At 33.2% G+C, this 72,089-nt stretch overlaps 2 protein-coding genes across 2 annotated transcripts in view; both read left to right on the top strand.

Annotated features, from left to right (window-relative positions):
- The window catches only part of LOC132551521 (cyclin-dependent kinase-like 1), a 26,326-nt gene extending 4,976 nt beyond the window's left edge, over positions 1–21,350 (top strand). Inside the window, exons 4-20 of the mRNA XM_060215676.1 lie at positions 97–187; positions 470–670; positions 831–913; positions 1,240–1,302; positions 1,631–1,774; positions 2,660–2,683; positions 7,299–7,358; positions 10,546–10,599; positions 10,903–10,956; positions 13,060–13,110; positions 13,515–13,538; positions 14,275–14,325; positions 14,756–14,809; positions 15,992–16,042; positions 16,451–16,504; positions 17,215–17,265; positions 20,106–21,350. Of these exons, the coding sequence (XP_060071659.1) occupies positions 97–187; positions 470–670; positions 831–913; positions 1,240–1,302; positions 1,631–1,774; positions 2,660–2,683; positions 7,299–7,358; positions 10,546–10,599; positions 10,903–10,956; positions 13,060–13,110; positions 13,515–13,538; positions 14,275–14,325; positions 14,756–14,809; positions 15,992–16,042; positions 16,451–16,504; positions 17,215–17,265; positions 20,106–20,258 (1,263 nt within the window). The 3' untranslated portion in view covers positions 20,259–21,350. The remainder of the gene's footprint in view (positions 1–96; positions 188–469; positions 671–830; positions 914–1,239; positions 1,303–1,630; positions 1,775–2,659; positions 2,684–7,298; positions 7,359–10,545; positions 10,600–10,902; positions 10,957–13,059; positions 13,111–13,514; positions 13,539–14,274; positions 14,326–14,755; positions 14,810–15,991; positions 16,043–16,450; positions 16,505–17,214; positions 17,266–20,105) is intronic.
- A 9,998-nt stretch (positions 21,351–31,348) lies between these two features.
- Positions 31,349–64,642, top strand: LOC132551193 (adenylate kinase 7-like). Its single transcript, XM_060215304.1, has 32 exons — positions 31,349–31,366; positions 34,187–34,258; positions 34,519–34,642; positions 37,202–37,306; positions 37,691–37,779; positions 38,238–38,306; positions 38,657–38,749; positions 39,384–39,520; positions 39,860–39,887; positions 41,530–41,603; positions 42,052–42,142; positions 43,214–43,348; positions 43,653–43,694; positions 44,001–44,090; positions 44,480–44,566; positions 45,009–45,098; positions 45,353–45,457; positions 55,392–55,565; positions 56,053–56,161; positions 56,622–56,716; positions 58,580–58,690; positions 59,032–59,115; positions 59,557–59,642; positions 59,907–59,997; positions 60,391–60,468; positions 60,808–60,957; positions 61,085–61,213; positions 61,620–61,860; positions 62,324–62,668; positions 63,256–63,395; positions 63,784–63,942; positions 64,279–64,642. The coding sequence occupies exons 1-32, from the start codon at positions 31,349–31,351 to the stop codon at positions 64,315–64,317; spliced, it is 3,480 nt and encodes a 1,159-aa protein (XP_060071287.1). The 3' UTR covers positions 64,318–64,642.
- The last annotated feature ends 7,447 nt before the right edge of the window (positions 64,643–72,089 follow it).

Here is a 72,089-nt window from a genome sequence, read left to right as displayed (position 1 = left end):
TTATAAATGTTGCTTTTCAAATTTGATGTATATATCTGGTAGTGGTGTTGTTTTAGAAAGTATATTTATATATAATATGTTTTGGATTATTTTCAGTGTATACACAGAGATGTTAAGCCAGAAAACATTCTGCTGTCTGCAGAACGACAAGTCAAACTTTGTGATTTTGGCTTTGCTAGAGTTTTAAGTAAGTACAGGTATTATATTCTGAGGTGCAGGTTATTAAGAAGCAAAGATCTTTTCACTTGAAATTTTATGAAAAAGTGTTCATCAAATATTGGAAAAATGATATGAAGTTTTCTCACTTTTATTTTCTCAAAAAAATAAAAATTTGCATGGTAGCCAAATAATTTCTGAGATAGATTTACAATTTGAACCTGATAAAAGAAGGGAAGTAGTCATATTGTAAGTTGGTGTTCAGAACATATTAAATTATCACAGAAGTAATGGCTATCACTTTTTTTCACAGCCGGACCATCAGATGAATACACAGACTACGTAGCAACAAGATGGTACCGAGCTCCTGAACTACTAGTAGGGGACCCCAAATATGGTCCTCCTGTAGATGTCTGGGCTATCGGCTGTGTATTTGCTGAACTGCTCTCGGGACAGGCACTGTGGCCAGGAAAATCAGATCTAGACCAAATCTTCCAGATTAAAAAGACACTAGGTTTGTATTATAACCGATTTGAAAAAAAGACCAACATATTATTTGTTTATTAAGGAAACGAAACATGAATGTTTAATACTGTATAACTGTTTTGTGTTCACATCAAATCATGTTGGATCAAAATTCATCTAAGGTAAAAATTTTCTTTCTGTCACAACAGGGGACTTATTACCGTCACAAAAATCTGCATTTTCTTCAAATATATTTTTCCAAGGACTGGAAATTCCAAATGTAGAGCCAGATGTAAGTATATTCAATAATGACAAAGCAAATGATGTAAGTATATTCAATAATGACAAAGCAAATGATAAAGCAATTTGTAATTTCTTCCCCAGGGAGTATACTGTATTACAAATTTGAATTCATGCAAAATGGGATTTAGACTCAATAAGTATACCATATTATTTTGAAATTATTACAATTTTGATTTTTTCACTCCATGCAATATTTTTACATTATTGGGTAAACTAATCGGTCCCCCTGAGCCCATAGAGGTATATCTGCCATCAAGACCTCTTAATAAATTTTCTGTATTTTTTTAATTGGTTATTGTGTTAAATTTCCTTCAGAATTACGAGCCCTTGGAAGCAAAATTCTCAAAGATTTCTGCACAAGCTCTGAGTTTTATGAAGGCAAGTATAACTATTTCATTACAATGACAACAGAGAAAAGGTATTAAACTTGTGAAAAAAGTAAAAATTTGAATACACAAAAAATAAATTTGTTCAACCTTAACTGCCCAGCCAGTTCATACCTGAAATAAAGAGGTTGAGGTTGGTGATATTCATTGGATACAAGTATTTGGCAACACAATCAGACTGAAGATTAGAAAATATTTTAAACCTATTATTTCATGAAATAAAAGACATTCCTTTGATGTTTTTGCAAATCTCAGATGATGTTGATAATGTTTTAATTCATAAAATAAGAAAAAGGATGTGTTTTTATTTTGTGGTACAGAACTGTTTGAAGATGGACCCTGCAGAGAGGATGACATGTGAGGAATTGCTAAAGCATCCATACCTGGATGGTATGACATTGCTTCTCGACACCAGCCAACGGAAAAACGAGCGCAAGAAGCAGCCGTCTCGGACAAGTAATCATGTGAGTACTATGTCTGATATTAGAAGCACTGTTTGGCTGTTTTACTTTAGAAGCAGAATCATTTCATTACCAAGTAGTTGTGTTCATATTCTTGAGTGTGAATAAAATCTTGCTCTAAAAAAGGAAAGGATAATATATTGTAAGTAAAATCATTCTTACTAGAAAATAATATGTATAAAATGTAATTATAAATGGTAAATCATTTCATGCTTTCAAATTATCTGTAACTAAAGAGACTTTGTAGAATTGAAAAATGTGGGTGGAAGAATTTGGAAAAGACCTAGGTGAACATTCCATTGAGAGCAGGATTTATCATGCGTAATGGTCACCCTACTATTGGACATGTCGAATCACTGGTTTGCTTGTGTTCCCATACTTTCACACCTCCAAGAGCTATTTAGAAATGATTCTTTGATTTTCAATTATGGCTTATTTGACATTTTTGTTCATGTAATTTGATTTATTTTGAAAACTACAAAAGGAAAATAACATTCAGTAAGGTTAAGAAACATTAACATATTTAATAATTGATTTTGAAATCAATGAAATTTCTAAGTTTATGCTATTCACACTTGATAATGGTAATATGTGCATAACATATAAAATCATATTTAAAACAGTTCAAAATCTATCATAGATATGAGACCCTGTCGAAGTGTCTCCTGAACTTTTTTTCTATACCCTCCTCTACCCTTCTTCCAATTAGCATCAGGTTACATGAATAGCTCGGATATAGCTGGCCTTGGTTGTAAGTGTGATCCTGACGATGTTACATAATATTACACAGACTTTGGCGTCATCATCTGCCAATTGAAAAAAAAAAATCTACATGAATGTTGAGGTGAAATTATTAGCCTCTATTTTTTTTTTGTTTGAAATTTACAGAATTTGCCGTACTTTAGAAATAAGGTCAGTATCCAATAGTTTTAGCTACAGAAGTCATACAATTAGCATCAGTTTATATTTTTTCTTAGAAAGTTGAGAGTAAACAGACTCCATGCTGTACCCTGTGGATTGGTACTTGTAGAGGCTTTGGGCCTCATGCCACACCCTTGGCCTTGGTCTTTGTAGCCAGGAACTCTATACTATTTAACCTATATTTTATATCCTATCTGCATGTCTTCTGTAGTGTAGAAACACTCTCCATTTCTTCTTTAATTTTCTTGCAATGATAATCTTAATCAACGATAACATGATCTTTCTGTGTCTTTCTGATCAATATTTTTCTACATTTGAAATTTAATAAAAACCTATTACGTAACTTTACAGAAGACTGAGTGTTGTATTAAACGGTGTTATACATACATGTATTCAGTGTTGTGTTTAAACTGCATGGGCTGCGTGTTACTACTGGTGTAAATATGTAGTAGTGTGTGATTTCTTTGGTTCCAAGGTTACTATTCCTCTCTGACAGACGGACAGCTGCAACTGCTGCGGGTGTCGATAGTGAGATAAGATAGTGATACAAAATGTGTTGCAGTGATATCATTTGTATTACCTGTTTCATGTTATCTGACATTTCAAGAGAAATGAAAGAATAATTTTTATCTATCTAGGTTTCATATGTGAAGATCTATTCAGTCTATTTTTTGAGCATATAGAGTATGAATAAAATTCCAAGGAAATCTTTTTTGCTGATGTTTGCTGATTTTGATAAAAAAAAAACCCACCTAAATGAAAATTAATATTTATCTTAAAGACCCTGTTGCAGTTGCAGTTTTGTGCACACTCTCTACGTACTGGTGGTGTGGTGACATTGATGGTAGTGTATGCACATCAAATTTCTTTAAAACAAATGTGTTGCTTTCTGTGGAGGACATTAGTCCCTGTTGGTACAATTAGAATTCTTTTTTTAGCCTATTCTATGGAAAAATAGGGCCGGATTAAGGAAGCAAAAAGTTGGCTTCAAATGTTATTATTGTTATTATGACTCGGTCTTGTTGATCTCTGACTGGTTCTATACCTGACATTCATGTAGGCCTGTTGCAGTGCTGTCTCTCTACTGAGATGAAAGACTTGTTTGAGGTCAATGTTTTAATGGATCATATCATTTGATTCACTGTATGTTACAGTAATTTGATGAAACTAAATGATAGATCACATCAACAACTTAAAATTTTTCTGACTGTAGAATATCCTGACTATTCAGTTCTATCAATTGAATGAGAAATTTGTCAGAGCTTGCCTTTGACTTTGAATTAACATCAATGTTAAAGGTACGTTTGGTGTGAGTGTCTGGAGGCAATAGTTTGGTCTTGGTACTATAATGTGTCACCTGACACACTAACATTGCTGTTGGGGACAGGAAAAAGAATGTGCTGTTTGGAACAATAATGAAAAGAGGTGTTATTTGGGACAATAAAGATAACAGGTATTGTTTGGGACAATAACAAAAATAGGTGTTGTTGGGGACAGTAGTAAGAACAGTTTTATAGCATTTGCTTTGTATAGCCATCATGTTCCCTTTGTCGTGTGCCATGTGCTGTCCACCGTGCGTAAACTTTCCACTCAAATGACTTTTTCTCAGTAACCAGAAAGCTCGGGGTACTAATATTGGGCCTGTAGCATGATGGCATTAAAGGCAACCAAAATTGTTAATATGAATGACCTTGATGTCCTTTCAATGTCACAGGGTTCAAATATGTTAAATGTTTGAATGACTTCTTTTCAATAACCAAAAGGCCCTGGGCTATGATATAAGGCCTGTAACATGCTTGGAGATAGGGCTGCCAATTTTGTTAATTTGAATGACATTGACCAGTTTTCAAGGTCATATGGGTCAAATATGTTAAAATGTTTTAATGACTTCTTCTCAATAAACAAAAGCCCCAGGATGCTGATATTAGGCCCGTAGCATTCAGAGATGAAGGGCTTCCAAGTTTGTTCATTTTGACCTTCTGTCAAGGTCACAGGGATCAAATGTGTTGAATTGCTTAAGCAACTTCTTCTCAGTAACCATAGGCCAGGGGTCTTTATATTTGGCCTATAGCATGCTTTTTCAACAAGCAATATGTCCGAAGTAATGGCATTTGTATATATATATATATATATAAAGAATATGATTTTAAGTTTGAAGAAAATATACATGAACCAACATTGTCTTCTATGTAAGCTGTAGTATTGTTAAGCAATTTATGTTAGGCCTGTTTGGCCTCTTTCATATATGGGTCTTCATAGTCGGTTGATCCTTAAGGCTTTGGGCCTCTTGTAATAGATATATTGTACGACATATATATTTGTATATGGTATGTATTTTTTTAGAAGTTTCCACAAAACTATACCATACATGTACATAGTTGACTGTTTGTCAAACTTCTTTAAATGTGCATTAGACTTTTGTGTGTGAATGAAATGGGATTTTGGGGTAGATACTGTGGATTGTTAAAAAAAAAATACTCTGAAGGGTTACAGTCTCTTTAGTAAGGCAATGGCAGAGTTTGGGGCAGTGAGCTGCGATTAGAGGGTCCAGACAGAAATAAACAAGTTGAGCCATGGTGAACAGATGGAGGAAGGACTTTATTGAGGGTTGGATTTAATTCTCAAATAAAGAGCAAAAAAGCAATAATGAAGTTGATGATCTCTTGGGACAAGAGCTGACTGTTACATTAAATATACACTAGACGGAAGTAGTGTAGTCCTTGTTTTGGAGACCAGGGACCAAAGCACTATTGCCTTTGACTTAATGACCTGTCTGTTGGACATGTTGTCAGTTATTTTTTAGATCACACTGCATGATTGAGCATGCTATTTATCTTGATGTTGTTATCAGAGCAGACCCTAAGTTTGAGTAATTACTAGAATTATTTTCTTGTTTTACATACTAAAAGACATTTATATTTATAGGTTTCAAAGCTGAATTTAGTTTCTTTTAGAAATCTCATCCCCCCAAAAATATATATAAACTAGTTCCTTTTATAAATTTTCTCAAAACATTATTTGAAAAGTTGATTGTCTGAAAAGGGGCAAAAACTATTTGTTGGTTATAAGTGAGTGATGCACCATACGTTTACTGATGCTTATGTAGGACCTGGTGGTGACAACCAGGAGTGGACAGGTTGTAGCTGATGGTTGTACCATTTTTATACTGATGGTTATGTTGGACAGACAGATAACCAGGTTTGCTTGGACAGGTTGTGGCTGATGGTTGTACCATCTGTGTGTTGATGGTTATGTAGGACCAGTTGGTAATAACCAGGAGTGGACAGGTTGTGGCTGAGGGTTGTACCATCTGTGTATTGATGACTATATATGAAGGACCTGTTGGTAATAATGTTTGACATTCTGGTTATCCAATGCTTAATTGTATCAAAGTGTTTATTAATTCATAATGTTGACCCTGGGTGATATTGATGTTATGGCAGATTCAGAGTGAATCAGCATTTGTAAGGTCGGTGTGTTGGTCTAGATCAGAAGGTGTGCAGAGAATCAAACATACGCTTTGATGGATGATCAATGCAATGACTGTAGTTGTGTTGGAGATATATCATATTTTTTCATTATATAAGTCTTTTGCAAGTTGCTGACCTTAAATCCTGTGCAGTCAAATTTTCCTACTAGGTTTTGATTTATGAAGTAAAGGCATACGAATGTTGACTCCTGATTCTGGCAGATGATTAAAAGTCTAGTACATAATTTGATATATGTTACTGGTATTTGACATCAATATATAATTGATGTTATTACATATGTCAACAATACAAGTTTATATCATACACCTGTTGTATTTTTAGATTGTATAACTGGGAAATATTACCATTATAAGTCCTCAGTAAACACAAAATTTGACTTTTTTTAAGTAAACAAGACTAGAATGTTAATAGATTATTAGATTAGTAATTTTTGTAAAACATTTTTCTTACATGTATTTAGATCTGTATTTAGACGTGAATTTGATTCATCATTTTCAGTTTTGTTACATTCAGATTAGAGTTTCCACTTCCTTTGAATGGCAACAATCTACGTATGCCTATGTTTGTATCCCAACAATGTGTTATAGATCAGATTGAATTTAACTGTTAATGAATACTTACGTGCAGTGTTTTTTAACCTGAATTTTTTAGCTTGTGCCTGTATAAGTTAAGGAAAATGTTGTAAAATTTTCATGGAAATTAAGAAGCTATCCCTGATCTTCCCCAAATTTGGGAAAATGACACACTTTTTCACCTAGAGGAAACAGCTAGATTTATTTTTTTGGCTGTAAAAATATCAGAGGTCAAAGATGAAGGTCATACAGGTATTTTGGTGCTCTGTTTCTGACCTAGAAGTTTTTAAAACAAGAAAACTTGTTACATCAAAAGAAACGCATAGCATTTTATATCTATTTCATTGGTTGATAGTTAAATCAATTTTCAATATTTCTTAACACATGTATGTGGTTTCATATTGGTGTAAGGAAGGACTTGAAATTCATAGATACCTTGGTATGTGTCCATGTATTTCTTATCAGTATGTAGTAATACAATGGTGATTTTATTATGACAACATCAGAATGTCCATGTTCAATTATTTTACACGTTTACCTCAGAAATGGAAACCCACAAAGGGGAAGGATAACGAGTACCACAGGGATGGTCAGTCGGACCAGGTATGTGTCCTCACTGCATGCTGACCAATGACCACTCCTACATAGTGGCCAGACCACTGTCTTGACACGCTAGATCAAGACAGCACTGGCGTATTTAACAAACAAAATCCTGGTATAAGGAACAAGATACTCTTACCAACTGTCAATTGAAACTTTCATAAAGGAAAAAATATAATGATGCATATGAGCAAGTTGGCCTACACAAAAGTTTTATTGAAATTGACCAAAGTTTTGGACGTAGATATTTTATTTCCTTACACCATAACTTTTGATGTTTTCTTTCTACATCAAGAAGTGACCAATTTCCTTATTCCACATCAAAAGAACAAAGAGTTGTATTTTCAGTGAAATATGGTCAAGATTTCACCAATTTCAACAAAAATGATTAAATGATTTTGTTAACAATAAGCTTTCTTACATTTGTAAATAAGGACATATTTCTAATTTTTATGGTGAGCTACACTTATCATAATAATGAACCTGATATTACCAGGTATTACATGAAAGCTGGAACAGGTTACCTTGTACTTAACAAATACCCTACAAATTTGATATCGCTTAGCTGTCCACCAGTATTGTTATATAAGCCAGTGCTCTCTGGATCAGTAGTGTGCAGATGTGGCAGAGGCACATTATTGTAAAGGACAAATGTACACTGTACTTCTATGTTGTCATTTAATTTTCTTAGTAGTTTTTGTTGGTGTATTTATCCATTGTCCACCAAAGTCAATTGTCCACCAAAGTCAATTGTCCACCATAGTCAATTGTCCACCAAAGTCAATTGTCCACCAAAGTCAATTGTCCACCATAGTCAATTGTCCACCAAAGTCAATTGTCCACCATAGTCAATTGTCCACATTGTCCGCCAAAGTCAATTGTCCACCTAAGTCTATTGTCCACCAAAGTAAATTGTCTACCATAGTCAATTGTCCACCAAAGTCTATTGTCCACCAAAGTCTATTGTCCACCAAAGTCAATTGTCCACCATAGTCAATTGTCCACCAAAGTCAATTGTCCACCAAAGTCAATTGTCCACCAAAGTCAATTGTCCACCATAGTCAATTGTCCACCAAAGTCAATTGTCCACCATAGTCAATTGTCCACCAAAGTCAATTGTCCACCATAGTCAATTGTCCACCATAGTCAATTGTCCACCAAAGTCAATTGTCCACCAAAGTCAATTGTCCACCAAAGTCAATTGTCCACCATAGTCAATTGTCCACCAAAGTCAATTGTCCACCAAAGTCAATTGTCCACCAAAGTCAATTGTCCACCATAGTCTATTGTCCACATTGTCCACCATAGTCAATTGTCAACCATAGTCAATTGTCCACCAAAGTCAATTGTCCACCAAAGTCAATTGTCCACCAAAGTCTATTGTCCACCAAAGTCAATTGTCCACATTGTCCGCCAAAGTCAATTGTCCACCTAAGTCTATTGTCCACCAAAGTAAATTGTCCACATTGTCCGCCAAAGTCAATTGTCCACCATAGTCAATTGTCCACCATAGTCAATTGTCCACCAAAGTCAATTGTCCACCAAAGTCAATTGTCCACCAAAGTCAATTGTCCACATTGTCCGCCAAAGTCAATTGTCCACCTAAGTCTATTGTTCACCAAAGTAAATTGTCCACCATAGTCAATTGTCCACATTGTCCGCCAAAGTCAATTGTCCACCTAAGTCTATTGTCCGCCAAAGTCAATTGTCCACCATAGTCAATTGTCCACCATAGTCAATTGTCCACCATAGTCAATTGTCCACCAAAGTCAATTGTCCACCATAGTCAATTGTCCACCAAAGTAAATTGTCCACCATAGTCAATTGTCCACATTGTCCGCCAAAGTCAATTGTCCACCTAAGTCTATTGTCCACCAAAGTAAATTGTCCACCATAGTCTATTGTCCACCAAAGTCAATTGTCCACCATAGTCAATTGTCCACCATAGTCAATTGTCCACCATGGTCAATTGTCCACCAAAGTCAATTGTCCACCATAGTCAATTGTCCACATTGTCTGCCAAAGTCAATTGTCCACCTAAGTCTATTGTCCACCAAAGTAAATTGTCTACCATAGTCAATTGTCCACCAAAGTCTATTGTCCACCAAAGTCAATTGTCCACCAAAGTCAATTGTCCACCAAAGTCAATTGTCCACATTGTCCACCAAAGTCAATTGTCCACATTGTCCACCAAAGTCAATTGTCCACCAAAGTCAATTGTCCACATTGACTGCCAAAGTCAATTGTCCACCATAGTCTATTGTCCACATTGACTGCCAAAGTCAATTGTCCACCATAGTCAATTGTCCAGGTTCATTCTGTAGTATATGTACATGTATTTATCACAATTTTATTTAAGTATTTTCAGTTTTCCTTCTAGATGAATATCTTACAAACAGATATTTCACAATAGCAGATTTATCGTTTTTTATTCATTTTCTTTTTTAAGATACAAAGTGTTGTTTCTGTCCTTCGTTTTTGTGATAAGAGGTACTTAGTTTCTGCATCAATCTCTAGTTAGATATTTACATATCTCTTGATCATGTCTTGTTTGGCCTGACAACAGGTGCACTGTAAACAGTGATGTCACATCTCTTGATCATGTCTTGTTTGGCCTGACGACAGGTACACTGAAAACGTTGATGTCACCTCCCCATTATCATGTCTTGTTTGGCCTGACGACAGGTGCACTATAAACACTGATGTCACATCCCCATTATCATGTCTTGTTTGGCCTGACGACAGGTGCACTATAAACACTGATGTCACATCCCCATTATCATGTCTCGTTTAGCCTGACGACAGGTGCACTATAAACACTGATGTTGTAACACTTTACTGTGCTTTACTAGTCTACATGTCCAATTTTTTTTAAGCACACATTGCATCAACACTATGCTGTCATCAGTTACAGATTTCATCGTCACATTTTCATGTACAACAACCAGTAGTGTGTAAATTATATTCCATGTTCATATTCTTCAACATTGTGAGGATTTGAAATATCGAGAGTAAGACAATAACAAGGAAATTAAATGAAACTGACATTCTTTGATTTTTTTAGAGAAAATTTCTTTTTTTCCTCTTTTTAACCTATTTATTTTCTGTATTTACTATTGTCGCCAGTATACTCCTCTGTAAGCTATTATATTCACATAACAATATTGATATTTATATATAAACTCTATAGCTGCCAATGAAACCTTACCGATTAAGGGAGGAAGACACACAGAGAGACTGTGAGGTATAGTTTACAGTTCTTTTTAAAATGTTCACAAGGCAAAATCTTAACATGAATACTGTTAAAAAAGATTATTTGTCCAAAAATTTTTTTTCTTTTATGATAATTTGTAGATCTCTCTATTTATGAGATGCTGATTTCTTTTCAAGGAAATGATATTGTTAGATAAGTAGGACATATTTTTTTTCTTATTCATGAAACTTTTAGAAAAAATAAAGAATACAGTAAAGAATAGGAAAAACATGGTCACTTAACTGACCTGTTCAAGTAGTGGTACTGAATGTCAGCTGTTTGTAATTCTACCAGAAGTGGAAGTCTTCATGGAAAGGGAAAGATGCTGAGTCTCATAAAGAGATAGAGGTACGCTGTGCACACTGCATGAATGTTGCCAGTTATGTCCAGTTGTCTGTCAGCTTTCCATATCTTGTATATTTTTTTTTATAATCTTTTCCCAAATGATGCACAAAATACTGGCTACCTATTGGATTTATGTTATGGTTCAGATTAGTATCTGAAAGTTTAATATTTTGTTTTCTGAGAAATATTATACGTATTGTTTAGAAAAACTTCTGATATCAAAAATTTATTGTAAAGAATGACTTTTGACAGTGTATTATGATTAATCTCTATTCAGAAACTCCATAAACAACATTTAATGGAATTTGTGTCTGATAACATGATTTTTCATTACAAAATTTTCTACATAAAAAATTAGCAGCAAATACACAAACCTGGACATATTTTTTTTAATACATTATTGACTGAATTTTGAAATACGCACAATTATTATTCTTTCGGCAGAAAGAAGATGTAACACATCTACATAAATGAACTCATTATATTTAATAAGTAGTATAATGTATATTACATGAATGTTTTGAACTGGTTTCTGTGTCGGTGCCGTCACATCTTGTATCCCTGACCACTAGATAAATATAAACACTAGGGTCTCATACACATTCATCCCCAGGGTTTACATATGAAAACACCTTTCAGCTGCCATGGCAACCTACAAAGTTGTTAATTTCCCATCACCTGTAGCCCTGAAAAACTATGTCCTATTTTTTTTATCATGTCTTGTGGTGTAGCTTCATTGCAATATTAATCTCCTGGGTGGAATCAGCCAGCATGTTGATTGCATTTTAATAACGAGATGGATGATGCTATGTCCAACATCGTAGCAATCAATGCCAGGAGTCTCTGGTAGATAATCAATAGTGGATTTTATTGGAAAAATTAACTTAGCAGTAATGTACTAAATCAGCTGTATTTGGTAGGTTGATTACATGAATATTGATAAAAATTGGGATATGATTAAGTGGGTTATAGAATTAAGAGATTTTTACATTGGGGCATTGTTCTTTTCTGTGCCTATATGCTGTACCATAACTGATATATATATATATATATATATATATTTTTTTTTTTTTTTTTTCGAAATAGTTTCGTGTGTTTAATATCACCATGAAAAGAGAGAGAGAAAAAAGTAAATTAAAAAGAAAAACCAAAAATGGAAAAAGAGCAAAATAAAGAAAAGTCATTTGCAGCTGATTTAGATTGTTAAAATTTTTCATAGCTCATATATGAACAAGAAATTCCAGGTCGAATTCCTACATTTTCTAACTTTCAAAAAGACCTGCATACTTCAAGAGTTATTATATAAATGGAAGGAGATTACATAACAGTTAGAATTTTTCTCCAAGATTTTTCTCTAAGATTTTTCTCTAAGATAGCTGAATCCTAATTCATTATATTTTTTTGGTTTTCTTTATCTTTTCTCTCAAGATTGACTTTTTGATGTCTTGGGCCTTTTTTAATTCACAAAAAAGATGAAAATATCTTTATCTTTATTTCCACTTTTAACTTAATCTTTTTCTTTCTTTAATGGAAAAAATCAGAATTAAAATGAATCATAACAATGAACTAAGATGAATTTTGTATTTTTTTTTTAAACTTAAAATGACCTGTATTTATGGTAGATATCATATCAGTGTAACATATTCTGTCAGAGAGTTTCAATGTTATTACTGTTGAGGAGTTGTTGCAGGGACAAATTTCATTTTTACTCGGTGAGCTTTTCATCAGTTGGCACTGAAATGACTTTTTGTCGTCATTGCCCCCAGGCCTCTGGTCATATGCTGCAGTAATCTGTACATCTTCGTGCATTGGGTGTTGATGGCATACTGAGGTATTGGCAGCATGACAAGGCTTCAGAGGTGAAATGACTGGCTCAATTGTCTGATGTGGGAATATTCTGTTCCTTTGTTGGTTGTGTCTGATTAAGTCTCTGCCCTTGGTATCACACATGACAGGCTTTATTCGTGATAACCAATCAGTGCATATGGCTTGTTTAAACATATTTTTGAATCAAGGTATTTCACATCAAATGTTCACCATGATAAAGATATCCAAAAAAATTTCCCTTTATTCATGAAATAATGATTTTGTATCTGTTGGATGTAGCCATGGAAACAGCCCCGGGCTCGAGAAGATGACATTCAGGGAGATGTGGAGGTATGTCCACAAATTGTAAATTCTTTTGAGTATGCTAAGCACAATGTTTTGATGTTTGCTTGCTACTTCTTTTGGATGGAAACTTGTTTTTCCAAGAGATTTTTTTTTTTTTTTTTTTAAATCTGGATGAAGCCTGATGTCCCTAGTGGATTTGTTAATGAGATATAGTGTACGGGTATCGTAGTGATTAAATCCCTCGTAATAGGACACTTGGTTGAAGGGTTGAGGAGTTTGTTCTAAAGAAATAAAGTGCCTAGTTAACCATGCAAATGGTTTTAGATGATTGGAAAATATAACAAAATTAACTGAAATTTCAATAAGTGTGTTATTTATTTTGAAATCATTAATATTATTTGTATTTTTTTTTTTTTTCTTATAAATAACTCTTTTGGTTTACATTTTAGCGTCATTTTTATAAACCGGTACATGTATGAATTTTTATACCTTAAATTTAGATAAAGAGCTAGTCTAAATGCATGCAAAATATGTAATTATCAGTAGTTCTGTTTATATCAATACTTTGTTCGGGAAATGTGATTACATGTAAAATTAATACTCATGTATGCCAAATAAGTCATCTGTTCCCTCAAGCAAAACTCTACATATTTATATGAAGGGTTGGTGTTTTTCCTTTAAAAAAAAAGTTAATTAATTCGGATGGTGTAAAATATTATAAATTGTAGATTTATCACAAAATTGCATGAACTTTAGTTTCTTAATTGCTTAATATCATACCTACTGTAAGATGGCTAGTCATGGAATGAATACTTTATATATGCTAATATATTGTAATCTGCATGAGATGTATACATAATACAGTATATGAACACAAGATCAGCTAGAATTAGAGCAAGATTTTAATATCATATGATGCCATAACACAAAGTGGAGAAAATATCAATATGTGACATACACTGTTTGATAAGTATTTATGTTGTTATTTTAGTGTAGATTATCATAAAGGAATTATAATATCAATGAATTTTTTGATAATACTGACAAAATTTTGCTGATTTGAAAAATATACATATTCAATTTAAATCTCAAAAAATGAATGAATTTTAAAAAGAAATAAAGATTCATGATAAATATGGAAAAAAAATTGTGAAACAGAAAATACTGCTAACTAGAAAATGATGGCTTCCTTTGTTACCTTACTCGCAGCGATGGAAGCCCATGAAGGTCAAAGACAATGACTACCACAAAGATATGGAGGTATGCCTAATCATAGTGATTGACCCTCTAAAGGTCATCTACCTAGATTTTTACTTTACTTTTGCTCACACGAAGCTTGATTGTATTTTTTTTTATTGAATATTTAACCTGTAGATTGTATATGACTAAATCTTATCTATTTAAAGAAGGACAGACAGAATATAGTTGTTCTGTCCTTGTGGATAATTTATCTTCATGTATATGATGAAAGGATACTGTTGTAGACAGTATTTTATATGAAGTCTCTGGCTTCCCCCAATCATTGACCCTTAACTGACCATTAGAACAAAGAGAGAAACTTGAGTGACTCAACAGTAATTGCAAAGGGAAACAACTATTGATACATCATTAAAGGGAAGTAACTCTATCAATGTGTTACATGCCCCTTTACCTAGGACAGGTGTGAGTTTTACTTTTGTCACACCTGTAGATCACTGGTAAGCCTGTCAAATGGAAGGATACAGATATACTTAAGGAATCGGAGGTATGTGTATTGTAGCCAGAGGTGACTACATTTTGTTTGTTTGGTTAGTTAGTAGCGTGTGACAGACAGGGACGGATAGTTCTCTATCTGTAGATGTAGTATGGACATGATGACCTTGCAGATTTTGTTTAAACAATTCAGACATCAATTATACTCCATAACTGCTTTATTTCTTTCTTATTCCTCATTGCCTGTCTACATACTATATTCCTTTTGTTGAGCTCACAGATCATACATTTTATGTGTAAATGTTGTTTTCCTTTCACTTTTCATTTATCATAACATTTTTTTCATTATCTTCAACAGTTAATAGGAAGCTTCGTTAAAAAGCATTTCTGCATTAAGTTCTTTTCATAAACAATTATATATGCCATGGTATACATGTTAGTTTAACAAATAATGTTAGATTTCTGTCAATGTCAGTCATAAAACTAGAGTTGATGGTTGGCAGAAATTGATTGCTCCTCAATCATAATGTCAGATTTGGGGTTTGGAAGAGGCTAGTGACATATTGGAGTTGGAGTTTGGGTTGGGCCAATCACAGAAACTGATTGTCCTGCAATCAGAAAATCCAAGTTGGATTTTGGGTGGGCTAATGACAGAAACTGATTGTCCCGCAATCAGAAAATCCAAGTTGGATTTTGGGTGGGGCTAATGACAAACTGATTGCTGTTCAATAAAAGTGTCTAAGTTGGAGCTTTGATGGGGCTAAATGCCAGAACAATTTTGAAAAAAAAAAAAAAATCAATTTCCAAAGTCCTTCCTCCATTTAAAGTTGCTAGGGTATATCTTAATAGTTTGCCTAAATCTGCCATAGTCTTTTTTTATTGTACCAGGTAAACATTCAGGACAATATACTAACCTTTATAGTTTATTGATAAGGTTTGCATGGTGGTGTTTGAGTGCAGTTTTAATAAAATGGAACAAAACCTTGCTGAGATATTTGGCTTTTTTTTCATCGTTTTTTGTTGTTGTTGAAAGTGACCGTTGGTATAGGGCTGCTATCTCATGAATCTGGGCTAATGAAGGTGATGGTGTTGTTGATATTTTCCAGGGTTTTTGGTTGGGTGGGGTGGGTGAGTTTTGGAGAAACATGTATGGCACACCAAAGCACAGGTAACTTTGATTGTGTGTCAATCACATTGATTAGAACTTACACAAATTTGTATCTGTTGGATATAGCCATGGAAACAGGCACGAGGCAGGGACAATGATTCCCAGAATGATCACGAGGTAATTAATTTCTTGCTGTCATAGAGTTATGGTAATGGCACAAAACTTCACAAACGTTAATGTGATATGTCAGTTTGATTCAAGGGTCTTGATTGTACAGTTAAGTATTATAAGATTCAGTTAGATGTCATAAAGCCAGTTTAGTAATGAAGATCAATTTGGAAATGTTTGATTGAAAATTTGCTATGATTTTTTATATTGTGAAATTTCTGTTTTAGTTTTGATTATATCTTTTAGAATACTGTCCAACATTTGCATATTGTTAAAAAAACCAAAAACAAAGATGTCAGAAATATTTTTTTGAGAAACATTAGTACATCGTTATTTGAGGGTTTTGAAAGTGAATGTGGGTAGTTTTGACAGCTTTACATTTGCGGTGTGATTAAATGTGTTTATGGTGTTGGATAGACCTGGAAACCATCAAGAAACAGAGATGATGACACACAGTCACGAGATATTGAGGTATGAATCTGTCCAAACCAGATCAATTTTTTTTTTTTTTTTTTTAAAAAAAAATTTTTTTTTCGTATTTTTAGTTTTTGATCAAGCAAAAACATTTTTTTAATGCTCCAAAACGGTAAATGGATAATTTGGTTGCATTTTTGAAAAAACAATAAAAAATTATATGAATAAAATGTGTGAGATAGAACGAAAGTTCTTATAATACAACCAGTGGAAGATTTAAGAGGGATATTTTGGTGACAATGTTGTCAACTTTTTCACACAAATGACCAGTGTGAAGCATATTAGCTCATACGTATGGAGAGTGAGATATTACGCAATCAACTGACTTTTTTGGCTGTACTATAACCCTAAGTACGTGTGCATGAATATCGAAAATAGCATGAAAAAATGGTAAAAAGATTATATGTTTTAACACTTGATTACAGTGAAAGTACTAACCATGCACAAGAGCAGTCACTGTACCATCTCCTCACTCCATATATCTGTGATGTTGATTCACACTGAATTTGTCATAAGAAGTTGACACGGTTGTCATCGAAACATCACACTAAGATATGCTACTGGTTGTGTTATATAAACTTTTATTCTATTGACATTACCAACCTAAAGAAGAAAATCTTCTGAAAAAAAATGTGGAAGACTAAATTGTGTTTTCTGAACCGTGATTACTAAACAGTGTTTAATATAGTCAAATTAACTTTTGGTAGTTGTCATGGAAACCAGCAAAAGTTAAGGAAGGAGAATTAAAGGAGCCTGAGGTACGTCCTCACTTGTCACCGTAGCGACACTATATTCGCAAATTGATCACGTTTGTTTTGTATATAAACGCAACAAGTATATGGTGTGTGCCAACATTCACAAACACGCAGAAACCTGGCTATAGTGACCACCTTTCTCTGTAGAAATTTGTCTGGTATCGGTTAACACAGGTGGTCGCTATAGCAGGTATTACTGAACATATGCTTCATCTGTTGCAGGCCGGTTCCTTCCTCTCTAAATCCTTCTAAATATAGCTTTCTGAACACTGTGTGTGACTTTAAAATATAACCAGGTGTTTTTCTGAAGTATTTCTTTCAAAGAAATCTAGATGGTTGGTTCTAGTCACTGCTTGTATACAATAACTTGTATAAAATAAAATAAGTTTTGTGTCATCTGGTGAAAGTGTTAAAATGTGTGGTGTTGAATATTGTTTACTTCAGATAGCTCATTTGACTCATGCAACCTTTGGTTGGAGTTGTTTCAATGGTCTGTTTTGTCAGATGGTCGGAGCTAGATATACTTATTCAATATCTTTTGATTTTTGTACCTTTCACCAGATTGAGGTCTGCGATTAAGTAACTTATCTAGTAATCATGGTCATCATGTCATTACCTTAAATGTTCAAAAAACATTAACAAAAATTTTCTGTCATCTTAAGGACAGATTGATTGTTCGTAAAATTGTGTTTTTATAACCATGTTTCCATGCTTTCCAGCCTTTTCCCAAATCATCTCTTGATTTTTTTAGTCACAGGTGATCTTTGAATTGAAGTCTGTTTTGATAAAGAAAAGATAATGTTTTTGATATATATATATATATATACATACTTAGGATTTTTCATTTTCATTCATGTGACAAGGAAATAAATGACACATCTGTGTTAGATTTTTAAATTCCTTTATCTCGCCAAGTCTTACCCGTCTTATCTCGGTACCTCCACATTGACAAAAAATGTGGCCTGTATTCTGCAAGAAATCTGTTACACCTTATGCATTTGAATACAAACTATCTTGTCTCTGGCTGACATTTTTTTTATAACAACTTAACCTTTGACAGAGATAAATCGAGATCAATCTCTCACTTATACAGATAACAGATCGATTGTACCAAATTATGGGCATATTCTCACTGATAAGTCGTCAACCTGTTATTGATTCAGATAGATAAGAAACGTATTAACTATTCATAGACATGAATATATATATGTCTCATATCCTTGAATTGAACTATGAGTGAATAAGAATGTTCACAGCAAGCTTTACTAGTATAGAGTTCAGCTGTAAGGGGTTAATATCTTTGATATGAGATTGTGCTTTTCAAAGTTACAATCAATGATCCTAAGTATGTTTTTTCTAGATATGGAAACTGGTGTTAGCTCTAGAAACCAAATTACTTGACTCATGGGCTTCCACTGTATTTCAAATTAATTGCATGCCTATATATAAAGTTGCACTTTAAAACTAGCCCATCAGGTGACAAGAGTTCCTCTGCCCTTAAATGACCATAGCTGGTGATAGGATGTTCAGCAATATAAAAACCTAAACATCTACTGCCACATCAGGGTTATGGCCCTTTTACATTTTACATAGTCAGCAGCATCACCTATGTTTTCTGTCACAATTGCTAAATTTTGTGAGCCAACATGAGCATTGCCTATTGCGAGTCCTGTTTTTTTCTTTGTATATAGAGTTACGGCTGTTTGTTTAGAGGTTAGTTACTGTATAGCTCACAAAAGTAGACCTTAAGTTTGATTATTTTTTTTTTTTCGTAATTAATTAAAAAAGCACAGAACTGAACTGGATTCTTTCATATGGAAGAAAAAAATTTTACATTTGCATTTAGTACGTTGAATATGGTGTAGTAAGTGAGAGTAGATGTGTTTTCTAATGATTTTCTCTGTTTTTCCACAGCTATTTGTTTTATTGTATAATAAACAATGCATGCCTTGCTGAATATGTTTTGTATTTGCAATGTTCCTCTTACATATATTTCATCTGATCTATACAAGCTTATATTGCATTAATCCCCTCTCTTTACTTTTGGTTTGTGATATATAATGTCCTGATGATATTAGTACTTAACCCAGATCAGTCAGCTAGATAAAAGTGAATGAAGAAACGTTCTTTTAAGGTTTTCTGATTAAATGCATGTATTTGGTTGGATATCAAGTTATTATATAATGTACTAAAAAAATTAACAATGAATGTGAATATGATGATCAAAATTTCAAATTTCAAATGAACCTCGTTTTCCTTTAAGATTACTTTGATTTTTAAAAAAAAATATGAATTCATACAATAAAATGGAATAGAATTATCACTTATTACTGAAAGTGTTGAGGAGATTTTCAGGGTTGCTTCAACCTCCTTTATTTAGGTTTTCAAATTTCATGTCATATGGGCAATATATGTATACATAGTCAATAAAAGGGGCATCATTTAAAGTTTTAAAACTGATTGAAATGGGACTTCAGATTAAGAGTCCTGTACACTGCATTTTCCTTATATATTTTTATAAGTAATGATTAAAGATAAAATCTATTAGACTAATCTAGAATTGTGAAATTATTTTAACTAGAATGAATATTTGAGGCAAAATTCTTTTGTAGAATGTTTTAGGTATGGATTTCAGGAGTAACTGTGATCTGCTTACATCTATATAAATTTTCTGTTTCGATAAATTTACCTTGTAAGTGTCTGTGAGGTTTTTTTTTTTATCGCTTGTATTTCAGTTTTATACAAATCTAAGGATCTTTTCTTAAATTTTTTTTATAAAAACTTGTGATTGATGATTTCTCATCTTGTGTAAATTGTAACATGCAATTTTTTTCTGTTTGCAGACAAACTACAACATGTTGCCGGTTCTGAATGCAACCAACAACACGTCTACCTCCCCTGCCCCGAAAGGGTATGTTGGGAAGAAAAATCCCCTCCACGACCATCACCCTGCGAAGCAGAGTCACGACCACCATCATCACCTGCCGAACATCTGACTCTATGGCCAAGGGGTGATGCGTCATGACAACTAAATGTCTGTTAGTTGTCATAACACAGAATCCTGGAGGCCAATGTTTTCATGGTGTCGGGAGCAATGGACATGTGTTGTGCCTTCCACACCCTTGTCTGCTGCTTCTCACTAACACCTTCGATTTGTTTTTAGACAGACTATAAGGTACCCCCGCATCATCCATGGTTTGCCAAAATAAGAAACAATGTATCGAAATTCTATATACAGGCAACAGATATTGCAAATTAGATGAATAGATATCGAAACATCGATCAGAATATGTTCCAAAGAAAAAGAGTTCTAAACAACCAAAATCACTAAATTCTATCGGTACTCTACACATTTAGTGCTGATAAAACAAAATTTGGCTTGTGACAATTAATAATTGAAAGTAAAATTGAAGTCTTTTGATCAAACATTGTAATATTTGTAAGGCAAGAAGTCATTCTGAATATCAATACATTAGAATCTCATTATAGAAATCTGTACACTTGTTTCTCAAGCCATGGATAAAACATTCAGATTCATTATGAGCAACTGCTAGCGGTAGACAGAGCATAAAGACATGTTTGTGTGATTTTCTCAGTGCCCAATTATATAGACTTAATACCTATGTAATTGACACAGATCTAAACCTCACCTGTACCTATTTTGGTGATGTAATTGATTACATTTTTATGAGAATTGTGTATGTATGATTTTTCCATTGTTGTTGTTTTTGTTGTTGTTTTTATGTGACTTTTTTTCAAAAAAGTAACTGGGGTGGTTTAGTTTTTTGTTTTGTCCTTAATTGTTAGCTGCATAGACTTAATTGTATGTTAGCTGCCTATTGCTGAGAGTTTTGTATGAGAATGGAAGGGGTTATGAACGTATGTTAGCATTACAAACCACAATGACTGTCGATGCGGGGAACCTACGGGTGAATGTCTGTATGCTTTGCACTTACAATTTTTATTTTATTTTGTTCTTCGATTATATCCCTAAGTAGCTATTAGAAAATTACTTCATAATTGAAAATGGATGAGAGATTTTTTTTTATATTTAATTATATAAAATTACTTGATCTAACTGTTTAATTGGCTGGCCTATTATGTAATTTGTCATCAAAATATTTTTTCTTTTTTGAAAAAAAATCATGAATAGTAATACTTTGATACCGGTATCAGTGACTATTATAAAACACTCGTCTGTTGTGAATAATTAGTTTTATTTATTGGTTGTGGGTACAAAGATCGAAAATTGAAATATGGGAACAAGTTACATTCTCATTAGCCAGTCAATTAAATAAGTATTAAGGTGATATTTTGCCCTAATTACAATAAGAAATTTTTACAAATATTTCTTTTGTTATTTCTACAGATCTGCCATAAAAAAGAACTTGCTATTTTTTCTAAAGAATTAAATGCCAAGTTACTGTATTATCTGTCCTGTGTATATATACTATATATATTGTATTAGAGCTCATTGGGAGCTGTTTATATTTTGGCACCAAAATGAGTTTCTAGCCAGTGCTGAGCAATAGGATTCAAGAAATTTTACAAGATTCTACCTGTAATATCAAGACAAAGAAACTTTCATTAAATACAATTGGTTATTTTACAATTTGTATTTTTTTAAAATTGGTTGGTAAAATTACGAAAGAAAGTTCCTACTAAAGAAATGTTCCAGTTGTTAAAAAAATAATAAAACAAGAAAAATTTGTGTACACAAAAATAGGTATCCAGACTTATGTTTTTACCTTTTTTTCCATGCCATTCTCTTTGCCTGTGTGTAGCTAGCATATACATAATCAGAAAATTCAATAATATGTGTAAATACCTGAGCACCCCTTGTCACTCCGTTGCTTCCGAATAGCCTCTGAAAATTTGCCTCCAAAGTTGTACATTTTTTATTCATTGACTTTCAATAGTGAGGTCATTAAACATTGTAATTTCTGGATTTTTTTTTTTTATTGTGTTTATATTTTTGTGTTACACAAAAGTACCTCCTATCATAAATTTGTTGGCAACAAAAGATATGATTTTTACAGCTGTGGATGCTGAATAGCCATATATGGTATTGTGTGAATTGGCTAGAAACTTAAAGATCTACATTAGATCAAGGTCACTTAACTCATTGTTTTTTGATAAGAATTTAAGTAATTTTATTTTCATACCTGAAATAAATTTTTGAATTTTATCATAGTTTTTATTACATCAAAATGGTGACATGGATATGTGATATGGGAGTGTTGAATTCCATCTGTCTCCGATGAAGATTCAGCTATTTACAAGATACATTACATTCCTGGGGAGGAAATGAGGAAACTCCCCTCTCTCCTCCATAAATCATAGTGCTTTTTTTTTTAGAGTAAAAGGGAATGTATTACTTTGGATTCTTGATTATGCTGTTTTAGAAAAAAAAACCAAACAAACCAACCACAATTTTTAGCTGAAAAATCTATGAATCCTCATTGTTTTTGAGCAAGGTTTATACACCTTGTATTTGGGAATGCTTGATAGTCATGTTGAAATGGAATATTACATAAAGCTTTAAAATGTATCTTTGACTATGAACTATATGTGATATACAGACATTAGTTAGAATGTTTTGTGTACTGTTTGTTGTAAAAGAATATTTAAGCCTTGCAAATTATCATGCAGTAGGTTGGTATAGATATATACGAAAGGCCTACTTTATGTTCATCAGTTTAGTTGAGTTGATGCACATTGGTATGATTTTTTCTGATTGATGTATTTTTTCCCCTTTTTGACAGAATAGGCTAGATTGTAATGAATATTAATGGATTAATATGTAGTTTAGGATGTAATTAGTAATCAGTATATAGTAGCCATCATGGCATTTCACATTCCTTTGAAGTACATTACTTAATGAAATCAGTACAAAATAAAAGTTGTAAAAGAGATTCTTTCATGCAGAATTGTCCATATTTTTGTAGCTTTTATCATGGCTTTTCGTAGAAACAAAATTCAAAGCTTGAGTTTGAAAATGATCATTGAGAAAATTTTTACATTGATTTTATTTGTTTTCATTCTTTATAAACAGACTCATGAACGGTGAGTTGTATAATGCAACAATTTATTTGAAAAAAAAAGAGAAACAATATAAAGACATCATGGTAATTACTGTAATAAGACTTTATTTTCTGATATCTATATTAATACAAAATTATAGTTTTGAAATCACATTTTCTTGCATTGTAACACAAATATTGACTAATGTGGAAAGTTGCAGTGAGAAGATGTTACCTGGTACTGAGTGATACAACATTTTTTTGTATTTTACTAAATTTACTGATAATCAAAATGGTTTTACCAGTTGCATTTCATGTCTGATTGGTGGACAGTAGTTTTGTTTGTTGTTTCAATGTTTATATGTTATGGTGTCTAATATCTTGGAAAACAAGACTTATCTCCCTTTTTATTCCCTTCTCTGATTTCTACCAACAGGACAACCATGTATCCATGTGCCTTGTATGTGCCTATTTCGCACTTGGTCGAGTTTAACGTCTGATATGTTGATATCAATCTAGTGAAATTATGATTTAGATAGAAGAAAAGAAAAGTTGTTTTAATGTTAGATAGATCAGAATTTGCATTGTCTGAACTTTTATGATAATGAATCTAGTTAAGATTTTTTTATGAAAAAGCTTATCATATTTCTAAACTATGGAAATTTCTTACCTCGTTTTTGCTTTTTCTTCAATTATCGTTTCCAAAAAAATCATTAGAGCATGTTTAACATTTAAATTTGGTTATGGGAAACATTGGTGGTCGAAGATGCTTCACTTATTTGTCATCTTCATCATGTAAAGGTGAAGTGTATGGTCTCGCCCACTGAGGCCAGAGTTGATATAACCATATTCATTAGAAGATTCATACAGTAGAGAGATCAGAAAACTAATTTTTGTTCATTTCACTCCTGTTCATTCAAGATGGATTAACAATTAAAGGATACTGTGTTTTAAACAGACCTGGCCACATAAATCTCCACATATAGCAAATTGTTGTAATACAATGGGTCATAATTGTAAATCCTTCTGTCAGTATATTTTTTTTTTTATATTTTTCTTTTATTTAGAAACTTCAATATTATAAATTGCTTTATTAACAACATTCATAATCCTATATTGTAATGTTACAGCTCAGCAAAACCTGCATTTCATACATAATTAATATTTTTTTTTGTATGTGTCAACTTACCAGTAATATTGAAAACAGTTTTGATATAAACAATTTTCTGGAAATTATAATGAAAAGTTTGAAATTTATAGTTAATTTCATTTGATTGAAAAAAAAGTAAAGTTGAACTACATAGCTATAGTTAAATTTTCAGAAGCAAGGTGAAGTCATTGTTTTAGTTTTCTAGTATATCTGTTTTGGTTTTGGATAGGAATAATGGTCATTAATTACCTTGCTATGGTGTAGAGATGTCATGTTGAATGTTACGATACAAGATGCTATTTTGGACATTTCTACACACACTGATGTACTTGTAGTACTGTAAAATTGTGTTTTCCAAGGTAGAAAGGGATTGTTTCTGTCTTTTTTTTCAGAAGTCAAATACTTCAAAGTAATAATCCATGTCAAATTTAAATTGTTATTTGTATTTAGAAATAAATGTTATCAATAAAATGATCTTGTACATGAGTTATTCTTTACTGTGTCCTTGTACAATCAAAGAAAAATATTGATAAATTTGTCTTTATCACAGTCATACACTAAACAATATTATTCAAAGGACGTCAACATGCATCAGATGAAGAATAGAGAAATGTGACTCGCATACAAATACTTAAATTTATGAAATATGTTACCCGTATGTAAGTAACAGGTAAATGTCCCTGTAACATATAATACTGACAGGTAAATGTGTATGTAACATAATACTGACAGGTAAACATATGTAACATGTAAAACTGACAGGTAAATGTGTCTGTTATGTACAAATACTGACCAGGTTAACGGGTATGTAATGTACAAATACTGACCAGGTTAACGTGTTTGTAATGTACAAATACTGACCAGGTTAACGTCTATTATGTACAAATACTGCCCAGGTTAACGTTTTTGTAATGTACAAATACTGACCAGGTTAACGTGTCTGTAATGTACAAATACTGACCAGGTTAACGTCTATTATGTACAAATACTGCCCAGGTTAACGTCTATTATGTACAAATACTGCCCAGGTTAACGTTTCTGTAATGTACAAATACTGCCCAGGTTAGCGTTTCTGTAATGTACAAATACTGACCAGGTTAACGTTTCTGTAATGTACAAATACTGACCAGGTAAACATGTCTGTAATGTACAAATACTGACCAGGTTAACGTCTATTATGTACAAATACTGCCCAGGTTAACGTTTCTGTAATGTACAAATACTGCCCAGGTTAACGTTTCTGTAATGTACAATACTGACCAGGTAAACGTGTCTGTAATGTACAAATACTGACCAGGTTAACGTCTATTATGTACAAATACTGACCAGGTTAACATTTTTGTAATGTACAAATACTGCCCAGGTTAACGTTTCTGTAATGTACAAATACTGACCAGGTAAACGTGTATGTAACATATAATACTGACCAGGTTAACGTGTCTGTTATGTACAAATACTGACCAGGTAATTGTGTATGTAATGTACAAATACTGACCAGGTTAACGGATATGTAATACAAATACTGACCAGGTTAACGGGTATGTAATGTACAAATACTGACCAGGTTAACGTGTCTGTTATGTACAAATACTGACCAGGTAAATGTGTATGTAATGTACAAATACTGACCAGGTTAACGGATATGTAATACAAATACTGACCAGGTTAACGGGTATGTAATGTACAAATACTGACCAGGTTAACGTGTCTGTTATGTACAAATACTGACCAGGTAAATGTGTATGTAATGTACAAATACTGACCAGGTTAACGGATATGTAATACAAATACTGACCAGGTTAACGGGTATGTAATGTACAAATACTGACCAGGTTAACGTGTCTGTAATGTACAAATACTGACCAGGTAAACGTGTATGTAACATATAATACTGACCAGGTTAACGTGTCTGTTATGTACAAATACTGACCAGGTAATTGTGTATGTAATGTACAAATACTCACCAGGTAAACGTGTCTGTAATGTACAAATACTGACCAGGTTAACGGGTCTGTTATGTACAAATACTGACCAGGTTAACGTGTCTGTTATGTACAAATACTGACCAGGTTAACGTGTCTGTTATGTACAAATACTGACCAGGTTAACGTGTCTGTTATGTACAAATACTGACCAGGTTAACGTGTCTGTTATGTACAAATACTGACCAGGTAAATGTGTATGTAATGTACAAATACTGACCAGGTTAACGGATATGTAATACAAATACTGACCAGGTTAACGGGTATGTAATGTACAAATACTGACCAGGTTAACGTGTCTGTTATGTACAAATACTGACCAGGTTAACGTGTCTGTAATGTAAAAATGCTGACCAAGTCTGTTATATAATATACAAGTGCATTGTAAATGTGTCTACCGACAGGTTAATTTTCTAACATACAAATATTTATTGATAAATGTGTCTACATTAATGCTTGTAAGGCACGTAGCGTTCAGAATTAGCAAAGGACATAAGTTATGCAAACATTCTACATTTGAAAAGTCATAATCGAAATGTGACATCACTTATACAATTTTTGTAGTCATCAAATAATCAACGCGAGAAGTCGTCCAGTTTTGTCTGTAAAGATTAGTGTCGGTAGGTAGGTAGGTAAGTTTTTATTTCAATGTTTACATGATTTTGCCACTGACTTCTGAAGTACCACATATAGTTTAAGGAATGGTTAGTGTCGCGTGTGTGTATTATGAAATGTCACACAGTCTGTGTCACTGGACATCTATGCTGTATGATTTTTGAAAAAAAAAAAGATGAAAACAAAAATCAACTATTAAAAGACCTTTCTGAGCAATGCAGAGTTATCACATTCAGAAAAAAACCCACGAGAGATGGCATACTTGTACTTATTGTTTGGTGTCCATTTTGATTTTCCATCAATGGTGTCTTGTAAGTTGACGATATGGTATTCCATTTCTGTGAAGTTGTTGTTAGTTGTTAGTCATTCTTATAAGATTGGATATAGGCGCGAGAGAGGTTTTATTGTGAGAGGACACCGGAGTATCCGAGGGAAACCCACGTGGTCAGGCAGGTCACCCCTTACTTTTCACATCTGTTCCGGGAATCGAACTCCGGATGATTAACTGAAAGGCGAGTATGTTACCAATGCGCCACCCGACCACCAATATAGGTAATAATGAAATGCAATCAATGATTAAAAACAAATCTATTTACTCAACTCAATGTTTATAAATAAACCTATTTACCCGACTCAATGTTTATAAATAAACCTATTTACCCGACTCAATGTTTATAAATAAACCTATTTACCCGACTATAAATAAACCTATTTACCCGACTCAATGTTTATAAATAAACCTATTTACCCGACTCAATGTTTATAAATAAACCTATTTACCCGACTCAATGTTTATAAATAAACCTATTTACCCGACTCAATGTTTATAAATAAATCTATTTACCCGACTCAATGTTTATAAATAAATCTATTTACCCGACTCAATGTTTATAAATAAAACTATTTACCTGACTCAATAATTATAGACAAATATATTCACCCGACTCAATAAGTATAGGCAAATATATCTGCTCAACTCAATGGTTATAAACAAACCTATTCACCCGACTCAATAATTATAGACAAATCTATTAAATGAGTTACTGTAGACTGGTATATGGAGCAAACTCAGAGTGACTGTTGCTGTAGATTTCGTTGTCAGGAAACAGGAAATTTCTGTTTTAAACTCAAGTGGACAAGAGTATATGCATTGGTGTCAGGTGAACTTTATTCAACGATTTATACAGAGAGAAATATTGGTTAACTGTAGTGGTAACAAATTCTTGTAGGATCAACAAAATTTCACAATATTTATCTTTTCATTATTTTAATAATTTTATAAATATTTTCAAAAAATCTCCTAAACTGTAAAAGATATCTTCATAAAACTTGGTTTGTAGTTGCATCACCTGAAGGAGATATGCAGTGCACTACTGAAAGTTCAATACTGTGACCTTGACCTTGTGTTCAAAGGTCATGAATATTGTGTTTGGGCCAAAACTCCTAAACCATAAAAGATGTCTTTATCACTGGTATGTTTTTGGTCACCAAAATAAATTTCATATAACACATGTACTACCAAGTAGTTTGAGTGTCCTTGGGTTGACCAACCTCAGCTTCACACAAAAGTTACTAATTGAAGGTGTTTGCATAGGATTGCTTTTCAATTTCAAAGGTCAATAGTCAATGTAAATAGAAAATAAATTTTCATGTGGTAACTCTAGTTCAATTATCACCTTTCAACCTGAAAGTACACAGTTTCAGAATGTAAACAAGGGTGGCCAGAAGAGTCAGTATCCCACAACGAAGAAGTGACTTCATCATCAGTACATGACTCTTCAAGTTCAGATGAAAATTCAGGTGATGAGAATGCCATGATCAATGACCATGTAACAGAAACTGAGCCCATCACTTTAGTTGCTGAACAAAAAGAATGTCTTGTTAAGACACCATCTGGCAGTGAACAGTCATCTAAGAAAAAGAAACGCAAGACCACCCTCAACAAGTTTCTAAACCAAGGAACTCCGTTGATGTCTTGTAAATCAACACAGATGGCCACAGAGGTGCGTACACCACCAACTCCGACAGAAATGCTGGAGGCTGGAGGAAAAACAAAGAAAAAACCAAAGGACGATAATCAAAGTAAATAACAAGGTGTAAATGTAATGTAGATCAATGGAAAATAACTTTTGGGATTTGTATCCTTTTTCCCTCCAAGATCTACAAATACAGTATCCATGAGAAAATACAACCGTAGTAAATATATAACAGAGAAAGTAGAAATTAAGTTAGAAATATGTTTATTTACAATGTAGAAAATTTCACTAAAGCAATCAAACATGGTAATATATGTATGAATCACAAAATATATCCCATACAGAATGTATGCCATATTAACTACATAAACAGTGTACATGTATTTACACTGTACATATATACAACGAAAAACAACACAATGTTAATTATGTCATACAATGTATAATGTAAAAACATACCGAAAACAACACATACAACAAAATGTTACATATGACAATCGTAATCTAAATATCAAAATATTAAATACATCTTACAAGGTGTATATGTATAAATGTATGTATAATGATAAAAAAAAATACCTGTATATTACATGATAAAACTCATAAAATCATTACTCAGTTAAAAACAGACAATATTTTCAAAACATTCAAAATGAAATACAAATTGCACTGTATAACGCTAAACACACAAGGTCTCAGAGAAATACAAAAAAGAAACAGATTTTATGCATGGGCTAAGGAAAAAAAAGCCAATATCATATATATATATACAAGAGACACATTTCATAAAAACAGACATAAATTATATCAATGCTGAATGGCGAGGAGATATGATACATAATTTCGGTACCAGTCAGAGCAGAGGAGTATCTATATTACTAAAAAATAGCTTGAATCATGAGATAATAAATACATGGTCTGATGAAAATGGTAGATGTATTATGGTAAATTTACAAATACATGAAAACAATATTTACAATTATCAACATATATGCCCCAAATGAAAAACAGCAAAGAAACAGATTTTTCAAAAAAATTAAAAACAAAATAGAAAAGTTTAAACAGGGCATGATAATAATTGGAGGGGACTGGAATGACATACAAGGTAAAATTGACAGAAAATCAGTGAATAGAATACAGAAATGTGATAATGGCCTTACTATATTAAAAAGAGAACTTAAATTATTTGACATGTGGAGATTAAAAAATTCTACACAAGAACAGTTTACTTGGAGAAGAAAAAATAACAAACAAGAAGCAAATAAAACTGACTACTTTTTGATATCAAGGGAAACTCCGAAATTGATTAAAACAGATATCCGTCCTGCTATAATAAAATCAAGTGACCATCTTGCTGTTTCATTAATCCTGCTAGAGGCCCAGGATATTGGAAATTTAACAAGAGCCTACTAAACAATGAAGAATGCAAGAATAGAATTGGTGCGCAAATCGGATAAATAATTTAATTGGTTGGAAAAAGGCGAAAAATACACTTAAGTATTTTCTTACTCTTGAAAAGAAAGACAAAGACAAAAATTAATAACAAAAATTAACAGTGAAGATGAAGTTATGCTGACCAAAAGACATTTTAAATAGACTAAGGCAGTTTTATGAAAATCTTTGAAAGAAAAAGAACACGGACCCTGCAGACATTTTGAACTATATTGAAAAGACAGAATTTGAAAAAGGGTTAAAACAGCAAGAAAGGCTATCCTGTGACAGGGCTATAACTTCAGATGAAGTTGAAGAGGCAATAAAAAAATATGAAACTCAATAAATCACCAGGCAATGACGGTATAACAGCAGCATTCTACAAGGCTTTTCTGGCCTCACCTAAAGGAAATTTTAGTAACTTGCTTCAATGAAAGTTATAGGAAAAAAGAATTAACAACACCTCAAAAACAGAGTACCCTTTCCCTACTTTATAAAAAAAGTGATCCCCTAAATTAAAAAAATAAACTGGCGCCCAATCACACTTCTTAACATTAACCATAAAATTCTAGCAAGGTGCTTATGAGAAAGATTAAAATCCATTCTTCCAAACATAATTAGTTCCGACCAAAATGGCTCCATTAAAGGTAGATATATTGGATATAACATATGACAAATAATAGATATAATTGAAAACAAAGATAAATTCTAATTAAAGAAAGGTCAATCTAGCACTCTCTACAAAAGGGTGGGTTTTCATCTTAAATATGTGCGTCCCTTCTAATCTGAATTCCTAGATCCGCGCCTGATAAGATCAAAAAAAGGAAAACCATAGATATCTAAGACAGTAACGGGTACAACGGCATTGTTCGAGTAACCTCCCTTCCGTCAGCTCTTTATTTGTTCAAAATGGCAGCTTTCAGGAAGGTACGTACACTGACAGACGGAAGCAGAGAAGTTTGAATTCACAGACCTTTTCGAAATATGTGACTAGATTACACCCAAACAATAAATGTGTTTATCCACATAAATTCATTGTATGTTGCAATATCTTGTATATATTAGCTGCCTAAATCATGTATTTAGTTGTAGTTGTTTCACTGATACCAATATATTGATACTGTCAAATTTTAAATGATTGCGTATTTTACAGCAGAAGATTTAGATGCTTGCTCAAACAGGTTTATACAACACTGTGCAGGAAGACCTTTCTTGAATAAAGGATATTATACAATGTCTAGAAATGAAAGAAATTACTCTTACTGTTTTCCGGTATACCTATTCCGTAGAATGAATTTTGTAATCAGTTTTGTAAAATGTTTGATTTTCCGGGCACTCTCAAACATCAATGAGGTGAATAAGTCTAAATTATGTTCCACTATGACTTGACAGTTTTTACACTCCCAGAAGGTAAAGGTATGGTAACTACACTTGAAAGTCATTTTATCAATTAACACAACAGACGTGTGAGACAAAGTGTGGTATGCAGTGTTTGGTGTGTTTGCTTTATGTCCACTCACATTAAAATTGAATGATTCCTTTTGTACAAGTTTGCTATCAAAGTGTAATTGAATTTACTTGAATATCAAGGGACGTATCTGTATTTTTATAATACATCCCTGAAATATCAAATACAGATGCAGAATTAAGATATGCAGCCATTCTTAAACTTTATATCAGCATCATTTAAATTTTATTTGAATTATCTGTGAACTTTTGATCATGACGGTCATATTCCTCAATGCTGACATGACATCAATATCTCGGTCTTTAAATTTACAAACTGGGCAATACAAAGTCCCTGTCAGTCAAAAGTCTTTAGGAAGTATATTTGTGAATAGTTGATCATCTTGCTCCAGTATGTTTTCTCACCAAGTATAAAAAAAATATAAAGAACAAGTTTTGTATAGGTATTATTTCGTCAGCGGTGTCATTTTTCCATGATAACTTGAATTCACTTTGGCCGATCAACCTCTTACTCCAAACAGTGCTTCCTTACCAAAAGTGCTTGCTTGTGATTACCTTTAGATCCGGAGCTAAAGATCAAGATCACTTCTACTATAAATAGAAAATTCAGTTTTTTCCAATAACTTCAGTGCCCTTTGTCCGATTAGCCTCAAACTTCATACAGTATTTCTTTACTAAAAGTGCTTGCTTGAGATTGCTTTTCAGGTCCAAAGTTCAAAAGTCAAGGTCACTGTTACAATAAATAGGAAATTCATTTTTTCATGATGACCTTAGTTCCCTATCTATTGCTGTTGTTCCATAAAATTTATTTCCAGATACTTCACTTGGCAGGTGAAACATTCACTTCCACGGAATTCTTGTCTTTTTAAAAATCATACCACGAATATGGTGCTGCAGAAATATAAAATTAACTGATAGGCCCATCACATGTCAACTAGAGTAATTAGGATAAAGTATCTTCTCTAGAGATACAACCACATCAGCATCACAATTTGTAGCAAGGGAGCATTGAAGCACACACCTATGTCATTCAGACTTCTCCCGAGTTTGTGCAGGTCAACACTCTACTGACTGAGCTATCATAGCCCCTATATTATAAGGAGAGTATTTCAAACTGAATAGTTTGAGCTTGGCCTGGCCATCAGCCATTTAGCAGTATCTTCCATTTGATCATCAGACCCGAAGGGTCATGATGACCTATAGCATTTCTGTTTTGTCCGTTGTCGTCCACCGTGTGCTGTTTGCCGAGCGCCGTGTGTAAACTTTTGACATTTCAAACTTCTCAAGTTCCATTAGTGGGATTGAGCTAAAACTTGCATGAAATGATGGAAAGATGGTTCTGACCAAGTGTTGTTATTTTTCAGGTATGTCTGAAATGTCAAAGATGGCTGCAATGGCTGCCATCTTGAAAAACATATTTAAAATTCTTCTCCAGTTCAACTGGTACCATTGAGCTAAACATTGCTGGGAATGTAAAGAAAAGATGGTCAACAAAGTGTTTTTATTTTTGACCTTGTCAAAAGTTCATTATTGTAGCCAGGGAAGCCATTTTAAAACATGATTGTACAATCATGGTTTTCCTATGCAACACATACTTTTGGTTTAACCAGTTAGATTGAGCTCCAACTTTACTGTCAAAAAAAAGGTAACACTTGTTACAGTTACCTTCTCCTCACCAAAACTGCCATCTGCATCATGGAAAACAGCTTCTTCATAAGATGTGAATCAATGTAGAAAAATAACCTTTCTCCCTTCTGAAAGTTTATGTAGTCAGATGAACATTAAGGCCCATGGGCCTGTTGTTTATAAGAATAATCAGCTCCTTGTATTACAGTGTAAGTAAGAAACTGGATATATCTAGAATATTGTCTAAAGCAAGTGGTTCACAAAACATTTGATTTGATGGAAAGTATGAAGAATTTTCTAAATCTACTTAAACTAAAATAATATCCAGTGTAAATTACTAATGGATACTTATGTATTACTTATATCGTCTTGGATGTAATTGTTAAGTTAGCAATTTATAGTCCTGAAAGATTGGTTCATGCTGATAATATTATATTTTGCACATATGTTGAAATTCTGTTGTGACCTTGTTGAAATTCTGAAGTGGTAATTGTGAAATGTTTACTGTAATCAACAGGTAGCCATGGAACATCCTGTTAAAATCATAAATATATTATAGTTTAAGGTATTAACTTAAAGTATCATTATAATCTTTAATTGCAAAATACAAGATGCTAAAATATTCAATGCATACATTTTTTTTTCTGACAACAGGAGTCACATGATGATGAAGATGACTATTGGTCAGGGAAGAGTAAAAAGAAAGGCAACATGTTCGACGATGATGTAAATATATTTTTGTTTTGAGAACAATTTAAAAATAATTTCTAACTGCTGTATCAAACCCCACTTTGAAAACCAGAACCAAACAAGAGGTGTTCTGAATTGTAAAACAATTTAGATGCAATATTTTTCAAAAATTTCCTTCTACAATTGTATTTCTATATGTTCTTATTCCTTATTTGAGTTTTGTTTTGACCAAAGTGAGCTGTTGTTGATGAGGCTTTGATGGAATACCTGTTTTATTGTCATGTTTTACACTGTAGGTCAGCGTGGAGCAGGCTGAACAAATGGCCAGGACCAAAGTTTTGTTGAAAGCAAATGATTTTGATGAAGAAACAGATACTATTAACTGGGATGGCTCCAACGTTGCGGTAACAAACACATCAAGTATGTTCTTTTGATAAATGTTGCACTATATACAATAAAGAATATGAAATTTTTCATTTTTCTTGGCAAGTTAAAATATGAAAGATTTTGATTTCATGAAATGATTATCCTAAAGTGAAGTATGAATACTTAAATAATTAAGTCACAAAAAAGAAAAAAATTATACGATCCTGTAATTGTTTAGACTTAAAAGTTCTGCATTACTTGCACAAGACTACTGTCTCATTGTACTCAACTCTCCTTATATCTCACATCACACATCATTCCCTTAAGTACCTACCAGGAAGTCATTTTCAGTGTAAAGAAAAGTGCACCATGCTCATTTTCAGAATGTTTAGAAAAAAATGAAAATATGTTCTTTGAATTGTTATGTATACCATTTATATTACACCTATATATTTATAATGGATAATAATCTCCTTTTATGGCAAGACTAATACTTTTGAGAGCATTGGTGAAAATCGTTGGCTTGATTAAAGAGTTCTATCTATAATCATGTATTCATATTATTTGCCTTTCTTTTTTTACATGTATGCTAGACAGCATATACAATTAGTCCATTGTACTTGCATATTCAAAAAACCACAGCACAGTTTTACTTTACTTCTCAAAGCATGTATATATCAGATGCATTTGTTTTATATGGTAGTAAGTGATGGTAGAAGTGCTAGATAAGTAGAATGCATTTTCACCTAGTTTTCTATATGTTGTAATGAATAGAATGCTGAAATGTGCATGTTGATTGTGACCTTTCACCTTCCTTTGCCTTGAAATGCCTTCAAAGAACAAAGCCCAACAAAGCCAGCACCAGATATTACCTCCACAAAAAAGAGTTCCCCTGCTACACTAGGTCCTCCACAGTCTCCCAATATGTCCACACTGCGGACTCAGACCCATTCAAGGTCACAAAGTGTCACATATGGTAAGTTGAAAACAAACCCAGGATCATGTTTGATGTAATGGTTATTTCATAGGCAAACACATTACTTACCTTTTTCTTTTATTTAGTAAGTATATTAAGAAAATAGTTACTGGACAAGTAGTTGTCACGCTTCAATAATCTGTATCATGATGGTGAAGCCTTCATGTTCACATGGTCAAGGAATTCATATACATGTATGCTGCTGTCATTAAGGTGATTTAAAATGCACCTTATGAGTAAACTATACACATTGAGGTTAGTTTATGCAGCGGAGATTTGAGTTGAGTCAGTATTTATCAAGCTGTGATTGAAGACATGCTAGCAAGCTCAGCTTTGTGACACTTTCTAAAGATGAGATGATGGCAGTTTTTTGACATTGTGTTTCATGATGTATGAAACTGTTTGTTTGCTTGAGTGAAGTCTAAACTGCTATCTAGTCTAGAAATTCTGTATGACATTGCAGTTGTTTTGACATATTGTCAAACTTTGTGCTGATTTGAACATTTTGTCAGGACAGAGAATTTGAGCTATTGGAATAGATTTAGCAGTCTGTCAGGCATTATTTGGACATTCTTTTCAGTGTTGCACAATTTTGGATATCCTGTCGGTTTTTGGAATAATTTAGGGAAGTTGTCATGCTAAGGAATAATTTGGACATTTGTTTCAGTATTTTGGGGGGAAATTGTGGTGTGCTTTGTCCGATACAAATTTTACTCCCCATTGCACTTATTATAACTGTGAGTTACACAGTCACTTAACAAAATAATCAATTGCTGTTTGATACATGATATGGATGTACTGTATACATTACTTGCTGTATATACAGATTATGTAAATAACCAGACTTAACCCTGTGGTGAGATTAAAAATGCTTGTAAAGTATGCAGAATTTCTGTAGCTATCATTATTGTCTATAGTTTCTTTGGACCTAACTGCCCTGTTCGACATTTCAAACACTTCCATATCTCTTTTAAGATATTGCTCTGAAATAAAAAAAATAAAGTTTGACTGAATCAATGTAAAACATATTATTACATATATACATAATGCATGCATATTTGTTCTGTTCAGGTTTTTTGGACTTGAGTAAGCTGGTGCTTTATAATGTTTTTCATGATTGTAAATGACGAGGCATGCATGAAAATGTCGTTCAATTGAAATGATGAAAGTTGTATTTGAATTGGAATTTCAGCAATTGCAGAATAATTTGACTTTTACATTTCTGAAATTAAAATACAGAATACATGTATTTCCAATTGCATATCAACTAAGATATTTGACAATTAATTTGATAACTCAATTTGAATAAAGTTGTACACATTTATGTTTGAAGCAGTGTTATTCACATATATACAATCAATACAGTAGTGCTGTGCAATAAGATATGTCTGAAGCTTTTATGTCCAGGGAAAATAGATTTTTGTTTTATGTATGTATGTTGTATTTAAGCATGTATTCATGTATTTGCACATATAAATAACTTTTTCATATTTAACTTTCAGGTCCCAGTCAATCATTGATATACTGCATATATTCCCATGTTAGTTGACAGATGAAAGTTTACAAATAATTAAATGGAAAATTACAAAGTGAAAGTAGTCAATCTACGAATCATAAACATATTTTTCTGTGTAAAGGTATCACCCCAAGTGTGTCTATCCAGCCAGCCTCTGTAACCAGTTCCTATAGCAAATCATCAGAACGTCTTTCTGGCTCCTCCTCCAACATCAGTCTGCAAGAGGGTAGGTGTAGGGCCATTTTAATAATCAGGCACTTGACTGTTTATATCTTATTCCTTAAATTGATTTTCAAAATGATAGGATTTTATTTTAAAATTGCCTTGTTTAGATTTTGTACTCTGAAGATCATTTTGATGTATTTTTTGTTTATTTCGAAATTCATTATAATTACAGTTCATGATTGATAAACCATGCCACTATTGTTCCAGTTCTTAAAAGATTTAGATCTACATAATTCTTTTTTTTTTTAATTATTTTAGCAGTGTATTTTACGTTGTATCTTTGATTCAACATATTCATCATGTATCACTTCGGTTGTTTTTTACTCAGCTGTACTTACTGTAGCATAATGTCATCACTGAATTTATTTGTGTTTTTCATTGGCAGTGGTGTCCAACAGTGCACCCAAAGCCCAGTCTTCCAATGACAGAGCAAAGATGGCAGAAGAGATTCGCTTTCTACAGCGATCACTTGAGGTACGTTCTATTATTACAGTGACAGGGTTATTTTAGAAACAGACAATCACCTGAAAACTGAAATGTAATGGAAATTGCTGTCAGTTATTGGATTCTCGACCCCAAGAATTAACGTACATTGACCATTTGAAAATATGTGAAAATCTGGTTTATCTAATTTTATATCATATTTTGCAACATAAAATGTATAGTTTTTCAAATACTGGAGACAAAGCATGAAAGTAAAAAGAGATTTAAAATGAAAAAAAATGTGTAAAGTTACATAGTAACCACAAAAATTGTTACTCTTGAAATGGTCCTGAGGTTTAATTACACACAAATGTTTCAACATTTGATTTCCTACAGGGTGCTTTAAATTGTGTTAGGGGTAATATGTACATGTAGTAACTAATTATTGTATAACGGTCATCAATGTAAAAGTTGTTAACTTCCATGCTGTGGTAAATTTTGTGTTACAGAGAGCGAAAGAATCTGGTACCACCAAGCTGTCTGTGAACGACACTGTTAGATGTATGATTACAGGAGAGGTAATTTCATTTTCTATTCTGCTATGTTTGACTTTTAGATGTATCTATTCTGATACATCGTAGTTAAATTTTTTAACCTGAATGGTAGTGCATAAGTGTTGTTGCAAGAGGAATCCTTTAGAAAACATTCTTGGTGAAGTAGGCAATCCCATTACTATTCATGTGAAATCGAGGAATTTCTTGCTGTTCAGATGTAGAGTGACAGGTTGTCAGCTACTTTATTTCAGACTGTCTAATGTTAATTCTGACATTTTGTGTCATTTCTCTGAAATCTGAAGTCACGTCTGACTGATTTCTTGTTTATTAGATATGAAAGATGTCTACAACTGATAATTTCTTGGATATTGCAGCCATTCAGTTTGGAAGTATATCGATCAAGGGAGGAAAAGTTAGAACTGCTTGATCGAGCTATTAAAACACATGACGGGAACGCCATTATCACTGTAAGTATTTCAAAATATCCCACCATAAATGTATGTACTGTTTTTGCTTCCACACAAAGTCAGTGTTTATAACAAATTGATTATAGATAGAATGTATTATCAAAGTTAAACAGGTATTTGCTGTGATTTTTAGACACTATGAGTCTGTAGGATGACTGGCATTTACAGCCATCACCAGGATCAGCTGTTACTAGTAAGCTAGGCTAATTATAGCCTTGACCAAATTTTACACCTTAAAAATACCCAACAACCAACATATACTGCACATACACCTTTGTGTAAAGGTCATAAAATGTGTTTTGAAATTAATTCAGATGTATATAAGGTAATTACATAAAAATATATAGATGTTGTGTTTTAAATGACAACTTGAAACTTTTTCATGCGGATATCACTATGCTTCTTCTGTGTTTCGAAAAAAAATTATATCGCTTTTCACTTTTGAAAATTATATGATAAAAACACTGACTAGTATAGAGTTGGCTTTTTATGATAAATTCTGGTGGTAACCTTAATTAAATTACACTTCTATGACCGCACAATTACAATTTTAATCAGACACGATAAAGCAAGATATATTTCTAAAATTTTAAAAGCAGAGAGTAAAAAAAAAATTCCTCCTTTTTTTTAACAGATAGTTCTGTTCCTGCAAAGAACCATCAAACCTTCCATATTTAATCTGGAACTACAGAAGAGACCCGTTGCTGTGAACCAATACATCAATTATCTCAAGTACCATTATGACTTTGAGGCTCTTGTAGATTTACTCGGGTAAATGATATTACATTTAAGCCATCTTAGATATGATGCTGTAGTTAACTGAATATATCCTCACAAATTTATTAGGATAAATAGTATATATATGTTTCAAGTTTACACTAAGTTTCAAGCCAGTGCTGATAGTTTTATAATAGGAGATTATGAAATTAACACTGGCCCTTTTCACATGAATGTCTCTTTTGGATGAAATTTATTTATGACATAGTTTTCCAACATTATGATAACAATATATTAATTTGATAATTTAGTAATTCTGTTTATATGCATACTTTCTGTATCAAAATGCAGCTGAAAACAGAATTAAATTTAAGATATACATCTGGTTTACAGATTTCTGGGTAGGAGTGAAGAAGCTGCAGTAAGTACAGTTGTTGGTGTTAGATATGTAAGAAACTTCCTATTTGTAAAATGTTTGAACTAGAAGGAAAATATTTCAAACTGGAAACATATTTTAGTAACAGTGTTGGATTTGATTAAGTTAGTTAAAGTGTTAATAATAGATATTTACATGCATAGTATATCTTTTATCATATAAGACTGTGACAACTGCCTGTACTGTAATCTGCTATTAAGGTAAGCTGGTCACTCATGAACTCACTGACCACTGCCTGTACTGTAATCTGCTATTAAGGTAAGCTGGTCACTCATGAACTCAGTGACCACTGCCTGTACTGTAATGTGCTATTAAAGTAAGCTGGTCACTCATGAACTCATTGACCACTGCCTGTACTGTAATGTGCTATTAAGGTAAGCTGGTCACTCATGAACTCAGTGACCACTGCCTGTACTGTAATGTGCTATTAAAGTAAGCTGGTCACTCATGAACTCAGTGACCACTGCCTGTACTGTAATGTGCTATTAAAGTAAGCTGGTCACTCATGAACTCATTGACCACTGCCTGTACTGTAATGTGCTATTAAGGTAAGCTGGTCACTCATGAACTCAGTGATCACTGCCTGTAATGTAATATGCTATTAAGGTAAGCTGGTCACTCATGAACTCAGTGACCACTGCATGTACTGTAATTATTGTATACCGACTGGTATTATTGTCTCTGTAAAGGTAGACAGACCACTCATGAACTCAGTGACTGGTATTATTGTCTATGTAAAGGTAGACTGACCACTCATGAACTCAGTGACTGGTATTATTGTCTATGTAAAGGTTGACAGACCACTCATGAACTCAGTGACTGGTATTATTGTCTATGTAAAGGTAGACTGACCACTCATGAACTTAGTGACTGGTATTATTGTCTATGTAAAGGTAGACTGACCGCTCATGAACTCAGTGACTGGTATTATTGTCTATGTAAAGCTAGACTGACCGCTCATGAACTCAGTGACTGGTATTATTGTCTAGGTAAAGGTAGACTGACCACTCATGAACTCAGTGACTGGTATTATTGTCTCTGTTAAGGTAGACTGACCACTCATGAACTCAGTGACTGGTATTATTGTCTCTGTAAAGGTAGACTGACCACTCATGAACTCAGTGACTGGTATTATTGTCTCTGTAAAGATAGACTGACCACTCATGAATTCACTGACTGATATTATTGTCTATGTAAAGGTAGACTGACAGCTCATGAATTCACTGATTGGTATTATTGTCTATGTAAAGGTAGACTGACCACTCATGAATTCAGTGACTGGTATTATTGTCTCTGTAAAGGTAGACTGACCACTCATGAACTCAGTGACTGGTATTATTGTCTATGTAAAGGTAGACTGACCACTCATGAACTCAGTGACTGGTATTGTTGTCATCTGGAAAAGTAGACTTACCACTCATGAACTCAGCGACTGGTATTATTGTCTCTGTAAAGCTAGACTGACCACCCATGAACTCAGTGACTGGTATTATTGTCTCTGTAAAGGTAGACTGACCACTCATGAACTCAGCGACTGGTATTGCTGTCTTCTGGAAAAGCAGACTTACCACTCACTGATCACAACTTCCATCTGTATCTCACTTGATTTATGTGATCACACTTTCAGATGTTTAAATACAAACAAGCCATAAACACAAGTGACCCTGGTGTTAAGATAAAGAATTTAAAAACCTGTCACAGGTGAGCATTTTATCTTAAAATGTTCTTTGTTTGAACTACATGTACTGTTTATTTATTTCTGCCAAATTTAAAACCAAGCAGACTTTACTTAACCAAACTTGTTTAACTGTTTTACAATAACATTGCACTAGATTCTTATGAGTACTGAGAATTATTGCTGGATTATCACAAAGATAGCTTGGTAACTTGAAAGGGTTAACCCTTTTGCATTGATCTATTGCGTTCAGCTTTTATGTATGCCCTCACTTTACTGCTAAAAAGGCTTTAAGTATTTTTTCTGTCTGTTTGTTGTTTTGGTTGAACTTGTCATCTAGCTCAATTTATACTGGAAATTTTCTATTTAATTCTATTTCCATCAAGCCTGATATACATATATATATATATATATACACATTACATACATTCTCTAGTTATGTAATTGTGTTGTTTTTTCTTTCTTGTCACACAGAGCACACTTTTTGACAGAGCAGGGACTGTCTCACAACACATCTATGTTGGAGGAACATATCTCCCTGTTGGAGCGACAACGACCAATAGAGGTATGACTTACGTCAGTCTGCTTTCTTTTCTTCATCATTTTATCAGATCAACACTATACATCATCCTATTTATATCAATAGAAGAGTCTTCTATTATAAAGCAGTTTTACATATTGAGTGGCAGCTTAAATGGATGTTGATTAGCTTGCTTGATGAACAAATTTCTTGAATAGCTTTCTTGATGAACAGATTCCTTGATTTTCTTGCTTGATGAACAGTTTTTGTGTGGTCTGCAGAGCTGGCGGACACTTAGGGATCACTTTGTCCGTCGTCACGCTTTTCTGGACTTTCTTTGGTTATGCTTTGAGTTATCAAAATGAAATTTACTATATGGCTTCTTGTTGGAAGGGTACAGATTAAGTTTGATTTTCAGCTGTCTGTGACCATTCTTGGCAGAGTAATGCTCCCATGAACTTAGAAAATTCTCTGGGAATATTGTTTTCTGGACTTTTTTGGATTATCCTTTAAGATATTGAAACAAAATTTGGTATATGGCTTCATGGTTGAACATTACAGATAAGGTTCGATTCAGGGCTTTCTTAGCAGTGATATGTCCCTTTGACTTGGAAAATTTCTCAAGAATATTGTTTTGCACAGTTTTCCCTTTATGCTTCGAGTGATAGAAATCAAATTTGGTATTACAACTTTATGGTTGAATGTTGCACATCCAGTTCAATTTCTGGGTGACCGTGACATTTTATACAGGTGACACATACAGTTTCGAGGCACTCTTGTCTTGATTAGCTTGCTTGATGAACAGATTGCTGGGACATTATGGGCTTCTGTGTACAATTATGTACATTTGTGTGTGTAAAGATTGTAATCTGTTTATTATATGCATATTTCAATTAATTCAAAATTTATTATGATATATCAAACATTACACATGGATAAAGTACTTCATACTGAATTTATTGTAATTGACACATTGTCCATCAGAACTAAAGAATTGCTATTTTGGAAATGCATTTAAAAGAATGATGGTTTATTTCATTTGTGTCGGTTTTTTTCTGTGCCCTTTTGATCTGTCCAACAATGTTAGATTATCTCCCCTTGTTGTCACTCTTTTAGGATGCTGATGCCAAAGATGAGCAAGAAGGAAAGGTGCAAATATTCAAGACCTATCCACGGAAGTCTTCCATCATCAATATGTCTGTGATCACCACACTTTACTACTGTTGTTTCTACCATGCAGGACTTTCAGAGGTGGATATATATAGTTGAATATATAAATAATGTATTTTTATATAAAAATAATGTATTGTTATATAGATAATGTATTGTTATATAATTAATGTATTGTTGCAGGTTTAATTAACTCATGGACATTAGGAAGTTTAATACTCAATTATTTTTGAAATCATATAAAAATGTAGGAAAAGGTTTTGAATATGTTCTATAAAAAAATGGGCCAAACCAGTCCTCTTTTCTGTTGATACAATGTCAGCTTGCAAGAATGAAACTGCAGTGAGAAATATTGACGGTGGTGTTTGTACGTTGAATGTTTCAGAATTCCCTGGCTAGCCCAGCTGCTATAAAAAGAGATTATAAGGTAAAGTGATAAAAAAATATGGAGATGTGTTATTCTGGTATCTCTATATTGCCTTTTATATAATTAAGAAAATGTATAGAATATTCTTTCTATTTTTCAATTAACTGGAGATGTCTAACTTTGTCAAAAAAAAAAAAAAAAAAAAAAATAGCAGTTCTGGTTTGCGATTAACATATCTATCTGCAAACACACTACAATGGTATTTTATCTCTTGTCCTTTTGTACATGCTCAATTTCATGTCAAATTCAGTTTCAAGTTTATGTTAAATTCCATTTTCTTTAGTAAATGAATTTTATTTTGGATAGTTGACAGATAAGCAGTTTATGTGGATTGCCCTGAGTGCCAGATCCAGACTGAAACAATGGACAGGAATAGAGGAGCTATTTATGACAAAGGTAAATAAAGTGTAATTGTTTATGAATTAAGGTAATAAGAGGAAAGAGTGTATCAAAAAGTAATTTACAATGAGCACAAAAAAAGCAAGTTAATTGTTCATAACTTTAGTGACCTTTACAAAAGATAGAGAGGATGGAGACTTAACATCAGGATTCTGCAGTTTATTGCTGGTTTACATGCTAGCTAGGTCAGGCTCTGATGATGGCTTGCCTAGCCAGCTGAAACATTCAAACCAGCAATGATAAACTACAAAATCATGACGTTGAGTCTCCATGGTATTCGTGATTTGTGATTCCTTTAATAACTGTTCTATAACTGTCGATATATATGATGTGTAATGCTGTATTGATACATAACCCCTTTGACTATGTGACTATTCTTTGAACAGGGATGGTTTGGAGGTACAAAGTCAAAAGCAGCAATAGGATTTGATCGAGTTTGTGAAGTACTATACAAGACCAGTGCTCCATTAGATGTAAGTTTCCTTCATTTTTATCAAAACAATTTTCAAGTATAAAACAATCCCTTACTAACGTCATAAATTAATGGAATAGATATAAAATACAAAGTATAAAATACCATGGTTAAATAGAAAGATTAAAATCAGCATAAGTAACAGAATTCATTCCAGTTTAATATAGATAATATAGATTAACTTTCCATCTTAACATGCATGAACCTCTAACGTAACATAGAACAAAACTTTGTCTAATTCTGAATATATTTCTTTCTGAGAATAAAAACGTTTCATTTTGTGTATTTAATAAATGGTTTTGGGAAAATATCAAGATTTACAAAATATAATCAATTAACGTTTTTTAGAGAATATTTCATTGTTATCAACCAGACTGTTAAATTTTAACTGTTTAAAATTTTGCTATTTGACTGAACCTGCTTGTGTTTCTGTATACTTTCAGATACTTTCCAAATACCTCAGAATGGTTGATAATACAGAGAGGAGAATCGCTCTTGCCAAAAAGATGAAGTGCCATGATATAGTTGTTGATGTAAATACAGCTCATGATATTTATTATGTATCAGGAAATTTTTTTGATTTCCAAACAAAATATTCTTATATTCATGTAGACCTGTAGCATGTTTAATGGAAAAGGTCTGATTTAATAGACATGATCTGCAAAATTAAGAGAAAGTCATGGGATTTATGAAGTTTTTTTTATAAAAAATGCAAATAAGGCACTGTGCCTCCACATAATTTATTAACAAAATTTACTGCATTTATGTGTTAATTTTTTTCTCCCAGACATATGTTGCAATGAAAGATAGAGCTGAACTGACAGAATATGCAAAGAAGATGACTCCACATTCCAGAGAGGCTTACTATGCACAGGATGCATTGAAGAGCTCAGTAAGTGTTTACAGATTTTTGTGACTTGATTTTGAATGATAAATACTGCTTTCTGTACATCCACTGTGTTCCCTTTTCACTTGTAAGTTTGTTATACTGTTGATGTAGAACAAAGTCACTTTTCTTTTGAATATCTCCATGTCAACTCTGTTTTTTCAGCGTGACAAAAAATTAATCGAGGTTATTGTATGCATATACTTCAGACTTTGATTACCAGGTATATGAAAAAAAAATTCAACACAAAAATATGAACATTATACTGACTTGTTAGGCTTACATGTTCTTGTCATAGATGTTGGCAATTTTATGTTTGATACGAACGAATGTTTGTAATGCAATGACCTCACGGAGTTTAACTTGGTTACATGCTTGTTTTGCCATTGTGACGATTTCTCTTGGGATTTGTTTCAGACTGTGAAGTGGAAGAATTGAGATCCTACAATGTTGTGTAAAAACAAGCAGACTGTGATATAAAACCTCCCCCTGAGGACAATACTTCTTTTGTAATTTTGTGAAGGACACATTCCAGACACCAATACATTACTTCTTTTCCCAGGTGGTTGAATTGGGTAATTTGCAATATCTGCTCTGATAAAATAAGTAAATATTTAGTCTCTAGTTATTGGTCAGCAGTGTCATATACATCTGTTACCAAATGACTTCTACTTTAAACTTTGAGCAATTATATATAAAGTTTATTCATTTAAATGAGAACATGTTAATGTAACAGTTAAAACTGATAATTATACAGATTATACGCAGATTTTGACGTACTTAAGTAACACCTAACTTTTAATAAATAGAAACAGTCCAGTTTTATCAATACAGGATTTATCTTGAAGCAAATTGTGTTTAATCCACAATATTATTAGGTCTGTTCTAGTGATAATGAGGAAGTATAGAAGGACTATTTTGATAATCCCACCATCCATAGTTATTTTTCTTCGATGCATTCATTATAGAGTGTATTCTGAACACTTCACATTGTACAGTATATACTGGACACATTACACAGGATTTAAATGTCATTTTTAGATACCATCTCAATGCTATTATAAATAAGAAATCCTTCCTGCCCACCCCTCCCATTAACTTTTGGCGTAACCCATATCTTGAGACAAACATTGTAATTTTATTTCATTACCGGCCAATACTGGTTCATAATATATTTACACATTCAGTGGTATGTATCTTTTGATGCATAACAATTACTACTGACTTTTCCTACACTTGTCTTGGAAAAGCATACTGTTTAAAACAATTTTTTTTCTTTTTGGAAACTAGTTTGAACATTTTTCCTTACTCTCTTGAATCTGAATGTCAGATAAATAGAATCCTGCATTTGTGTCATAACAATATGGAATTTACTTTTTGTTAAATAATTTGTTTGCCAAAGGAGAGTTGATGTATCCAATTATTGAACTTTGAAAATTACATTGCTGTTCCTCTGTTTACGAAATCATAGTTCTTTACATTCTTTACTTGAAAAATGTAACAAGCAGAGTGTTTCAAGCTAAACATAGCAGAGTTAGGCTTTCAGCATTTTGTCATAGCCTAGAAGTAGATGTTACTACTAATCCTAGCTTTCTGATTGGTTCAAAATTTCCAACAAGTTACCAATGACCTCTAGTTAGTTTTTAATTTAGCTATAAGTGTTTACATAAAAATGTCTGATTCACCTTCACATGGTTGAGAGGCTTAAAGTCTATTTTCTTAATTATCTGGCCATATTTATCTTGTAATAGGCCCATGTGATAAACACACAAACTATGACTTAAATCACTGTTGTTTTTAATTCTATTGAATGGCAATAGATATAGGTGTGGTTATTACCAGGTTATACAAAGTGTTGGCAATTGGTTGTAATTTTTATGAATGATTATCAGGCCATTTGGACCAGTCGATGATTGACTAATAATTAATTATGGGAAGACCTACATCTCCATTTTTGCAATGATAAATTGATAACATCATACAGAAATAATGAGGAATTTAGAAGATGGAGTGTGATGTAGTTCATGCTTTCTTGCTGGGAAGGTCATAAAGAATGGACAATGCCATTTTCAGTAGATTTGATGAAGATGCATTGGAAAAATAATATTTAAGTGCTTAAGTGCTGATGTTGACTAGTCTTGTTTAACAAGACGGTTGATCACTTCATAATTTTTGTTGACAGGATCGGGATATAAAATTTTTTCCTGCTGCAGGTAGAGAAATGTGAATGTCACTTTTTACAACACTAGTATAGGGACCGATCAAGATAGATTGTAGTCAGTCAACAAGTTAATTGGTATAACCAATCAATATAAGTCCATTTATCGAAACATTACTAGTAATATGGTATGATACTAGTAAATAAAGCAAACAATTTTGCTGTTCATATTCCAGGTATAAATCCTCCTCCATGTGAAAAAATTGTTTTTTTGTTTAAATGTGTGCCGTTTACTTTGATGTGTTTTGGCAGGAAAAGTGCATTGTATTTGAAATACTCTTTTTATACCACTAATGTGCTATTGTTGGATTCTTTATATATTTTTTATTGACTGATATATTTGTTAATGTGTTTTTATGCTCATGTTTGTTTATGCAATTGAGTTAAACTATGGCAATTGTTTTAGTATGAGTAGGTGTTATGTACATGTATATAGATGTTCTGTTATTTCGGATGGGGGAGGGGGGCAGGGGGGCAGGGGGCACCCTGGACCTCTTTGTTTATGTGTTAAAACTATCTAACTTTTAATTGTAAAATTTCAGGCTTTGAAAGTCTTTTGCACAGATTGTTAAAAAGTGAAACCAGGTCATTGGGTGTATCATGGCACCAACTTCAATATTTTTAAGTCCATTATCCAGATGACTTTGATACAGTCAGTACCAGTTATATTGAAATCTTTGTGGAATGAAAAAATACCACAAAGTAATGTTTTCAATACAACCAGAGACCAGCTGGATAGAATTTTGTTGGCTGTTTTATCTACATTTAAATTCCTAGTACAAATATATGATACTTTGTATAAATAAGACAACAATTGATCAAGATTTTACCAAAAACTGTATGATTTCATTTCTTCACTTCAAATAAAAATCTGTAAATTTAGAACTTGTTTCATGTTGATGTAAAATTATATTTTTCAGAATGAAGGAATCTGTAATTTTTGTTGTCTTTAAGGTTTGTCATTGTCGTTGTTATCTGAAGACAAAGTGTTGTCAGCCTCAATATCATTGGTAATACTGTAATGAGTTTCTGTCACTCGTCAGTTGTTTATCCTTTTTTCTGGTAGAAGCCATTTTCATACATCTGCCATATTTATCATTGTAGACTAAACAAGGTATAAGTTCAGATAACAAACACAGCTGACTGATTAATATTCTCAGTTTATTTCTGTTGTATCAGATTTTTACCTTGCTATTGAACTGAGGAAATATTTAGTGCACCAAAATGTGAAGACAACTTCAAATGCCAGCCATGGTTCAGATTAAGTAGATGTTATTTGAAAACAATGATTTTCAAGATTGACAAGGGCTGGCATCTACCTTTCATTTCGAGCAGGATTTCAATTCAATAGATATCAGATAAAATCATATGTAAGTACAAAGGCAAAGAAGACATTTAGAATTTGTTTTATTTCATGTTAAATATATTTCATTACCTAGTGTACAGAGTTCTAAAACCTTGACAAAATGAAAGTGACGTTCCCCTGGTATCTGTGAACAGAGGAACAAAGTAGATTTTACCACAAAATGGAACCTTGTTCCTCTGAATACTGTTCCGATACCTAGGGAACTTCCCTTTCAGTTTGTCAAGGTTTTGGAACTCTTCAGAGAGAAAAGCATTAATACAAATGTATTTTTTCTTATTCAAGGTCAAATCATTGATTGTAGCATTAATATTGTTTTAAAGAATTGTGCTTTACAGTTTCTGGCTATTTGTGTGCAATTTCTTCAGATGTGTTAACAACATTCATTAAGGGTATATAGATATTTTCTGACATCGATATTGGTGAATTTGTAGTCCTGCTTATCATCAAATAACTACGCAATATAATATAATATGATTTACTGGTAGGATAAATTAAAAATATTATTAAATGATTCCAATATATTGTGAGACTGGAATAAAGAAAACAAAGCATCCCAAGATAATTGTAAACTTTTGTTCTTATGAATTTAACAGCATTTATGACGTTATTATTGAATTATTTTCATGAAATAGAATTGAAATGGACATTTTTCAATCAGTTAAATGACCAAATATGAATTAAAGTACATAAAGAAAATCAATCTAAAGGTTTGAATTAATTAATTGATATTAATAGATTTGGTAAATCTTTTAATTTCTTGCAATGGAGCCATCACTTAAAAAAAAATTCAGCAGATTTGAAATATTTGGTAGATAAGGTATATGTTGTGGTTGACTCTTCATTTTGTGATGCAAAGTTCAAATGAAGGCGTAAATGTTAAATGTTTGTGTTTAAACCTCTGATAAAAATAAATTACCTTGTGAATGGTTGCAGCCAAAAGCTTTGTAACAACCTTGGAAATCTCGTGCAAAATGCAGAATATGTTGCTTACATTTGCTAGGAAAGACAATTTGAAAATGACTTTTTTTGACCCCATAATTGTCCATCATCCATAATAATATTTTTGTGGTACCCACTATATATACACATATATATATATATTAGAAAGACGATATTTGCACATTAGTTCAACAAAACAAACATTTTTATATATACAGATTTCAATACTTATTTTAAACCTTATTACCCATTTATCATACAGATACAAATATTTCTTGGAAGATCACAACATCATTACATGAACACATAAAAATACATATACAATTTTACATTGGTTAAAAATGTACAAGGGTCCATTCTAAAGAGAGACTGCAAAGAACATCTAATCATCATCAGTTGTAATATATGGAATAGCCTCATTGTCAATGAAATTAGTAAGGTCCAGCTGCAACTTGATTCAAGCCTTCTCGCACCTATGTGTTAAAAAAAATCATGGACATATGTGTTTTAAAGGCAGTACATATATTCTTTAATTATGCCATGCAAAACACGTTTGGAGGGGATATCAATTTGGGCTCCATGCATGCATGTGTGCATGAGTCTGTCCTCCTCTCCATCCATTTGAGAGTTTTTCCAGGCTATAACTTCAAAACCTTTCAACTCACAAAACTTTCTGTATATATTAAGTTAGTGCCCTATTTGTGCCTTTTGCTGTTGACAACATTTCATTTTTGATTTTTTTTTAGTTACCAAGGAAACAAAGTCAGAAAACACAAAATTTGTGTTGACTTTCCATTTCAGGCTACATTCAACACCACAGAACTTTCTATGTATTTTAGGTTGGTGCATTAGTTTATTTTCTGTTACCAAGCAAATAGATAACCCTCATCACAAATTTTAGTCCATCTGGATCAGTGCTCTGAAACCATTCAAAATAATTCTTCAAAACTTTTTACACTTATTAAGCTAGAAGCATCTTTTGCTACGGAGAAGTTCTTCATTTAAATACTTTTTCTGTTACCATGGAAACAGAAGGCCTTATCACAAAGTTAAGTTTTTTCAGACCAGTTCATACTCAAAACATTGTACAGGCATCAAGCTATAATATTCTAGTACATTTTCTCCTTTTCAATACATTGTTTGGTATGATTAAAAACAATAATGCTTTGCGTTATTTTTTATACATCGTATCAGACAGGGATTAAAAAAGTTTGTATGTGATGCCTCGTTTCTTCCATAGCAAATTTACCACCAAGTATTTTGCTGCATGTGAGAATCTCTCATCTGTTCACAAACTTTTGTCACAATACAAATTTCTGTGTGCAATAAGTTAGGGATACTAAAACCTTTGATCATCCATCAGGGGAGAGAATTATAAAAATGAATATTCATATCTGTATTGGAATAGGATTTATAATCTAACAGTCCATTTTTCTGCTGAGAGGCCAAAAGGCTGTAAAAACAGATACAAAAGTACAGTGAGTAGATAAATAGATTTCCCAATGTTGTTATTGACTTGCTTCAGCTTCCACTATTCTGTTTTCTGTTTCTGAATAAATCTCATCTACAACAGCAATTAAGGTAATGAAATGCCGTTTGTTATATGATATTATGGTGTCAAACTCACAGCCATTTGTGGTAAGTACATTATGTTTTAATGCAACAACACAAAAATGTTGCATAAAATTATTGATAAAACAGCAGTGATGGTTAGTGATTGGAGTTAGTATGTAAGAAAATGAGATTGATTATTTAAAACTGATCATGATGTTACTCTGAAGTTAAATCCTTGTTTGTTTACAAGACCACCACCAAAGAGATATGATCTAAAAACTGATTTCAGCTTACATGGCCAAAAGGACTTAGTGAGTTTATTTTGTGGTGCATTGTTCTTCTCAATGGTTAAGTGTGGCCAAGAACAATCAAGTTTGGCTAGCAGATTCCTAGGATGAAGCCTTACTAAGTTTGTTAAAGAAACAACCTTGACCTATATTCAAGGTCATAAGGGCTTAGTAATATGAAAAACTTTTTCTGATTGATGTCGTATCAAGAATCATGATATTTTGCAAAAGAGATACTGGGGTAAAGCTCAAACAAGTTTATGAATCAAAGTGACCTTCACCTGTATTCTAAGGCAGGGAGGCTGGTAAATTCCTTGAGTGAAATCAGCTGAAATTTTCAAAAATGAAAGGAGCTTGATTTTTATTGAATCTTAGGTCATGGCTGTCATTTCTGTCTTTCAGGAATGAACCTATATGACATCATTGGTGTTAGATGAATAACGTTTAGCCATTTGTGTAAATAAGATGCTAGTATTTGAAGTTGGTTGATGTGAGACTGGTCCAAATTATACTTAATGTTGTATCACCATATAATACACAAAACATACATATAACAAAAACATGATTCATTGATAATAGAACAAGAACATACACAAACTAGGTCATTGACAAGAAAGATGTAAGCATAAGTCTGCTCGAATACAAAAGTGAAATTGTTTTGGTCGGCTTTTTCTGAGTAAAGAAAACAGGCAATAAATGAAATAATCAAATTGTAGTAAAGGAAATAGATATTTTCAATGTATGTATTAGAATATGAATAAATAAGTTATTTTTTGATACGGTTAAAATTGTATCAACATTTATCATATCAGTAAGTGCAGACTGATATTTAAAAAAAATAAATAAATTGTCCGAACGATTCAGTCCAGTATAAAAAACTTTATAGAACATCAAAATATTTTTTTTACTTAACTGATGTGAGGGGTAAATGTATTTGTAAAAGGATTTAATATCAGATGAGCAATCTGGCCCATTGGACCTCTTGTTTAATTAAGAAGTGAAGGTTAGAGACTAAAATGTAAGATCACAGAAACCATGGTATTGTTCAGGCCATACAAGTCAATAATGGCAGTTAGCATGGTTCTGTCTTGGGAATTTGATCATGCCATTTTTCCTTTGATCTACTGAGATATGTATATACATTGTATACATATCTGGTCTACTTAGGCACAAGTGATTTGTCTACCATTTTAAGAACTTTTCATTGAGGAATTATGAGACACAAACAAAATAAAGATGGAAAATATCAGTTAATTTTTTTTATACTTTCAAAAGAATAATAAACATGTATTTATGTAAAGTCAATAATGTCAGTTGTGATTGTTATAATTTTAGCCAATCAAAATAAAATGTCATAATGACTGAAGAGACAATTACGTTAGTTATTTTTTAAAGGTGTGTTATGGATCAGCGGAGTTCCAGAGTTCTGTAGACTACATGATAACAGTAAAAGAATTACTTAGTGTCCATTAAAACTTAATTAAACAACTCTCAACTCAATTATTCAGGATACATATACACTTATAGACATGTATTATCTTACATAAAATTCAGCTAGGAGCTCTCTAGGGTTGACACAGAGTGTTTCACTTTTTAGATTTATTTATACATTTGTTTGACTAAATTGATATCTGCATGTATGGTAATTCTGCTGTTCAACAGACAATACTGTTGAAACACACACTTGTTGCTTTTTATTTTTATTATGTTGCATTTTCATATTGTGCTTGATATTTAAATATTGATAAAAAAAATGATAACATAAAAAAGGACATTCCATCAGAATTGGTTATCAGCTGAAATTTTTTAAACAATATTACTTGACAATGCTTAACACCAGTAGAAAAAAACTTAAGCGTGATAAAAGGAAAGTAATAACTATTTTAACCCCACCTCAGAGGTATCTGATGATAATAAGCTGTTCAAATCCTGTTTGTTCATATATGTTTGAATTACCATCATCTGCTTCCAACTAAATATGGTTTATATCTGTTGAATAGTTCTAGATAAGTAGTTGTTTTGTAGCAATATGTAACCGAATTACCCCATCAATGCACCACCCCTCAGTTTCGCACGAGTCACAGCCTCAACATTTTCAAAATATTAAAACATCGCCTAGAAAAAAAAATATTTGATAAATAAATAAAAGAAACCTTTACAGCTAGTTAGTCACACTGCAGAGAAATGTAATATGCTATTTTGAGTTTTACAAATACATGTTGCTATCAGGTTACCTTAAACAGTATTGAAATAACTATTACTTAAAATTGAGAAGAAGTGTGTAAAATACTTTTTTGTTTCATTCTTTTTAAGGCAAGATTACTTTCACCTTTATATATTTATTTTTTTTTTAGTTTTTAATTTTTCTGTAAAAATATTTAGATAATCCAGGTAAGATAAGAGCTTTCAACAATACATAAATGCTGTCGTGATCAAGATATTGCAGCAATAGGCTGTCATTCACGTTTAAATAGTACTTTTAATTACTTAAAAGTGCACAAAATAAATAGGATTAATTGCATTATTCTATTTGAAATAATTGTGTTTGGTGTTGTGACGAATTTTGTTTTGATTTACTTGATGATAAACACAATATATGTTTCAGTTTGATTTAAATATTATGTATATTTGGGTATAGTAAATTTTACTTCGATTCCAACATATTCTTTAATCAATAAACAGTTTCATTCAGTTAGAAAATATTGACGTATGATTCAGAAGATGCATAGAAACACTTAAAAATAGTGTCGCCGAATCAAAGAAAAGTTTTGTTTTTCGTCTACGTTGTGCAACCTATGGTCTTCGCATATAAACAACCTGGAGTTATTCCCCTTGTTGTCGTCAATGGTAACATAGCTACACCGTCAATATGGCTGACGACATGGAGAAACCGAAAAGTAAACGCATCTTTGTTAACCATTTAGATCAATACCAAGGAAAGAATATAGGAAAGGTAAGTGACATTTATTAAGAAATACCTGTTTGATGGGACATTTAATGGTTTTTGCATAGAAGTTCAATATGGCATGCATATGAAAGCTTCCAATATCTGTCTCCCGTAGACATACTTTATTTTTATTTTCCTACTAAGCAACCCCGTATGAATTGTCATTTTACAGCAGCATGTCTTATTGAGTCATCTAGAGAAACACATAGAGAGGCAACAAAGATACCGTATAACATTTTCCCTGCTGTCTTTAGAATAACGGTGATTTTTCAAGGTTCATTGTATACCACCGTACATTGTTTATCACCAAGTCTTATAAAGTTATAATGGTATGAAAATACCACGACTATAGGATCGTTAACAACAATTATTAAAAAATAAACGTATTTTAAAATGTAGAGCTCTTAATAATAGTCCTGTCACGATAATATCCACGATTTATTTGCAAAGTTTATATAATGTACGTTTTGTATGTCTAAATTAATAGATAACAACATACATTAATCATAATGTAACGTGACAACTATCTGTCTTTCTGATCAGGCATACATTTAAACAAATGTTCTTGTCTCATCTTAAGTAATGTTCTGTAAATTCTCATGGAAAAACTAATTATCATACATTTTCAGTATCTGTCCCGGTGTGTAGTTGGTGCATCACTTGAGGAACCAGAAGAAGAAGATGATGCTAGGTCAACGAGCAGTTCTTTAGCATTGTTTAACAAGGAGGGATGCTATGAAATTGTTGGAACCCTCAAGGATAGGGAAGCTCCAAAACCAGACTTTGCCAAGGAAATAATTCAGGTAATATACTTACAAATGTATATTTATCATGATTTCTTTATAGATTGCTTATAGATGTTTCTTTATGCTTGAGGCATGGACGACTTTTAATTGGTAAATATATCCATCAGATTTGGGTAATGTGTAAAACATCTTGTGGGTTTAAAAAAATACAGGTCCTACATGTATGTGGACCAATTTTAACCACATGTAGTTGCAATGTCGTTTTTCTGTAATACTGTAATATCATGCATACATGTTGACATTTCTTGTATAGAAAACATTCTTATATGACCTACGGCATGGCGACCATATATCATGTATTTGTATCAACTGAATAAATAAAACAAAACCAAGTAATTTAATTAAAAGATTCATGGAATGGGAAAGATACAGTTGATAGAAAATTAACCAAATATACAACAACATGAGTATAACATATCTATAAAAATCAGAATGTCAGTTGTTGAAAATATCAGTATTAATTTTGACTCATTTTTAATTCTAGTTTGAAAACAAAGACCAGCTTTATGAACACCTTGTTGAGTGTGATGTGTTGGTGTATGACATCACTGAGGACCCAGACCAGATTGATGAGGCAGTGTGGGCGGTGTCAGGTAGGAATCGACACAAATACAAGTATATCAGTTTGGTCTGGTGACCACTCTTGACAATAAATACAATATTTCTGTGTATAATGGTCAATTTACATCAAGTTCTCGCTCAATGAGTGGATTTAGTTTATTTGGATGTTATTGCCAGACAAATGTATAATACGTGTGAATTTATCAAATTCTGATTGTAAGTGTAAATATGTCGATGGAGGTCTAGTGTTGGTCACATACAAAAATTGTTGATTTATCTAAATCTCAAAAATTATTACCTCCAGAATCTTAATGCTTGATCACCAGAAGTGACCACACACATTAACTTGTCACTTGTTTTCTCTTGGTTAAGTGTTTCTATGGTTTTTGACACAAGATTTATCATAATTGTTATAATAAATACATAAAAAGAGTATCATTTTCATGATTCTATGAAATAAAAATGTTCATGATATTTTTTCTATGATTCCAGAAATTCACTCTGACCTTGATAAAATTGAAAAGCCCAAGATGTTTATTTTGATCTCATCTGTGATGACCTGGGCCAAAAGCAAACCCCTAGATCCTGTAAGTATAATGTCCAAATATGGTAAAGTTTGCATGATCCATAATGTAAAAAAATAATTATTAAATTTACATTGTGGAATCATTAGAATGATCGAGTATCAACAGTGCGTACAGTCCATGTTGTAAAAACCACTCTGGGATGGGGGAAGGTCAAACAGCTTTCATAGGCAGATCACCTTTAATGACCGTTCTGTTACTGTCAGTCATTTCAAAAACCAAGTGACATTTATTGACTGGTATTTATTTATACATGTGTCTTACAGACAGGTTTGTCTGTAATTGTATTTGAAAAAATGGTGGTTCTATGTTATGAGTAAAAATCTTTCTCTGATTGTTAAGATTTCAATTTACATTTTTCCCCTGTAGAAATTTGATTATGTGGTGACAGTATAATGAGATATTGAAGCATTAAAATGTTTTCTGTTGGCATTCTTGCTCTTATGAATGTAAACAGGATAAGTGTAAATTCCGTGAGGAGTGATTGTTTTTCATATGGAATATGCCTTGATTCAGTTGGCATTCATAGACAATATGAATGCCAACTAAAAGTATTCCAATGCTCATATTTATCATTTTCAGGTTTTTCTTGATCTGATAAGGCAAGGCAACCTCACTGTGTTTAATTGTAATATTCCTATGCCATTGGCAGTTCATAAGCTGATAATACTTACCTGACTTTGGTAAGGTTACCTTATGACAATGCCATAGAACAGTATATATTCCAGCATAAATCCAATACAAAAATTGAATGCAATTAGTATATGACCTCCTATTTAAATTTGTACTGATCAGGATATCTACTAGACTTATATGTCCTTTTCCTTAGTTTGAAGTCAACCATTCCTTTAAATCTTCAGCAGCCATCTTTTCCTATTTCAGATTGGTGATGAGGTACTATTTTATACCAGACATATAGTTTATAATGGGAGGAGGTGATAGTGTAATTGGGCAATGTCTACATGTTGTGCTAATTAATTGCTTAATGTATTGTTCTGTGTACATTTGTATACTCAGATTTATATATACATATATCTATATCCCAAACATTATACAGCTCTACTGGATAGTGCTGTAACTGCATGTACAGTGTTTCATGTTCCATAACTTCCTAGTTTGTCATATATAGGAGGTATATATGTAGAGTTTGACAAAAATTGACAGTTATCACTAACTGAATAAATTTCAATTTGAAATTGAAAATTTGTGAAGATGATCTCCAGCCTTTTATAACAACTTGTGGTTCACTATATAAGGTGAACTTTCCAATAATTTATGAATGATATATTTTGTCAAGGAAATTTGGCAATAACTTTGAGAAATGGTAACTTCATTTCAGAAGCACCAAGATACAAACTTTTCTGGTAATTTATGACTTGGTAAAAACTCTTCATCTTATCGGAAATGGGAAAAAATTGATTTAGAACCATTCCTAGTTTGACCTATGTACTTGTATGTTGCTAGAGTAGTGACCTATAGTCAGTTACATAATCTGAAATTCTTATCGATCAGAAAGATATTTTGATGATTTTGCCTGTTTCTGTAAAATGGTTATTTCACTGATTTGAATTTGATAGATATTACATTCATGTAAAGGACCGAGGTTCTGTTGAATATGTATCTGATTTGTAAAAAGGACTGCTTTGTAGAATACACTAGTGAGATATACTGACAAATAGTACAATGATTAAATGAGTATTTGACTATTTAACAGTGTGACGCTCGGCAACAGGAATAGTCATGGAGACAAGAAACCATCATCAACATCATCTACTTTAACGGTGTATTCTAAAAATCAAGTCTTCCTTTCCTTATTAATTGCCAGTTATAAACATAAAATGTCATTTTTTTTTTGCTTGACTTTAGGATGATCCAGAAATCCCCTTTACAGAGGATGACTACAGACGGAGGAAGCCTCATCCGAACAACAAGGAACACATCAGTGCTGAAAAAACTGTCATCAAGATGGGAAAGACGGTAGGATATGAGTTCTCTTACTAACAAAACTTGTCCCTCTTTGTCAATCCACATGAAATTCTTCCAAAAAAGTTACTAATTTGCATTTTAATTTGCTGAAAGTTTGTGATATTTATGTTTTTATGCTGCTCCTGCAATAAATAAATAAATAAATAGATAAATAAATAAATAAATAGATAAATAGATGAATATATAAATAGATAAAATCAACATTGCATATTTTTGAAATCGTAGCTTTTGGTAATTTTGAAATGATATTTCTTTTTTCTTTAGTTTTTTTTTTTTTTTATATAAAGTGAAGATTATACTATAAAGAATGATTGATGATTTTCATTTTACAGAACAAAGCCAAGCTTGTTACCTATGTCGTGGCTTCAGGTTTGACATATGGAGCTGAGGAAAACATCTTTCACTATCTGTTCAAGGTTGGTTACTATCATTAGTTTGATTTAAGAAATAGATGTGTATTCCAAAGAAAAAAAGAAATGATATTTTGTACTACATGTGTGATGGAGGAGGCAGGTCATATAGAAAAAATGAATTACTGCCTTTGATCTGTCATTTTCAACATCAATTTTAGTGGAATCTCACTGTACAATTGTAACTTTTAATGGTTTAGACAATTTTGCACTGAAAAAGCCTCTTATCTCAATATCATTGACTAGAGAATGTGTCAACTCTGTCATGGTTGGATTAACTTTATTTTAATTAATTATGAATGATGAATAAGATATGATTTGATTTCTCATAAATTATTGACCTTGAAACTTCTTGAATTATAATTTGAATTACTTGAATGACAAGGCAATATGTACAGTTTAGGAGAATTGATCAAAGTTCAACTGGGTTTATTTTCCTCGTTTCAGTCTGCCTGGCACAACGCTCCACAACTTCTCTGTTTTGGAAATGGACAAAATGTCATACCTACCATCCACATCAAAGACTTGGCAGGGTAATACTTTATCTTCATACAATATATTTCGTTGGGTTATTAAGATTCTGTAGATGTAGCGTATCAATTTTACCAAAAGTGTGTAACAAGATCACTGCTTGTCAGATTGATATGTTTTGTGTTTCTTTCAATAATATAAAATGTATGGTAAGTTAAGGGTCTTTGTATTTCCAACTAGTTGTGAATGAATAGGTTCCCTGTTTCAGTTTTGATTCTATTCCATCTAACTTGTCAATAACACTATAAGTGTACAAATATTTACAGAGTTATACAGAACATAGCAGACAGCAGGCCAAAGGTGCGCTACCTGATCGCCAAGGATGATGCACAAAATACGCTGGAGGAGATTGTCAAGGTAAATGGTTAAAACTAACTACTTCATGGTGATATTTTTAAAATGGTGTTATAAGCATTTCTTTTAACTCTTATTTGAAAACTTCAGAGTTGAAAAAAAAATTTTAAAAAAGGAAAATAGTTTAATATTGATCATCAACAAATCAAGAGTTATTGCAGCATTGAAGATTTATAAGTAGCATTGTCATCAGACAGTTGTTAATTTGTTCTGTGGATCATCATCAGCCTATCTGTGTAAAATATCAGTATTTTAATTATTGGTTAAGGATGCCGTGCACTCTTCCTAACCCCTGTTTACATCATATAAAATTCATAATGCAGGCATTCAGAGGTAGTATTAGAAGTAATATGTCTGTTTATGATTTTTATTTTTTTTTTTTTTTTTGTATACTAGGCTGTGAGCCAGAACTTGGGCACTGGGAAAGTGAAGATGATTACAAAAGAAGAAGCTTTACTTAGCAAAGATATTGAGGTAAGATATATATACTACAAATGTTGAGATTATTTATTTAAATTCATAATGTATATGAAGGAGAGGTTTGTTTTCATACCATACTGTAGAAAATTGCCTTTATTTATGTCAAAATGATTCTCTTTTCTTTAGTGATTTATTTTTTGTTTTTAATTTTCTGTCAATTCAATGTACGAAAGACAAGAGAGATGATTCTTAGAACTTTCCTACAAAAGCATTTTCAAAAAATTGCTACAAGGTAATGTTGGATTCTTACCATTTTGGTAATTCTGATCCGTTGGTAAATATGAAAAGGATGTGTCTGATAACGTAGTTTCAAATCTCTGTGTCTGGTTACAGCAATCAGACTTTGATCAGCTGCTGGTGAACTTGAGAATGGACGCAGTCAATGTGAAGGAGAACATGAGGGTAAACTGGGCAGCAGAGACTGGTCTTGTGGAAAATATCCAACAAATCATCAAGGAATACAAAGATTCACGCAGATTGCAGGTAATTTAATACCAAAAGAAGTGTTTAAGGTTTCTTTTTAACATTCGGAAAAAAAATGATATCTTTTAGTTTTGAGTGAAAAGATTCTCTTCCGCCTTAAAATCATGATCATCAATTTTTTTTTCAGCCGTTGCGAGTGTGTGTACTTGGACCACCAGCATCTGGAAAGTCCACAGTAGTTCAACAGCTTTGTGAATTTTACAAACTTCATCATATCAAGATCAAAGATGTTGTTGATGAGGCAATGGATAATTTGGTATGTATCATATATTACTGTTCCTCTTGTGATAATCAGCAATGTCGGGCACAAAAACTAAGAATTTTGTTCACAAGTAAATACTCGTGCACAACAGTAATCGTTTTCCTGAAATCAAAATTTCCAATTAGAATTTGGCTTTATGAGGCTAAAAACTTTGACTTGATATGGTATTATATAGAAATTTATGAAAAAAAATAATTGGAAAAAAAGGAATGCAATCATGTGAAGAACATTTTAGCCATTATTAATTTATTGCTAAAAAGAACACATGAAAGTAAAATTGGTTAACAGAGAAGATTTTGTGTCACTCATGCAAAAGTGAAAAAGGTTGTGATCAGTAGATATTAAGTAGAATTGGAATTCACTAATAACTTCAGAAGATATTCTTCATCATTGCCTTTAGACTGCCACAGCTAGGAGAGCAGATTCTGAGGATCAGGAGGATGATGATGGGAAGGCTCAAGACGCCCAGGATCTTATTGATCGCATCAATGAAGGAAAGGACCAGACAACTGGCAGACTTGAAGACCAACATGTCATCCAGTTCTTCAAGGACAAGCTTCTCTCAATGTCCTGTCAGAACCAGGGTTTCATCCTTGATGGGTTCCCAAAAACCATTGAACAGGCCAAGGATCTGTTTGCTTGTAAGTGCATTGGCCCACTCTATCTGTAACACTCTTATAATAAACAATACCTTTTTCTGGGTATAAATGCATTATTTACCTATGTATGGATTTGTTAATAAAGTGGATGGTGAGGTATATTGTCAACTTTTGTTTGGTTGTAGGAAAAAGAAACTCACTTTTGAGTAATTGAAGACAATGTTTATCCCTAGCCTCCTTTCATAATTAAATTAGTTTTCGGAACATTTTCATCTTTTTTTTTTTTTTTCCAGTGTCTAAAATTAAAAATGTATTGCATTGATAATATTGAGTGATATCTGTCTTAATAAAAATAATTGTTTTTTTCTTGATCTTTTATTCACGCAAAGAAAAAAAGATATTTTTCTGTATGTAATATTTCCTAGTTGGATGTATTTAAAATTATGGAAGGTGGATCTGATGAAATCGTATCTTAATTTTGGTTTTTCTTATTTTTATTAATTAGCTGAGGATGATGAAGAACCAGAGGAAGCAGCTAAGGCTGGAAGTTATAACAAATTGTTGATGCCAGAGTTTGTGTTTAACCTTGAGGCAACCGACGACTTTCTGCATAATCGTGTTATGAACCTACCAGAGAGTGTTGTCCACGGAACACACAACACAGAAGAGGGTCTCATCCGACGACTAGACCAGTACAGATCTATCAATAATGAAGATGAAACAGTCCTCAACTATTTTGATGAAATTGAATTTCATCCAGAGAAAGTAGATGTCAACAAAGATGATTCACATATGATGAAAGACACTGTTGAGAAACTTAAAAAGATCATTGGAGCTCCTCGAAATTATGGTAAATATGATTAAAATTCCACTTCATACACAATTTGGAAAGATTTGGTTTAACAAAAAATTTGAATTTGTTTTCTGATGAAAGATGTATAATGTTAGTTTTTTTTTTTGTAATATATATGTATAAACTTTTACAACAATTGCGAAGTAAGTTTTTCTGAATGTATGAACCTGTTAAAATTTCAATTGAAAACACAACATTTTGGTATGCTTTTCTGTATATAAACTTGAGTTATGATTTCTTCTCAAAAAGATTATACTATTGTATATGAGCAATGGAAAAAATATTGATTAATTAAAATGTGTAAAACCTTCACTGTCAGAGGCAGAAATGCATGTTCCAGTAAATGCCAATTTGGGGTACGAATTGAAAATTGTGTCAAGTTAGTGTTTACCGAAGATGCACAAAGTCTAATCAAAGATATACTGCCTTGCATTTGTTAGTTTTACACCGGTGTCATGTTGACTAATATTAGTGTTGCTGTACAGGTAGACAAATTAAGCAACCAGTGTGTATTTATATTGTAAACTCTGTAGTAATGATCTATTGATTGTAATGTTAGTAATACTTTTTGTTCTTCAAATCAGGTCCCACAGCAGAGGAGTTGGAGGAGATGAAGAGAGTGGAAGAGGAAGCCCGTCTCAAACAGGAGGCAGAGGAAAGACAGGAACGAGAAAGAAGGGAAGCAGAGGAGAGTGCCCTTCGTAAACAGAGACAAGAGGAATGGGTAAGGAAATATTAAATTCTAATTTCAGATTCTGTTTTGTTTGAATTAAGTATGATTATTTATGTTTGTTTTCTTTTTTGTTAAATTCGCTGTTCATTGAGTGTATTTATTTCAAAATTGTCACATAACCATCATAAGACTTGTTCTTACTTGTTCTTATCGAGAGTTATATCTAATTTTACATTTTACTTAAAGGAATGTTTTCAGCTTCTGAACTCAAAATGAATAGCACTGATTATGATATTTGTTACATCAAATACTCCCAGACATTTGAGTAAACTTTGTAATCTTTTGATATTTTGTTCTATTGAAAATTTGTTCTTGTTCCTGCCAATAAGTCTGTTTAAGTTTGAGAATCTGATTTTCCATGCCATGTTCTCCTACATAGACTCAGCGATTAAACGAGGTGAAGCGAGAAGAGTATGAACTCCTAGAGGCTCAGTCTATCCCTCTGAGGAACTACCTGATGAAACATGTGATGCCTACCCTAACACAAGGTCTTATTGACTGCTGCAAGACTCGACCTGATGACCCCATTGATGCCCTGGTGAGCTCTTTGCATTTTAATTGACAAAATGAAATAAAGAAATAAGTGAATAAAAAAAAAAAAAAAAAAAAAAAATGTATCACCAACTTAGCTCTGTTTGAAACTGGAATGTTATATAATAATTACTGTGGGTTTAAGTAATGGGATGCTTTCTAGTCCCATATTCAAATTCTGTGACTTATTTTGGCTTTCTGCACAAAAAATTGAAATGATGATGGGCAGAGTAGATTTTATTGTTTAGTTGACATTTTGTAGTATTTAAAAAAAGAAATGGAATATTGAAAGGGAATTGAACTGATGTAAAGTTTGATGTGTGTGAACATTTTCTATTTTCAGGCCGAGTACCTTTTCCAGAACAACCCACAGGTGGATTAACCATATTTCCTGGAAAAGACTCAAAAACTTTGAATTTACAAATACTACCATCATCACCATCAGCTGTGAAATCTGACTATGTTGTTTAAAATCCATAAGTGCCCTATGGAGGTGATTGCTGTTGAACTGAGCAGTTAGAAGCTCAGAGCAGATCTTTAATATCAATGTGCTTTGATTGTACAAAATACAGAATTCCTGAATACTTCAGAACATTCCAGCTGTTCTGTTTAACTGGGATTTTCAGCATATTCCAAATGTGATATTTATGTAAAATTTAATATGTACATAGATCAATGTAAAATTATCATTAAAATTTTAAATTGTCTGATATTGTGCTCAGTCATTGCTTTAATGATGGTGTCAGTATACTAAATATTTAAAAAAAGAAATTCTTTCACCACCTAAGGGTGATGAGATGGTGATAATAAAGTTAGCAAAGCTGAGGCTGATAGAATGATTACCATCATAATCATCATTCTACAAGTGATGAGATCACTTTGTCATCGTCAAGATGGTGAATGATTTTGTCTATCATTAATTGGGGCTTCTAATATACCAGTAGTGTTGTTGTTTTCTCAATGTTTTTGGCATTGTTGATATGTCATTATCCCATTATCCTCGGACCGTGCTATTTACAGGACAGACCTGAGCTTTATCTCGAGACGATCTCGCAACTGCCCAATATAAAGCACAGCTCTAGGTGTTGTCTGGGGACAGACTAACAACCGTCCTACGTACAACACAACTCTAGGTGTTGTCTGGGGACAGTCTCACAACTGTCCTACATACAACACAACTCTAGGTGTTGTCTGGGGGCAGTCTCACAACTGTCCTACATACAACTCAACTCTAAGTGTTGTCAGGGGACAGTCTCACAACTGTCCTACATACAACACAACTCTAGGTGTTGTCAGGGGACAGTCTCACAACTATCCTGCATACAGCACAACTCTAGGTGTTGTCTGGGGACAGTCTCACAACTGTCCTACATACAACACAACTCTAGGTGTTGTCAGGGGACAGTCTCACAACTATCCTGCATACAACACAACTCTAGGTGTTGTCCAAGGACAGTCTCGCAACTGCCCTATATAAAGCACAGCTCTAGGTGTTGTCTAGGGACAGTCTCACAACTGTCCTGCATACAACACAACTCTAGGTGTTGTCTAAGGACAGTCTCACAACTATCCTACATACAGCACAGCTCTAGGTGTTGTCTGGGGACAGACTAACAACTGTCCTACATACAACACAACTCTAGGTGTTGTCTGGGGACAGTCTTACAACTGTCCTACATACAACACAACTCTAGGTGTTGACTGGGGACAGTCTCACAACTGTCCTACATACAACACAACTCTAGGTGTTGTCTGGGGACAGTCTCACAACTGTCCTACATACAACACAACTCTAGGTGTTGTCAGGGGACAGTCTCACAACTATCCTGCATACAACACAACTCTAGGTGTTGTCTAAGGACAGTCTCACAACTGTCCTACATACAGCACAGCTCTAGGTGTTGTCTGGGGACAGACTAACAACCGTCCTACATACAACACAACTCTAGGTGTTGTCTGGGGACAGTCTCACAACTGTCCTACATACAACACAACTCTAGGTGCAGTCTGGGGACAGTCTTACAACTGTCCTACATACAGCACAGCTCTAGGTGTTGTTTTGGGACAGTCTCGCAATTGCCCTACATACAACCCAACTTACAACTGTCCTACATACAACACAATTTACAGCTGTTCTACATACAACATATCCCTTGATTTTATCTGGGGATAATCCCTCACCTATCCTACATATAACACAGACCTATACTTTTTCTGTGGACAGTCTCTCAAGCATCCTACATGCAATACAACTTAAAACCATCCTACACACAACACAACTCTCATCGGTGTTGTTTGGGGACAGTCTTACAATCATCCTACACACAGCACAACTCTTGATGTTGTTTGGGGACAATCTCAACTGTCTTACATAGAACACAGTTCTAGATGTCAGGGAAGAGTCTCAACTGTCTTACATACAACACAGTTCTAGATGTCAGGGAAGAGTCTCAACTGTCTTACATACAACACAGTTCTAGATGTCAGGGAAGAGTCTCAACTGTCTTACATACAACACAGTTCTAGATGTCAGGGAAGAGTCTCAACTGTCTTACATACAACACAGTTCTAGATGTCAGGGAAGAGTCTCAACTGTCTTACATACAACACAGCTCTAGATGTCAGGGAAGAGTCTCAACTGTCTTACAAAGAACACAGTTCTAGATGTCAGGGAAGAGTCTCAACTGTCTTACATACAACACAGTTCTAGATGTCAGGGAAGAGTCTCAACTGTCTTACATACAATACAGTTCTAGATGTCAGGGAAGAGTCTCAACTGTCTTACATACAACACAGTTCTAGATGTCAGGGGAGAGTCTCTCAACCTTTCTGCATACAATACAGCTCTAAACTTTGTCTGGAGACAGTCTATAAACTGTCCTACATACAGCACATCCCTTGATTTTATCTGGGAACATCGGAGGGACTTTTTTTCTTAAAATTTCAAAGGCATATTCCACTTACTAATTTGCTGTGCATGTTTTATTTTAGGACTGATTGGCAAAACAATGTAGATGGAGGCAAAATTCTTGGATTTTCAATGTTAAAGGTATTTTCTATAGAGGTACTGGATGGATCATTCTTAATAATTAAGAGCAAGTAAAAGAAGTGAAAATGTTAGAAAAAACTAATGATGGTCACACTGTAGTGCACGGGCAGGTCCCTCTGATATTCATTTCACCTCTATCCCTGATAGCTAAAAAGCTATGCATTAAATGATAGTGATGTAATTATGAATTCAAACTTATTAAAAAATCTATGCTTAACTTTCCAAATCAACCCTGTAATAGTTAATTAAATATGTTAAATGACACCGAGATTCATCCAACTTGATATCCGTATCCGAACTTGGGTTTTTTTAAAACGTATTTATTTAATATACTTTTCAACTTAACTTATATCCTAAATTTTACAAAGTAAGGGCTGATAACAATTCACGAGGATGTAGTTTAGTATCCACAGGGGCTTGTCACATGTCCACAGCCCCCGAGTTTTGTTTCTTGTCCCTGATATATGTCGTAAAGAATATCTGCACGGCAGTTTTAAACTCCTGTGAAAAAGTTACGCTTTATCATCATCACAAATCTTAATCTGCATTCTCTTATACATCATAGTTTTTACTCATCCAGAGGATCTCACATAAGTTTTCATCTCAAGTGAAATCAATATTTTGGTATACTTAATCGCTGGTATATTTCATAAATTTCATATGAAATCGAAATGACTGATTCTGTTTATCGTATAAATATTTTTAGTCCATTTTTCTTTCTTTGATGACACCACAATGCCTTTGACACCACAAACTTATGACGTCATAACTGAAATTATGGGAACTTTCAGCCAATCACAGCTCTACCTGCTGATATTACATCTGAGGTCATAACAGAATTTAGGTACATATGTTATTGGGTGTTATTACTCTGATAAAAATGAGAGTTATGTAAAATAAATATCATTTATAAAGATAACGTTTATTTGGCATTTAAGGGTCCATAAAAAGGACTTGAAAACATGTAAAATAATGAAGTTGAAGCGACAAAAATGTGGTTTGAGAAACTAAACATTCTATCTACTTGAGATTGGATGTTCGGTAAAGTCTGGCTTCATTTCACTTGATGAATAAAAACAACACCTTAATCAAGCAACATTTGTGACCATTTAATAAAGAAAGATTTTTTCAATATTTTGCATTTTATATGAAACCTTGTGACGTAATGGCACTGGGAAATAGCTGATTACATACATGAGTATTTTCATCGTTTCCTTTAATAAATAGCAGTCAAACGAGTTGATGTTACACAGCCACTGATATCGTTTGTGTGAATCCTTAGATCGTGTTTGTCATAGTAAGGAAGTATATACAGCTATTTAAACTGTGGGCTGTCCTCTCCACTTTTAGCTGAATTGACTGTTTCCTTCCGTCACATCGTCCAAATCCGCAGACGAATTTACTATGTCTCGTTATCACAAATGTGTACACACACGCACTATACATCCTTCTTTAATGGTAGATACACGTGTACATGTTGAAGTACATACATAAACACGAATTTAGTAATTCTTCCATTGTCAACAGTCCATTGAAATGCGTGTAAATATTGACGTTTAAAGAATAACAGGTAAATAATATAGCAAAATATATTGAAATAGTCAGTTCCAACTCAGGTCACGGAGAAGTATTCTAATACTAACAAACCTCTAAAAATCTATTTATCCTTCAGTTTCTTGACAATTTTACCCCCTTCGTCCCTCACTTTGAATCCGATCACTCCCCCAACAACGAGTCCAGTCAGGAATGACAACGTCACAATCCAGAACAGACCTTTTCCCTTGGCCTCCATTTCAAAGCCATGTTTCCCGAACTCAATATCGATGACAGACATGACGATGTGGTCACTTGCTTAACCCTGCGTGACTAAATGTTCCTGCAACTGACACCGACCAGGTAGAATTCCACAGGTGTATACACGTATGAGTTAGATATATACTTGACCTCTGTAATGAACTTTACCACTGCTTACTTGTGACGTCAGGAGTTTTTTTTAGCTAGAATGCAAATAACAATGTTTCTAGAGTATAGTGTATAGTAAGACCTGAATTTACCGACATCATGGGGCACCACACTATATATATTAATAAGTTTAACTCATTTAGTTTCCTCTCTCTTTTTTATAGAGTGGCAGGTAGGTTTTTCGGCTGGTGTACAATATTGAGCCGGGTTTTAGAGTTATTTCTCTTTGTATCCATTACCAGTTATCAAAATGTCAAAAAAAAAAGTGAAGAGTAAGGTAAGTGGGGAGGGACAAGATACGGAGGTAGTGTAGGAGCAGGTTAGGTGGAGAGGATGCAGGAATAATGTGAGAGGGGTACAGAAGTAAAGAAGGAGTAGGATATGGGGAGAGGGACAGGATGCAGGTGTTGTGTAGGCAGGGACGGGGTTCAGGAGTAGGGTAGACAGGTATGGGGTTCAGGAGTATGGTAGGCTGGGACAGGATGCAGGTGTTGTGTAAGCAGGGACGGGGTTCAGGAGTAGGGTAGACAGGTAAGGGGTTCAGGAGTATGGTAGGCTGGGACAGGATGCAGGTGTTGTGTAGGCAGGGACGGGGTTCAGGAGTAGGGTAGACAGGTAAGGGGTTCAGGACTATGGTAGACAGGGACAGGATGCAGGTGTTGTGTAAGCAGGGACCGGATGCAGGTGTTGTGTAGGCAGGGACGGGGTTCAGGAGTACGGTAGGCTGGGACAGGGTTCAGGAGTATGTTAGACAGGTAAGGGGTTGACAAAAATCATTTTTATTTATAATTTATTGCTTTGAAGATAACAAGCAATGGTTTACTTGTTTTGATTTCAAATCAAGTTTTTTCTATATATATATACATTACACATGAATGTGATATATGTGTAAAATGAATACACTAATATAAAACGTCTGTTTCTTGGAACTGGAAATACAAAATATTCTTAGAATACATGTATGAGCAATTATCGCCAAACTTTACAAGGAAACTCTATGAAATGCACAACACTGTAAACATAATGAGTAGAGGTGACGTGTTTAATAACTTCAGTACATTCCAATTTCCTAGCATTGGAGATTTAAAATGACGAAACGAACTTAGGTCCCGTACCAGATCATGAAAACTTCCTGGATCGGTAATATAACTTCGAATAAAGAAAAGAATATATATATATATACGGGGGGGGAATATATATATATATATACGGGAAAAGATTTACAGATGGATGAAATATTGAACCCGCTGCATGTTAATGGAATGAAGATCATCTCAAGACACCAGAAGTCTTAAGATTTTAAATATTCCAAAGATATTTTCACATGTATGTGGTGAATTCAGTTTTTGTATCGCATACAGGAGTTATCGCCCTTCGTAGCCAACAGGAAATTACAAACAATCATGGCGACGGACACGGTGCCCGCTAGAAATGCGCTGATCATAGCTGGTCTGACATTCGGATTAGGCGTGTTTGTTGGATATAAGATAAAGACATATAGACTCCGGTATTTACAATGGAAGAAGAAAAAACTGCTAAACCAACTCAACAAAACATGTGAAGATATAAATGTCGCAGCTTCATGATGAAATAGTTTGCAATTTTGTGTGAGAAGGGAGACAAATCTACAGGAGAAACACTATAAGTACTAGTTTACGCATGCATGTGTGAAGGTGAAGACAGAATATTCTTTCAACGCACGTTATGCAGGATAAAAAAGGACGGTAGTGGGACGTGCTATGAGTAAATGTAAAAGATAATTTGTATGTGAATTACTTGTGTGTCGTACGCTGCATGCTTCTGAAAGTATTGAAACGGATCAAATTCAGTGCGATTATTACATGTAGTCTCGTACTTACAAATACACACCCACACGGAAATAACCGTCATACACGAAGGCTGCAGATCAAACTGATTAAAAATTGGCGGATGGACATTTGAAACCTGGGTGATTAACGTGTTTAAAAACGATTTAAGTGTCGTCATGCCTTTCAACTATGTGAATTCATTAATTTACAATATTTATTTCATACATAGTAGCTCATTTATTATATGTGGATGAGCCTGTCAATTAAAATTACTTATATAAGTTATTTGTTTAGTTATATGTCTTCTGGATGAATCTGTCAGTCAGTTGAAGTTAATTTGTTGTTTTACCTGCAGTCTTGTTGAATATATAAATGTACATAGTAGCATTGGATTTTTTCTTATTTGGAGTGTCATTTTTTCAACAATGAAAGTTCTATTGCACTTCAAAATTTAAATGAATGAATTAAAGATGTAACCTATGAACTTTCATAGCGCCATGAAGGTATCTGACTTTCAATGCCTGTATTTACATTTTCAAATCCGCAGTTTTTCTGATATTCTTGGTAATTTTTGAGGCTACAAAAACAATAGCTTCCACGGAAAATTCGCACGTGCTTGATTGGAAATAGCCGTGACAGCATAATAGCAATGGAATATCGTAATTGAAATTTCACTTGTTAACAGCAGTTTCATGGGAATCCTTCATTTTTATCGAAAATTTGAACTTCAGATTTAATGACGTACATAATACATAAACAGAATTACTATCTCGGACGTCTTTATAGGTCAACAAGAACGATAATGCTCTTCATTGGTAACAGCAAAGAAAACATGGATTCTGGTGATAGAAATTTGCCAAAGAAATGAATAAATCGGCATAGTTATGGTGTCGAAACCTTCCCGTTTGATGCACATTTTACGTATGAAAAAAACCCCCAAGAGAACGTCCCTCAAATACAACTCCTTTTCGCCTCTCTTCCTCTCTTCTGTTTCTCCGAATACTGCACATGAAATATTGTTCCAAGGAGCACGTGAATGTTGGTATCACAGTCCCATAAAAGTTTTCCCCATAATTTAAAACCTGTTTCTGTATAACACCAATAAACTTTGTTTTCAACTGTTTATCTTCAACTTTATATATGTAACGAATAATATGTATTTGTATAATGTGTACATGATATAAGATGGAAGACTGGAAGAAACATAAACTCATTCCGATGTGTCGAGAAAGGTGAACATATAATGTGTTTGTTGTTGGGCTATATAGAACAATAAATCTTGTCATTCAGTCATTCAGTTACTGAAAAACTACTGTCTCACAATTAATATTTACA

Source organism: Ylistrum balloti, unplaced genomic scaffold (assembly GCF_031769215.1).
Source record: "Ylistrum balloti isolate Yb309-2 unplaced genomic scaffold, AGI_CSIRO_Ybal_v1 Utg369626, whole genome shotgun sequence".
Lineage (NCBI taxonomy): Eukaryota > Metazoa > Mollusca > Bivalvia > Pectinida > Pectinidae > Ylistrum > Ylistrum balloti.
Note: the sequence above shows the minus strand (reverse complement) of the source record. Positions and strands in the feature narration are given on the sequence as shown.

Bases quoted from the DNA above. Each gene is read 5' to 3' on its own strand.
- LOC132551193 (XM_060215304.1), top strand. The intron at 38,750-39,383 runs GTAAGTATTTCA...TTTTTTTAACAG, and splicing joins ACGGGAACGCCATTATCACT to ATAGTTCTGTTCCTGCAAAG. The intron at 56,162-56,621 runs GTAGGAATCGAC...CTATGATTCCAG, and splicing joins GGCAGTGTGGGCGGTGTCAG to AAATTCACTCTGACCTTGAT.